Source organism: Hibiscus syriacus, unplaced genomic scaffold (assembly GCF_006381635.1).
Source record: "Hibiscus syriacus cultivar Baekdansim isolate YM2019G1 unplaced genomic scaffold, ASM638163v2 tig00110303_pilon, whole genome shotgun sequence".
NCBI classification, from domain to species: Eukaryota; Viridiplantae; Streptophyta; class Magnoliopsida; order Malvales; family Malvaceae; genus Hibiscus; species Hibiscus syriacus.
In genome coordinates this window covers 1,076,376-1,148,464 of record NW_024062672.1, presented here as the reverse complement: position 1 = coordinate 1,148,464, position 72,089 = coordinate 1,076,376, and the positions used below count along the sequence as shown (strand labels likewise).

Genomic DNA, 72,089 nt, shown 5'->3' with positions numbered 1-72,089 from the left:
CTTGGTTGGCAAAACAAAATGCCATTGTCAAACTTCATGGCGAATGAGGTGCATCTTACAACGAAACCTCCTATGCATACCATAATGATCGAGTTCTTCGCGATCGAAGCCAATTCTACCGGGTTTTTTGGAGTTACCCACAATGCGTTAATGCTGCCAAATACTGCAAGCCTGTGGTCCAAATCGACAGGCTTTCTTGTATGGAAAATACAAGCAAGTTTTATTATTGACAGTTGTCCAAGATGGAAATCGCAACATTCTTCCAGTTGCTTTTGCTCTTATCGAAGGAGAAAATACAGATTCTTGGGCTTTTTCCTCCGAAATTTATATGCACATGTTATCACGAGGGAAAACATCTGTGTCATTTCAGATTACGGAGCTGAGATCAAAGCAACAATGGAGACTTTGGGTCCAATGTGGCAACCACTATTTGTCCAATATAGGTATTATCTCCGATACATTGCTGCGAACTATCATGGAAGGTACAAGAAGAATGATGAGCGTCAATTAATTGTGCGCATGGGTAAGTGAAACTGATGTAGTTTGTTTTCTTTCAATCATTTTAATTTTGCAAAGAAAGCAAGTTAGTAAGTTATACATTTTTTGATCAGGTTACGAACTACTTCCTCGAATGTTTGAATCAATGCTTCAAGATTTACGGGCGAATAACGGGGAAGGATATGATTACATCAACCTCATCGATAAAGAAATGTGGACGAACGCATATGATGGTGGATATCGATATAGACACATGACGGCCAACTTGGCAGAGGCATGCAATTCAACTTTAAAGGGTGCATCACTTACCAGTAGCGGCTTTGGTAAGACTACATATTTTTGTTTGGGGGTGCTTTTTGCGAAGCTCAGGGGGCAAGCTCAAACCTGGATGCAAGACAGTCATGTCTATCACCCTAGATTAGTTGCAGATCTACAGAAAAAAATTGTTACATCAAATGGAATGTTGTAACAAGCTTCTTCAGAAGGCATGAAATGTTTCGTGTCACAGAGTTGTCGCGACCTCTTCAAGGGATTGAAGTTGTGTCGTTAAGAGTAAATCTACGGACAGAACGTGCGACTGCGGGTTTTTTCAAGCTCTGAAGTATTCATGCTCTCATGTGATAGCAGCTTGCTCGTATACACGTCAAGACTATAACCATTTTATGGATCCCGTATACCTACTATCTGAAGTTTTTAAGGTATACGAATTTGAGTTTCCCCCATAGGTAATGACAAAGACCCTGATGAGGTTCAAGATTGGCTTCTGATTGTACCAAATCCGAGTTTATTGAGGGAGCATGGTCGTCCAAAATCCAATCGAATTCATTGCGATATGGATATTCGAGAAAGATCTAGACAAGACAGAAGATGTGGGCATTGTAGAAACCCAAGACACACTAGAAAAAATGTCCACTTCTGTTGCCATCAAGTAACAATTGATGAGGAAATGATGTATTTGTTTATCAAATAATAATTCTTGTACTTTGATTTGCATTTACTTCAAGTTAATGTCATTCGATAATCGCTGATGAAGATTAAAAAAATGAACACAATCATTAAATTTTATCAAACTAATAACAATTTGGTATTTGAATATAATTTTAAATACAACAAACTTACAATAAGAACTAAATGGTGAATGATAACCAAATTACTATAACTGATATTAAATGGTAATAAACAAAATTAACTGAAATACATTAAAAAAAAGTCCAACAAATTTAACAAAATAAAGTAAATACAAATATAATAAAAAAAATCTATCGATGCCTGTGACGCGAATGTGTTCCGCAGGGCATGGCTGTCGGTCTCGAGGAGGATTTCTTCGTATCACTGGTTCTGACTCCTCATTGTCATCATCATCACCATCGTCATCGTCGTCGTCCTGAGCAGGTATATTAGGTTGATGAGGAGCTGATGACGATGAAGCACCTCCATAGAATAAGGACCCTGGAGGTGTATGACTGACTATCCCACCGGCCTACGAAAACTGGGAAAACTCATAAAACCCAAACATCACTGAGTGTGAAAACTGTACAGGAGGTGTCTGTGCTGCGGCCATGGGTGATGAGGCTGAACCCGCCAGATATCTAGTATATGAACCCTAAGTCGAATCTATAAACATAGACCCATAATAGCCTCCAGGAGGGGTCATCTATGATGGTGGCGGCGGTGGGGTCATAAAACCAGGTGAAGGCGGTGGCGGCGACATCTGGTAATGGAAAGGCGACGGCATCATATATGGTTGCGACATCATAAATAGCTGCGGTAGCTGGTGGCTGCTGTGAAGGTCCTGCTGGTGCAGCTGAGGATGAACCGGAAGCACATGCTCTCTGTCCACGAGTCGGGGGACGATGGTACTGTGTCGGTGAACGTCTCTGTCGACGTCGCGGAAAGGTCTGCCCTCGTGCATTCTCGGGAAGCAGAAAGGTTTCCCGTTATTGTTGAACCACTCATAATAACCGTCAGCAACACTCAAGAGGTCAAGTAAAATGGGCTCTCTACGGGGAAGGCACCAATGTCATCCTCCCACAACACGACCCACTCATGATGCCTCACTAGCCAATATGTATCTGTCTTGCCGCATGTATCTAAGCTATGCAACTCGTCCATATTGCGAGGTGCTTCCGGAATTGGTTGAAAACAACCAAACTGCCGGAGCACGCGATCAGTAGAGTGGAACTCGACGGTCGCATAATAGATCAAAGGGACCATCGCCATCCAAACATCTGATGGGCCCCTCAACTCAGGTGGGATCACCGCCCTCACATCATCAGTACAATATGGTACCCATTCAAACTAAAACAAATATTATATAAATTTTTATCAAAATAATAATCTAATTATATAACTATAATCTAAAATCGATTTTTAAACATTAAAATTCATACATGTGTGCCAGCCTTCTGATCGATTAGCACCCTAATTTTTTCTAAATCATCAGGTAGCTCCTGATGCTTTTTTCTATTAGTAGACCACCTATTCAAGGAAAAAAATTATTATACGATGTATAAAATTATTAATATAAATCAATTTTATAATTACCTCAGAAGTAGTGGAAATACGAATGGGTTCTTCACAACGGCCATAAAAAGGGCAATCGATACCATGCCTAAGACTGCAGCAGCAGCAGACATCCACCGATAGCATTACGCCTGTAGTCAGTGGCTCCACACATCTCCCTGTACAACAAAGCCAAAACTGTTGAGCCCCAACTGAATGATCCGGCCAGACAAAAGTCGCTAAGATATCGCAACCACATGCACTGAACTAGGTTGCACGATTTTTCCAGCATCAGCAACCCTCCTATCAACTGCAGTATGTATACCCGTGCATACATCTTAACTTCATCCTCAGAGGCGTCTGCGCTCAACTCCCGAAAATTGGCATCTAACCAATTTAATGGTATCCTATCTCCGATAAAACTTTTCGGGACACGTCCTAGATTATCCCAGCACAAAGTAGTCCAAGAACCCTGCGAGATCCCTGATATCACATCTCCACCCACCGGAAGCCCTAGGTGCATAGCAACATCCTCAAGTGTAATCGTGCACTCTCCGCACAGAAGATAGAATGTGTGGGTCTCCAGCCTCCACCGCTCTACTAAGGCAAAAATAAGGTTTGGTTCTATCTTACAGTGACCCTGATATCTACCTATGTAACCAAATCCAGCCTCTACTAAATACTGCAAGACACAACTAGGTATCACTAACTTAAGATTCCTAATAAAAGGATCTAATATACGATCTTTCTCCTAAAATTAAATAATTACACAAATTAATTCTTAATCTAATAATCATGTATTAAATAAATCAACAAATTATTACAAATAATTTAAATTAAATTAAAACGTTAAAATGTTACCGTATCAACAAAGTGTCGAGATATATGATTTCCATCCAAGCGAAGTAAACCGCATTCGATTATATATCTGCAAAAAAAATTATATTAGTAAAATATTAAATAAAGTAAAATGCTTAAATAAATTAAATACATAATATTAAAAATATTATAAAATATACCTTAAATAGAGAGATTATTTGAGAGAATTTGAGAGAATATGGTGTGATGAAAGTAATAGATGATAGGGGTATTTATAGGGAGGATTGGAGGGTAATTAAAGGTATAGCGCCCCCTGTACCACGCTATACCCCACGTGTCAATAAACAGATATAGCGCGGATCAGGGGCCGCGCTATACCCACGTGTAAGCCATGTCAGCGTATAGCACTGTACAGGGGGCGCTATACCCCACGTGACGCCAAATCAGCATATAGTGCGGGGTAGGGAGCGCACTTTACTGTTATATGTGTTAGATCGGAAAATATAATCTGACCGGTGTTAGATCGATAAATATACCGATCACCGATAATTTTTCGAGAAAAACACCATAAAAATGTACATTTTTTGCTATTAAAGCAAAACGTGCTTTTTTGCCTGTCCCATCATTATCAACAATAAAGGTCAAACAATGCTCAAATCTCAATAAATCCCATAACCCATTCGCTTTTCCTCAACAATGAAGGCCAACACCACTAACAAGCAAACGAGTAATAGTAATCCTCCTCTTAACTTTGAAGCTACAACTTTATATAAAGTTTAAACAAAAAAACTCTATTAAGCTTCTCACCATGTAGGACGTTGGAAAAAAAATCTCTATATAAAGTTATATCTAAATTATTTCTTAAATTAGGATATTTGTTACAGTGATTTCATTGATCATCAAGTGTTTCATAGATCGTCAAATACTATTTACGACAAAACCTTTTTTATTGGAATAACTATTCTCTCTTCCCTCGTTGTTGCAGTTTCATAAATCGTTAAATATTTCATAGATTATCGTGTGCTTCTGAAGACCTTTAAAAACCGCCATAGGCTCTTAAAAACTTATGAAATCACTATAACATACACCATACTTAAATAAATAATTACTCATCTACACTACATAGATTTTTTTCATTACATTATTCAAACACTTTTATCCCATTAAAGCTCTCATCTCTCTCTTTTCTTTATATATTGTTTCTCTTGGTTTTCGCGTTCCATTTCTACTTTTTTTCTTTAGAGGCCCTTTTTTTCTTTCTCTCCAGCTTTCCCACTCCAAAAGAGAAACTCCGTGAAAGATAGCAACTTGACATACGAATCAACTTCAAGATCCAGTTTTTATATTTGGGTTTTACGTTTTCAAGTTCAAAACACTTTATTTTGAGTCAAAATGAGTAGTAAATGGAGAAAAGCTAAGGTGGCTCTTTGTGTTTATTTACCTAGAACTTCAGATAATGATGATTATTGTTCACTTCCTTCCAGTGAAAGGCTTTCTGATGCTGCTTTGCTATCTCCTTCAAACTCGGCAAGTATGGCGGATTCTTGGCCAATGACTCCTTTTCCTTCTGCTCATGGTTTAAGGTTGCCTAGAAGTTTGTCTAGAAGTGCAAGCAAATCATCCAAGGTCCGGTTCTCTGTTTTCTTAATGTTCTTTGAGCTGTTTGAGCTATGCTTTGTCTTTGCTAGTGACAAATGATGATTTGTTGAAGGAATTAAACATATGGATTTGTATTTTGTTTGTTTTATGTGTTTGGGGTGTTTTGGACTTTTTAGCATGTCTTATTTGTTGCTGGAAAATGTGAAAAATGAAGTTTTTGAGGTTATTAGGCTTTCTATTGTTTGGCTTCTAAATTCTAATGATTTATAGATTTTAAGGGTTACACTAGTTGTTTCTGTTTGGTTCCTTAGAAAATAACTTGAGTTGGTAAGAAAAGGTGATGTAGTCTTTGGTATTTGGTTTTGTATTTATCTGAGAAAACCATGAATGCCAATGGTATGTATTTGTCATTGCTATTAGTAATACTGTAATATTTTAATTATTAAGACTGATGATGCCTGATATTTCTAGTTGAATAATGAAAATCTCTGCCCTGGTATCGTTGTAAAAGCTCTGTTTATCGGTCCCCGGACGAAAATCTATCTGTTTGTCTTGCAGCACCAATCATGTATAGAGCTTATCATAATGTATTTCCGCTTTGAAAGCGATAGGGTTGAAAGCCATTACAATTTCTCAATGTTATCTTCATGATGTTTGTTCTGTTCTTTGGTGTGAACGCCTTTTCCGTGTATTTGTTTTGATCGGCTGCTGATGCAACTGCATGAACTTCATTAAAACCTTTTTTCTCTCTTCGTCGGCATGTTCGGAAAACAGTTTTTCATGTTTATCTAGCTAGTACACCTTTTGCCTTGTTGGTGTTAAGGAAAATCTCTAATTCAATCATTTAAGGATTGCAATGTGGTCTAATTATTATGGTCGTTTTCAACATTTATCGATGATCATCTTGGTTCATTGACCTAACTAGTTGAGCTTTGGATTTTTCCATGAGTAATGAATAAATCCCTTTCAGGGTTTCCTTTTCCTCCTTGTGGACAAAGGGAAAAAAGCAAATTTGCTTGATTGCCTCATATTTTGACTGTTAAAATTGCAACCTTTATAGCACATAATGTCATCAAAGAAGTATAAAAGAAAGAAAGAAACCTAAAAGCATAACATGATATCCTTTTCTATTGTGAAAGCGGCTTTCGGTCTTTTTCCCGGATTCATCGGTATTAATGAATAGTTGCTTGATAATTTCTCAAAAGTTACTTCTTTGATTCTTAGCTTTATGTCCCTTGTATTCCCTTTATTTGTTGGATACCTAACATTTACTTCTTTTTAGCTTTGTTAGGCTTATTAATCACTCCTCCTAAGTAATTTGTGTCCCCTTTTGTTTCGTGCTACTTTTAGATATGGCCCAAAGTAGATTCCCCAAACCTGATCATCCTCAATGATTTTTCACTGTTTCCTTTTAGTTCCAGCTCTTCATTTTCTTGAAGTATAGTGTCCTAGACTTATTCAGAGCCAAGTTTGAGGGACGTGTTTTTAGATGATAAAAAGACGAATGAATAACGATTTATAACTTTTTGGATCATACCTGATTTCTTCCATTGTTGTCCTAGTGTTTGTAACTTTGTATAGTTGCACTGTCAAGTGTTGTTTCAGCATGTCAAATCCTTGATTAATGCGTTGACTTTGTTATAAAACATGTTATATCTTTGTTTTGACATGTTTAAAGTAGTTGAATAGTTTATGTTGGTGATTAGTTGACCAAATATGCATGTTCTTGATAAATCTGCAGTTTTTCAAAAAAAGGATCGATCCCTTAAGAGAAAGGATCGATCCCAAAGTTTCTGTTTTGCAAAAAGATCGATCCCTTTTTTATCCCTTTCAATAAAGGATCAATCCCTTCGTTGTTTTGCTCGATGGAAAAAGGTGAAATTGCATTCATTAAAGGTCTAAAGTGTTCTTAAATTCTAATTTGACCCCTGAATGATTATGTAAGTTCAATTTAACCTAGAAATTGATTTGTTTAATTACTTAAACTCTTAATTTGGAAATTTGATGAGATTTGAGTGATCACTTCTTAAACAAACTTAATTATTTAATGAAACCCTCAATTGTATGTTACTATTTGATATGTAAATTTTTTATATTTACGTTTAAGTCCCTAAACTTGTATAATCAATTGAGTGATTGTCTGATGTCCGATTTGTATGAAATTTTGCATGCTGCTTCCTTTTGATAGTTTTTAACATGTGATAACCTTAATTGTGTGATTTGACTTGTTGATTTATTATACAATGTGAAATGACCAAAATACCCTTAAATGTTCAAATGTAATGTTTACATGTTTAACTGAGATTCAATTGCATGTTAGTTACATTGAACATTATGTGTGAAGTATAATAAGAGATTTTAATTTGTTGTTTCTGCGAAATGTGCATAAAGTGAATCCTGGTCCTTCCAACATGATTGGAACCTAATGTACGCTCAAGTATCTGGCTCGGACTCCTGGACCAGGTATAGGGCGTTACAGTGAAAAATTATATATATTTACCGATAATAAGAGTCTCAAATATATCCTGACTGAAAAAGATCCCAATTTGAGGCAAATATGGCTTGAATTACTCAAAGACTATGATTTAGTCATCGATTATCATCTGGGAATAGCCAACGTAGTTGCGGATGCTCTCATTCGTAACCCAACCTTGACTCCAAATGCTATTAATGTTCATATTCGAATGTATCAAAAATGTGGATTCATGTGTGAATTACAAGTTCAATCTAGCTTAATCTCGAGGATCAAAGACTTGAAACAAAATGGTCCTAAACTTCAAGTTGTTATCTCATAGCTAGACTCGAAAGCTAATCAAGATTTCTTCATTCATTAGAATGGTCTACTTTATTTTAAGAATAGGGTGTGTATTCCGAAAAATGACTTGAAGAATAAAATTCTGTAAGAATCTCATCAAAGTTTATTCTCTATTCATCCGGGATAGGTCAAGATGTATAAAACCCTTAGATCCTTGTATTGGTTGCCTCATATGAAATCTACCATTAGAAATTTTGTGACTAGATGCCTGAATTGTCAAAGAATTAAATTCGAACATCGAGCTCCTATTGGAATCCTCCATTCTAATAAATTTTCTCAGTGGAAATGGGATCAAATAACTATGGACTTCGTAAATGGTTTACCTTGTTCACCAAGAAAGTATGATGTTGTGTGGGTAATTGTAGATCACTTCACTAAAATAGCTCATTTCATACCTATTTGAATGAGCTATAGTTTGGATACTCTAGTCGAATTGTACATTCATGAAGTAATTCGGTTACATGGGGTCCCTACTTCTATTATTTCCGATCGAGATCCTCGATTCACAACTCAATTTTGGAAATCCTTGCAGCAAGCCCTTGGAACTAAAGTGAAATTGAGTACGCCCTTTCATCCTCAAAGTGATGGCCAATCCGAGAGAGTAATACAAGTACTCGAAGACATGCTTAGAGATTGTGTTATCGACTTTGGAAAGAACTGGGAGAAATCCATACCCCTTGTAGAATCTGCCTATAATAATAGTTATCAAGCTTCAATTCAAATGGCTCTTTTCGAGGCTCTATATGGAAGAAAATTTAGAACACCTCTATGTTGGTCCGAAGTGGGTGAAAACAAAGTTTTTGGACATTAATTGCTCAGGAAACTGAAGAACAAGTTCAAATTATTCATGATCGATTGAAGCAAGCCTTTGATAGGCAAAAGTTCTATGCATATTTGAAACGAAGAGACATCCAATAGAATGTAGGAGATAAGGTTTTTTCTCAAAGTATCTCCCCGGAAGAAAGTCTTCAGGTTTGGCAAAAGGGGGAAGCTTAGCCCCCGATTCATCGAACCATTTGATGTTGCTGAAAAAATTGGTCTCGTGGCTTATAGACTATCGCTCCTGGTGAATTTGACAAGATTCATAATGTTTTCCATGTCTCGATGCTCCAGAAGTACGAATCAAATCCAAACCACATCCTTAAACCTAAAGAAGTCTAATTAAACCCATACCTATCCTATGAATAATAACCAATTTAAATCCTCGAAAGAGAAATCAAACGACTTGGAAACAAGAACGTTCCTTTGGTGAAAGTCTTGTGGAGAAACCATAAGATGGAATAAGCGACATGGGAACCCGGGGATATAATGAGAAAGCAATAACCTCATTTGTTTAATCCTGGTAAGAAATCGAGGATGAATTTTCTTTTAACGGGGGAGAGTTATAACACCCTTAAATCCTAGCCTAGAATAATTAAACTATATTGCCTAGAATGAAAACCAAATCTAATTAAATTTAAATTAGTGGAATTAAATAAAGATCTAATTGAATTGAATTTTTAAATTAATTGAATTATATTGGATCAAATTGAATTGCCTATGTAAAAACCAAGTTGAATTGAAAATTAAATTAAATGTATTGAAAAAAGACCTAATTGAATTGTTTATGATAACTATTAAGTTGAATTAAAACTTGGATTAATTGAATTAAATAAGAACCTAGTTAAAAAATAGTAAAAGAGTAGTAACCGAAATTATAGTGATCAAGATAAAATAAATACAAATATTATTATTGCATGCTAAATTCTTAAATTCCTATAATTACCCTTGAATAGTTGGTTACTTAAGCTCTAAGGGAGGCTAGTTTAGACAATTCCACCTCCATTAAGGATGAAATAATATCACCCTTCCCCATTTCATTTGGTGACAGGCCTAAGAAAGAAAAATTAGAGAGAATTGAAAAAATAATGGAGAGAATGCAGAGGGGAGTATTCGGCCATGCATGTTGAATTTCAAGCTTAATTTGATTAGGGAATTCATCTAGTTTACAAGTAAGCCTTCGACCTATATTTCCATTAAAAATTTTAGAGTTTAATTTAGTTGGTTCTTAAGAAAATTTTAATTTTAATCATGGAAATAATTCCAATTGATGGTGCATGAAATTAAAGATTTTTTATGGTCATGTTGAATCAAATTCAAGAGAGTAAGAACTTGCTAAATTGGACAACCATGGGTAATCATTTTGAAGTTAAAACCGAGTGGATTATTCATGCATGTTACCAAATCAAGAAAGTTGAAAGGTTGTGTACCGAATTGGAAAAATGGGTGTAGGACCATGTTGCAAAAATTTAAAAATATAGGGGTTTTGAAGCATTAAACAATAGACAATGTTGTGAAATTATGGACATTTAACCTTAGAAGTGAAATTAATCACTATGGTTGTAAGAATTCAATTAGGGATTGTTTTGAACAATTTGGTAAATTTGGGGTCTAATTGGATAGATTAAATACTGGTAAAAATAATTAAGAACATGAAAAGGACAAAATTGAATAAATAATAAAGTTTTGAGGATCAATTTGAGAGAATTTGAAAGTTTGTAGGTGATATATGGGTAAAATAGTTGAATTGGACAGTTTTGGGAAAACTGTTAATTGAAGGACTTAATTGAAGTATTAAAGGTTAAGGTTGATATAAATATTAATGCAAAGGATAAATTGAATAATAGTAAAAAGATATAAGCTAAACTGGTAAGTATTTTAGGTGAATTAGTTCACCAAAAGTACATTGAATTACAAGAGTGACAGATTGGTCACTGGAAAATTGTCTAACTTCAAATGTAAAACTATAATTATATATATGAAATTAAAATACAAGCCATACATTCTTGGAAATATAGTTGAATTATCTTTCTAAGGGTATAAATAAATTGAAAATCTGATGAGTAAATTAAAAGTTATGATCATATTACTACAAGGTGTACAATCGGCCAGAACAGAATTTGTTTAGTGCCAAATAGCTTAATTGAGCTTGAATTTCTATTTTATTGATTCTAATAACTTCCCTATGTTGTGTATAAATTGCTAGAGAAAGGAATTGAGGAAGTGGCTGAAGGAACTAAGAAAGGATCCACCAAAGATAGGCAGAAAATAATAGTAATTCAAGGCTAACTTGGAGTATTGTGAGTGTAACTATGTTAGGGTTAGGAATTAGGTCCCAACCACCCTTTATTTTTTTTTATTGCTATGTTTAATTGCTCATGAAATCAATATGCTAATAATGAAATTAAGCCATGTTGGAACTTAAATTAAAGGGAAAGAAAGATCAATTAAAGACTATAAGCTATTGAGTGTCATATGAAATTAATTGGTAAATTAGTTATTACTTGTTGCATTGGTTAAATTGAATTGGATTGTGAATTAATACATGTTACCATTATCTAATTGAATTGGTTTGTGAATAAATACATGTTTTCATGACCGAATTGAATTGAATTATGGAATATTGCATAATGCTATGATTGAATTGAATCAAGATGTGAGTTAGTGCCTGCTACCATGTTGGAATTCAATTTAATTGAAATATTGGATGAACAAATTGACAATTTGTTGCCATGATCAATTTGGAATTGAATGTATAATCTTGACATGAACAATTTTTTATGTCCATGTTATGGAAATTTGAATTCTTGGGAAATAAAATTCAATGTCCTTGGTTAATAGTTAGTCCAAGATATAAGGGCATGCCTTAGAGTCCAGAGCTCAATTATGTATGGGGGATTACGGTCCAACACTACGGTGCTTATTGGCGATAGACGGAGGGTGCGTTATTTGGTCTTTGGCGACGGTAGGAGGGTTGACCAACACTACGGTGCAATTAAATTGTATGGCGACAGTTGGTTGGAGACTTGCTTATCTAGATTGAACTAGAAACCAAGGCTTAAATTAATTGACAATATTAAATCAAAAGAGTGTATGTATATGCATGAATTGTTCAAATCAAATTTCTATATAAATTGAATTGCTTAATTCGAAATGCTATGTAGATTTTGTGTTGCATATATGGTAATTTATGCCTTGATCGAATGGAAGAAGAATTGAAATGTTTAATTGGTTGATTCAGTTGATTGCTAATTTAAATGTATATGATTGTGTACTCTCTCCATGTTCGAGATTGAAGCTAGATCATGTAGATTGTTTAAATTGAATGCTATCCTATTAGAGTATATAGTAGTTACATGAAATCAAAATATTAGTTGATTGTGAAAGTCATTAAATGGTAAAGAATCAATGAAATTAAATGTTACCTCACTAAGTACTTTAAGTACTTATCACTCTTTTTCCTTTGTTTCCCAAACCACAGGTTCCTAGAGTATTCAAAGCACAACCTCCCTAGCTGAACAACCAGTGGAAAGATTACAAGTATGACTTGTTTTGTTATCTTTTACTCATAGTTGGTGGCTTATCTTTGAGTATAGTGGTTTAAATCTCTTGCATTTGGTGGGTAGTTAAGTTGTTTATGAAATGTGCCTAAGAGCATAATGAAGTGTTATAGACTATGGAGTTAATGGACCTGTAATGTATATAATGTCATTAGCTATTTTGGTTGTATATAGCCTACAAGCATGATCTTTTGTGTAAGTCATGTAGGGTCCCTTTTTGTATTGTATATATATATGGGTTATGTATAAATATCATATTATGTTATGTTCACTAAACTCTTATAGAGTGTATGTGGTTTAAATGCTAGTATTCAGTTTAATGTATTAAGAATGCAAATTAAATGAAATTACATGTGATAAATTGGGATTCATTTCTTAATCGAATTAATTGATAAGCAAATTGATTGAGATTTGATTAATGTGTAATTATATGCGTAGAAGGGTTGATTAATCTTGTATTTTAAAAAAAATGGCTCTTCAATCGTAATGTTCGTTGTGTATGTTTGATTCAACGTTTAATGATATTTTACTTGCTTATTGATCTCGGTAATGCTCCCAATCCTTGATTCAGGTTTGGGGGTGTTACACTTCGTCAATACATGAATTAATGAGCTCTGCATTCTCTGAAACAACATATTAGACAAATCTTGTTGAGGACATTACAGAGACTGATAGGCTGAAAATTGACCATTTTTGTCGGATTAGATATCTTCAGTAACAATATAATGTGAGTCTTATTTATAGTGTTCATATCAAAACGTCCCTCTAAGAGACTAATGCAAAAACAAGCAACTTCACTACCTATCAAATGTCAAAATCGTTTATAAAACAATGCACCAAGTTCATCTTCACCTGCCGCCTTTAGTGGGTTCATCAATTTTACTGCTTGCGAAACTTCTTTAATTGTAAAAAGGTCGAAGCAGCTCAGTATTCATGTTAGCTGTAATGCTAGTGGCTATGTCATTCATAATTCTATCATCCACCTGCCTCACATTGGATGTAAATAAAGTCAAGAAATAATCTCTAGCAACATCTCTTATTCCCACCTCGATATTAACAATTAAACCATCATCTGTTTTGAGGGTTGTTATTTTATTCTTATGTCGTCTATTGGAGGTAAAATGATGAAAAAAAGCAGTGTTGTTATCACCAAACCTTAGCCAATTCACCTTGGCACGTTGTTCCCAATACAATTCAGATTTGTCTAACTCGAGATTAAGTTGCAACTTTGTGTCTATTATTTCACCCAACACCTCCTCTATTGGTTGTAATTCAACCAGAGCCTCCAATTTCTTCTTAAGGACACTAGCAGTGAAACTCCTCTTTTTACATATCCCTTTGAACCACTCATCAAGACCATGACTCACGAAATTGAGCCTCTCCGACAAACAATCAGTATACTCATTCCATAACCGTTGTTCTTCATCCTCACAAGAGTTTTCCAACAACCAAGAAGCCTCGAACCTGAAATGCCACCTACGAATCATACCACCATGAATAACCATTTCTAGTAAAAAAGGACAGTGATCTGATAAAGAATGGTTAAGGTGTCTTAATTCATAGCATGGGAAAAGAGTCTTCCACGCACTATTCGCCAAACCTCAATCCAAACGTTCTCTAATACTATTTTCTATCGAGCAGCCTCTCTCCCAAGTAAATTAGGTGTCCATGTACCCAATATCCATCATATTACAGCAATCTAAGGTCTCCCAAAAATAAGCTATTTGTCTTTCATTACGAACGAGCCACCTTCCTTTTTAAATGTGAACAAAATTTCATTAAAGTCCCCAACGATTAACCATTGGGTATTTTGGTTATCATCAATATTCGTAGAAGATCTCATGACTCTCGACGACAATTCTCCTCTCGTGCCCCGTAAAACCCAGTACACCGCCACTGGAATCCGTAGAGCCTTGTGAATCCACCTCTATTTCATTTACAAAACCTCATGACTTTCATACCTTCTCTATCCGTGAACCTTGTAACTTTGTTTCCATAAAGAAATCAACCTAATGATTAATGTCTCGTAGCTCTTTCCGGAGAATTTGAACAGTCCGGGTCATCCCCAACCCCCGGATGTTCAAACTCAACAGTTTCATTATGCCCAACTGGCCTGATCATTCAGGTCTACTGATATAACTTCATCTCCAGCATTTAATTCCCCAATACCAGACGAGGCTGCTGGACCGCTCCTTTATCGCTTTACATTGTCTGCCCTGTAAATGGGATTCTCCTCATCCACCGTAACCATTATAACATCCCTCAATCTATTATCCTCTCCTACCATATTACCTGTCAGGAAAGATCGAGACACTCGAGCTTTTTTTTGCTCTTTGGCACCCAAGCCTTGATATAAAATCTGATTAAGATTAGCCACCCTAGACGCCTCGACTTCTCCATTCCCCTGTTCCTCATGTAATAATGGGCTCATGGTAATCCCCCTCCTTAGTGGGGCAGCACGAATTGAATCATCCCACAACAACTTCTGATCCTTCTTATCTTGCAGAATTCGAAATGGGTAATATTTTTCACCATGCCCTAATTTGCCACACTTAAAACAAAATAATCTCATTTTTTCATAGCGAAATTGAGCATAAGTGAAAGACTTGTCTGGCAACGCAATATTTTTCCTTCTCTTTAAAGGTTTCCGAGTACCATTCTCACCCGAATGCTCTGTAACATCCCAAATCAGGATAAGTGACTAAATTGCAAATTTTAAAAATTTTGGGCTCGATTTCGAAACAAGTTAAAAGTTCAAGGACTTAATTAAGAATTTTATTCCAGAGGATTAATTGGTAAATATGAAAAGAATGGAAGGTCAAAATGGTTATTTGATAGCAAGATTTTTTTAAAGGGATTATATTGTCTCCATGTGGGATGAGTAGAAAAGAAAAGAGAATGATTCCAAAGTTTTCTTCTTCTTCTTCATTTTTGCGTGAAGCCAAAATAAAAGGTGAGTTTCTTGTTGGTTAATTATTTGCTAAATTTAAAGTTGGGTTATGATCCTTAGTTGATGCATAAGCTTAAGGAAAACATAGGTTACGGTAAAATCAAAGATTGAAGGAGTTAAGAGAGATTAGAGATTTGGAGTTTTTAAATGAAATTTTGGAAAAGAATTGATAAGAAGAATTTGAAGTTAAATTTGTCTTGTCAATGGTTGAATTAAGGGATATGAAGCGATAGAATAGGATTTAGAACATGTTGAAAATTGAGTATGATTCTTGAATTCTATGTAGATGATTGGATTTTGAAGTTAAAGATGTATTGAATGAGTAGTAATGAGTTTAAGCATGTATATGTAAGTTAAGAATAAGAAAGGGGATGATATATTAAGCAATTGAGCTAAAATGAAGTAATTTTTGGAATGAAAATGTGATTTCTGGGCAAGGGGTATCGGTACCCATTCAACATGTACCGATACCTCAAGAGTAAATTTCAAAAAGATATTCAAAGGGTACCGATACCTTAAGGATGGTATCGATACCCCTTGAAACAAAAAATTACATAATACAATATGGGTATCGATACCTAGGTATGGTACCGATACCTCAGTTAAGGGATGTATCGATACCCTATAGGGGGTACCGATATCTACTTTAAATATAAAAGGATTTTTCTCATTTCTTTTAGTTTAAGAAATGAAGGATTAAAGTATGCTATTTAGAATACTGATATGTATAAATGTATGATTATGTAGACATCGAGCGTAAGCAAGTTCCGGAATTACTGAAAGGTTAGAATTGATCAAGAAGAGCAAGTAAGCCATAGGAGTAATTGATAGCAAGTGAGGCACATGTGAGTGCATACTAGTTGTAAATGATTTGTATGGAAATAAGACTCGCGATGAGTCTAATTCCAATATTTGATTACATAAATATGTGAATGTTAGTATATGTGGTTGATATAACTATTATGTATGCATGAATACATGGATAGATTCATAAAGCTTATATGTTATTTGGCGTGATAAGGATATATAAATAGTTATATGATAACAAGGTATAAATTATATGAATTAAGTCTAAGTGATTAAGTGAAAAATAATAATAGAATATAAGTTAAGAGATATTGACATAAATTAGTATACAAATGTGTCAAATAAGCTATATAGGAAAGTTGATATGTTTAAGTAGATTATGAGACTTTACTAGTATATTATATGATATACTGGATAAGAAACTAGGAGTTTATATGTTATATGATTTGAACATAAGTGGTTATGTGAAATGAACTATGTGACTAGGTGTGAAATAGAGTAAAACATATAATTATATGAACATCAAAGATAAGTTATGGGATATGATATATGTGACAAGTAATATGAAATGACTTGGGAAGTTGATATAAGCTATGTGAAAGTGATCTATGTGTGTGTACATGTGATATATGATTTAGGTGACAATAAGTTATATGAAAATAAATGCAATGATTACATTATCACAAGAGATAAGTTAAGTAACATTGATATCTATATGATAATAAAATAAGAATCAAATATAATCTAGGAAAAATGACATAAATTTTATACTAACATTTAGTATTAGTTATATGGTAAATATATATATAGGAACCAGATGTGAACACATGTTAGGTAACAAAATATGGGAAGTTGAATTAAGTGAATATATGAAACTAGTATAAACTTTATATGATATAGATGATTATGAAAATCGGTAAGATAAGTGATATTGTATTGATATACGGGTTATATTAAAATATGTATAAGAGTAACTGCTTAAAAGATATTATCTGAAAGATGATTATAAGAGAATAAAGAATAAGTCATATGATATAAGTTATGTGATTACATGTATGTATTAATACATCTTGCTAGCATCATATGTTATGTGATATGAAATGTTGTGATATATGCTATGAGATATGACTCATATGACTACATGGGAGATATATGGTAATGAAATGTGAAATTCCATGAGAATCTTATATGACATATGTGATAAGAAGTCATGAACTTATATGACTTTGTGATATGAATGTGAAAAGTGATATGTGAAATGTCATAAATGATATTGCCTATGATACTTGATAAGAGAGCTAGTGGTATAGTTGGCATACCAAGAGTCGAGGGTTACCTATGTCTTTCGAGACATATAGATAGTTTACCTATGTCCTTAGGGACATATGGACAGTTACCTATGTTCTTCAGAACATATGGATAGTGGTCCTTCGGGACAAATGCATAGGTCCTTCGGGACATATTTCATATGCCACTCAGTGGGACTTATACGAGCTGTGGTGACAGCATATGTGCACAACCTCAATGTACTCGCATATCTTTAGTTTTCACATGTGTACATGGGCTAATAAAGGGATAACTTTGAATACAATGTATGTAATATGTATATGATGTGTGATAGAAAATTGTATGACATGATATATGTGTGTTATGGGTTAGTACATATGTTATATGATATACATGAATATATGTTAATGTATGTATGAATGAATGAATATAAATGACTTGTATGATGATATAAGAATTTGTTATAAGATATAGAATATGAACGTAAGAGATCATATGAACAAGAGATAAGAGATATGAAGGATAATACTATAGGAGTATGATAAAAACATAAATGATGACATATATGTGTGTATGTATGTAATTGTTATATGGAAAAAAATATATGATATGATAGTATAAAATATTCATGCATGGTTAGTGGATATAAATTACATTAGATGTGTTTTTATGCCTCACTAAGTCATAGACTTAGCGTGTGATTATTTCACACGGAGGTTCCGGAAATCGAGAAGATGAATGAAGAAGAGCAAGGTCAGATTCTCCTTTCCACGGATTAGATCAGAAAATAAATTATTAGTTTGTATTTTTTTAATATATATAGTTGGCATGTAATTAAGAGATTTGAACAGTTTACGCTCTGATATGTTTTGTAAATTAATTATTTTAATAAATTAGAAATTCTTCATTCTTTTGTAAAAGTAATTGTTTGAAAAGTCAATGTGACACTTCGGACTCGGATCCGGGTCGAATACGGGTTGGAGGTGTTGCATGCTCTCTTTATAACCCAACGCAATAGCCGAAGAATCATACTCAACAAATTTACCAATAAAATTCCCAAATTGTTGTGCAACTTATTCAGGAAAATACCCAACCTGTAGGTCATTGATTATAATCCAAAACCCAACCAATTTAGCTCACCATTATCGGATCTTCCCCCTGTTTCATCTTGTGCATGACTAAGAGATGAGAATTAAAGTACCACAGACCTTCCACTTTTATTCGATTCATGTAATCCTCATGGAATAACCGAAATAAAAATCTACTAGCACCCAATTAAGTTATAGAAATCCCCCCAATTGGTTAACAGACATTCATTAAAGTCACTTTTATTGCCTGAAAATTCACCATGCTCGCCGATAAGAAACATCCCACAAAACAATAATCAAAAGAAATAAAAGTGGGAGATTACGATAAAACCAGGACCAGACTAACCTCCTCCTCTTCACCCAGACTCAATTCCTCTAAATCACACACAATTTACCCCATGAAAAACCCACAAACGCATAAAACAAACTTAAAAAACTGAGAAATCTCAGAGAATACCAAAAGTAGAGAGACGATTATCACTCGATAAAGAGAAACCCTAGCAGGGTTTTAATAATTATTATTATTTTTAAATTAATAAAGTTAAATGATATTTTAATATACAAATAATTGGTTTGAATCAATTAGTTACATTTATAATATTTTAAAATTTGATAGATAAATTTAATAGTTAATTAATAAGTATTATTTTTTAAAAATTAGTTTAAATTTAACAAATATAATATTATATGAAAATTATTTTACAGTATTTCTTACGAAGACAAATAAGGTTGTCTAGTTAAATCTCAAATCAAAAACTCTGATTCTCTTGGGTGTATGTCTTCTCTTCCAATCTTTATCTTTACTTATTCCTTACAGTTTGTTGATTTTTTTCTAGTTTCCCCTAATGTTGATATTGTTTTACACTCTAGATCATTACTTTTTTAACTTAATGATTCGTTGTATTAAACGATTTGGAAATTATATAAATTTAAAAGTTCACTCTTTTTTATGTTGAATAATCAGGAAAAACCTTCAAGAACTTGTGCAATTTCTTTATTCAATCAAAAAGGAATGATTACACACTCACATTCTTTCAGCTTATATAACAGTTTTTACAAGCTTAAAAACTGCTTAACAATATTATGTTACACAATTAGTAATACCAATCTTGTAACCAACTACCTTTAGAATCATCATTAATCATCCCATACACAAGCATGCACATGAGCATTCATGGGACTGCTATACAACACGCAGTAACTCTCAATATTCTCCCTGTTTCTTCTCGTCTTCAGCAATCAACCAAACTTTTAGCTTATCATGAAAGCTGATAAATACTAACTTTGACAACGGCTTGGTCAAACCATCTGTAGCTTGATGAGCTGCTAGAACATAGCTCACATAGAGCTGATTTGCTACAATTTTTCTCGAACAAAATAGACATCTAAGTCCACATGTTTGGACTGCGAATGATATACTGGATTAGCACTTAGAACAATTATACTCGTGTTGTCACACCATAAAGTGGACTGTTTATCTCGTAGCACCTTCAAGTCAGCAAGCAAAGCATCCACCCACGCTACCTCTGCTGCAGCAACTGCAAGACTCCTATACTCAGCTTCCATGGTAGATCGTGATACTACCTTTTGTTTCTTTGCACTCCATGACACGAGATTGTCTCCAATAAAACACAGTGACCAGACATTGATCGCCTGTCATCAGCACAACCTCCCCAGTCAGCATCCGAGAAGGCTGAAACTTGCAATCTTCCTGGTACAAAAGCAAGGCCATAGTTCAGTCTCCCTGCCAGATAACGCAGAATGCATTTAGCAGCAAGTAAGTGTTGCTCTCGAGGAGCATGTATACACTGGGCCACCTTGTTCACACTAAAGGCAATATTGGGCCTTGTGTGACACACATAGAGTGGTCCACCTACCAAACTGCGAAATTCACGAGCATCAGCAAACAAGTGTCCTTCATCCTTATTCATCTTTAAAGAAGCGACCATGGGAGTAGCCGTGGATGCAGCTTTGACCATTCGTGCCTTCTCAAGCAGTTCCAAGATGTAATATTTTTTACTAAGAAACATCAATTGATTACACTATTTCACTTCAATACCTAAGAAGTAATGTAACTCATCTAAATATTTTAAGGCAAAATGATTTTTCAATAGCAACACCACTTTCTCAATTCCATCAGATGACTACCATGTGACTATTATATCATCAACATAAACTAAGACATAAGTTGACACTCCACCTTCTGTTAGAACAAATAGGGAAGCATTGACTCTAGACTCCTTGAAACCAAGATGAAGCAGATTGTTCTTCAACTTAGCATGCCAGTTTCGTGGTAATTGACGCAGAACGTACAAAGATTTTTAGATCTTGCAAACTAACTTACCACCATCGGGAGTATGTTGTTCGAAGCCAGATGGTTGTTGTATGTATACATCTTCATGCAAATCACCGTGAAAAAATGCATTGTTGACATCCACCTGCCTCAATGACCATCCTCCAGACACGGCAAGAGCAAGAATGATGTTCAGCGTGGAAAATCGAACAACAGGACTGAAGGTCTCCTTGAAATCTTTCTCGGGTACCTAAGAGTACCCTTTAGCCACCAGTCGTGCCATGTATCATTTCACAGACCCATCATAATTATGCTTTATCTTAAAAATCCACTTGCAACCTATAGTGGTTCGCCCTTCAGGTAGTTTCACAAGCGTCCATGTGTTATTACTCTGAAGTGCAGTAAATTCTGCATGAACTGCTGCCCTCCACTCTTTAGACTTCATCGCTTCATCAATGGATGTAGGAAGAGAATCATTCAAGGAACTGACAAATGCCTTGGGCTTAAAGATCCCACACTTGCTCCTTGTTAGCATGGGATGTTGATTTGTCATGGTCATATTCTGCTCAGGAGAAAATGCATGTGGACACTAGATAGATGTTCAGGTGCTGCAGGAGATAACTGGGTAGGTTCAGTATCTCTAGGCTCAGTTGTGCTACCTTGTTCAGCTAAATTATCAGCAACACCTTGAACACTTGAACATGCATCATGCATATGCGAAGACGTGTGAGAATGCATTGAAGGTTCAACCATAACCCTTGCGTGTACTCGTTTTGACACAACTAGTAAAGGTGCTGATTACCACGCACGAATGTCAGATACACAACCAGATTGTTGTTTTTCTACAAAAAGAAACACATCTTCATCAAATTTGACATGTCTCGAAATATACACTTTATTATCCTGAGCAAGACATTGAAATCCTCTATGTTATGAGCTGTAACCCAAGAACACACATGGGGCAGAACGAAACATTAGCTTATGCTGTTGAAAATGCCTCAAATAAGGAAAACAACGACAACCAAATATGCGTAGTGACTTGTAGTCAGGTTTGGGTCCAAATAATTTTTCAAATGGTGAGATGTTACCTGTAACATCCCAAACTATGGGTTAGTGACTAAATTATAAAGTTTCAGAATTTGGTGACTAAAGTAGAAGAATGGAATAGTTCAATGATTTATTTATAAATATTACTTGAAAGATGTTAGTAATTATTAGATGAATTGAAGGCCAAAAGGGTCATTTGCAAGGAAAATAATTAAAGATGGTTATATATTAAACACGTGGAAGAGAATAGGAAACAAAGTGGTTTCTAGAGTTCTCTTCATCTTTCTTCTTCCTTCACGCGTGAAAACCAAGAGCTAAAGGAGAGTTTTCTGATTATTGAGTTTCTGGTTAAATTTAAGCTTAGTTTTTTTTATTATTAGATGATAATTAAGCTTAAAGAAAGCTTAAGTTATCTTAAAAATCAAAGTATGATGGAGTTAGAAGGGATTAAAGAGTAGAGGTTCTTGAATGAAATCCTGGAATAGAGTTCATAAAATAGAATTGGAAGTTAAATTTGACTTGTCATCAATTTAATTAATAGATATGAAGTAATAGAATTTGATTTGGAACATGTTGGAAATTGAGTATGATTCTTGAATTTCATAAGGAGGATAAGATTTGGAGGTTTAATATGAAATAAATGAGTATAAAGTGGTCTAAGTATGTATACTGGAGTTAAGTATATAAAAGAGGATGAATCATGAAGTTTTGAAGCTGAAAGAGTGAATTATCGTGCCTAAAGAGTAATTTATGGGCAAGGTGTATCGGTACACATTCAAAGTGTACCGATGCACTCTTTAAAGAAGAAACATCGAATGCCTTGAGTATACCGATGCACAGTTAGTGCATCGATGCACCCATTTAAAAAAAACATCGAATGCCAGGAGTGTACCGATGCACAGTTAGTGTATCGATGCACCCCCTTAAAATTGAAAATATCGAATATAATTAGTGTATCGATACACTATGGAGTGTACAAATACCCTTACAAGAGAAAATGTGAATTTGACCTTTCTTTTAGCTTAAGAAATTAAGGATCGAACTATAGTATTTGGAATGCTGATATGTATATTATAAGTATAATTGTGTAGATTTTGATCGAGAGCAATATTCGGACAAGTTGTCAAGTATTAGACATTAAGAAGAGATAAGGGGCCAGTATAATCTAGTGAGGCCAGGTGAGTGCACATTATTTCGTATATGATGTTTAATGGGAAATAAGACTTGCGACAAGTATGTTTCCTATAGTATTATACATGAAGTATTAACATGAGCATGTGTTTGTTATGAGTGTCTGGGTTATATGTTATGGTATGTGTGACATTATTGATATGAATAGAGGCTAGTGTGATAAGATATAGAAACCGATATAAGTAATTATATAAGTTATATGATATTTACATAAGAAATGATTGGTTCATATGGTATATGAATATATGAATAGATGAGATATAATGATTATGTGAAACTAAGATATAGGTTATATAATATAAATGATCTATAAGAGTATATGTTTATATGATAAATATAAGGAATGACATAAGTGATCTGATAAGAAATGACAAGTTATGTGATTATATGTGTTTATATGATTGATGTGAGCACATGTTATGTTATGATGATATAAATTATATGATATGATAAGAAATTATAAGAATACATGTATAAGTGATTGAGCTATGAGATTTGTGATTATATAAGAATATGAAATAAGCTATGTGATAAAGACATAAGGAATGAAATGAACATGTGACATATGAATATGAAATCATATGAAAAGTGATATGAACTACGTGAATATAAGCTGTATGATTACATGTGAAGGTGAATTACATGAAAATGTGCTATGTGTAAAGGAACCATGTGATTATATAAATATGTGAAATGACCTAAATGATAATGCACATGTTATGTGTCATGAGAGCTAGGGATATAGTTGGTATGCCAAGAGTCGAGGGTCTAAGCGGTCCTTTGGGACTATATGTATTCTTTAGAACATTTATGAGGTCTTTTGAGACACTTATTTGGTCCTTGGTATATGTATATGGTTCTTAAGGAATTTCTATGTGGTCCTTATGGACATTTTATATGGCACTTCGGTGTATTTCTACGCTGCACTTCGGTGCAATTCTACACGACACTTCGGTGCAATTCTACGTGGCACTTCGGTGCATTTATACGAGTTGTGGTGACCGCATATATGTGCACAACCTCTATGTACTCACATACCTTAAGTTCTCACATATGTACATTGACTAATAAAAGAGATGAGATAAAAAGAATCTTGTATGATGAGCATGTAGCTTGGTTAAGAAGAATAGATATAAGAACAAATGGTTAAAAGATCAAGAATGAAAATAAGATTAATAAAGAGAAAATTCAACATTACATGTGACTTATATGCTTTTGTGCTATGAATTGTAGTACATAATTTATACGATGATATGTGGATTGTATGATTAAATGAGTCATATATTGGTTAAAATGTTAGATATAAGAGGATATGTTTAAGTGGCATAGATGATAACAATATTGATAATGAAATAAGGCTAAGGATGGAAATGATGAGTGATGAGTATGTGTTCATGTTCTTATATATATAATGATATATTACAGATGTGTTATGGGTTAATGTATATGTGAATAAGTATAAATGAGTATATGATGAGATAAGAATTTGTTATAAGATATAGGATATGAACATAAGTGATAGTATGAATAAGATATGAGTGGTATGATATGATAACAGTAATTGTTCATGCATGATTACAAGTTATAGTTTACATTATATATTTAATTGTCTCACTAAGTCATAGACTTAGCATATGATTGTTTCACACGTAGGTTACAGAAGCGAGAAGAGAATCTAAGAGGAGCAAGACAGGTTAGCATCTTCCTTACAATGTTTCAGATCAGAAAAGAAATGTTTAATATGTATTTGATTCTTTTAGATATAGTTGGCATGTAATATAAACGATTTGAATAGCATATGCTCTGATAAGTTTGTAAACTTTTATGATGAGATAATATGAAGTTTTTTACGAGAAATTTCTCATTACTCTTAAATAAGTAAAAGTTTTAAAAGTTGATGTGACACCTCAGACTCGGATCTAGGTTGGATACGGGTTGGGGGTGTTACATTACCTAACACCCTTGTAGGTAACCGGTTTATCAAATGTGTTGTTGTAGCCACAGCATAAGACCAAAATCTGAATGGAAGGGCTGCCTGAGCAAGTAGTACAATGGCCAGTTCGATTAAATGACGATGTTTTCGTTCTACAACACCATTTTGTTCAGAGGTGTGAGGGCATGTGACTCGATGGGAGATACCTGCACGAGTCAGCTCACATGACAGCTGCCTATATTTACCTCCCCAATCACTTTGAATTGATTTAATGTTCAAAGAAAACTAAGTTCCAACCATTGCCTGAAATAATCGAAATGCATCAAGAGATCAGGATAATCAGAATTCTGAATAAACAAAACTCTAGTTTATAAGCAAATTAGTACCTTGCACATCAAATCTAAGTCCATAAAAGGGCATGAAAACAATATCCATAAAAGGATTTCACTAAACAAAAATCTAAGTGAATTACAATTATCGATCAACTAAATAGTAAGATCAACATTTTTTTTATAAAATGTTGAGAGTTACTGCATGTTGTATAGCAGTCCTATGAATGCTCACGTACATGGTTTTGTATGGGATGATTAAAGATGATTCTAGAGGTAGTTGGTTACAAGATTGGTATTACTAATTGTGTAACAAAATATTGTTAAGCAGTTTTAAAACTTGTAAAAACTGTTATATAAGCTGAAAGAATGTGAGTGTGTAATCATTCATTTTTTATTGAATAAAGAAATTTCACAAGTTCTTGAAGGTTTTTCCTGATTATTCAACATGGCATCAGAGCTTGAGATTTATTTTTGAGCATGTAAACCCAGGTATGGTGTGTGCATGCATATACAAATGATACGTAATACCGATAGCCACAAGAGGGAACATGTGCATCACCCCAAAGATCAGTATAAACTAGTTGAAAAGGAACGCTATAAACTGTAGCAGAGGAATCAAAGGGCATCTTGTGGCTCTTTCCCATGCAACAAGCAACATAAGTTGAATTAAGAGTGTTTGAAATATTGACATTGAGCGAAGTACACACATCTTTTAGTGTTTGAAAAGCAGAGTGTCCTAATCTCCAATGCCAAAGTTCAAACATACTAGAAGCAACAACATTATGAACTTTAGCTTTATTACATGAAGTAACTGTAGGTTCTATAGCAAACGTATAAAGCCCTTCACGCTACTTCCCTCGAAGCACCACAGCACCAGTCATCTCATCCCAAATAAGCACTCATCAGCATGAAACTCTAGAAAGACTTTGTTATCCTTAGTAAGCTTGGACACAGAAAGTAAATGCTTCGTTATTCTTGGTACATGCAAAAGATCGCTCAAAATTAATGCCTGAGGAGAAGCATTTAAAACAGAAGAACCAACCGAGTTTACCCTTAGAGAAACACCATTGCCTACTAGAAGTTTACCTGGTTCAGTAAACTCGGAGGAGTCATAACCTTTGAGGCGTCTGGAGTTACGTGATGGGTCACACTGGAATCAATAACCCACTATTCACCTGAAGCCATGTGTGCTTGAGGAAGACTGAAACCAGTTTTAGCACTACAGCAGGCACATCCTGACGAATCAATAAGCGCACAGTTAGCAGCACCCGACTCATCCCTGGACCGTGATGAACCAGATGCCACATTGACCCCAGGGAAGTCTCGATCAAACCTGTACCAATATCGATCAATCGAATGCCCATTCTTACCGCAGAGCTGACATTAAAGACGGGCACGACCTCGATCTCGACCTCCAGACCGTCCCCCACGAACTGACTCAGTCGAAGTAGCCACAGACCTCCCTTGAACCATATGTGCACTCATTGGGAAGTTCTCAGGCTGAGAATCAAACCCATCAATCTGAGTTTCGGCATCGACCATCTTGGAATAAACCTTATATAATGATAGTGACTCACGAGTGGTTGTAATTACTGCCATAAATGGTTTATACTCTCGTGACAAGCCTTTAAGGATGCTTACAATGTGCTCGACTTGAGACACTGGGCTCCCACAAGAAACAAGGGCGTCACAGATCTCTTTAACTCGGGTGAGATAAACTCAAATCAAGTCATCACCTTTCTTCATGGACTGAAGTTTGTAGTGAAGATTCATGACAGTAGTCGTGGATCAATTTGCAAAGAACTGCAGGACCGTATTCCAGACAACGGCAGCTGACTCAGCATCCACAAATTATGGCAGTAACGGGGCACTGATCGTGGAGAGAAGCCATGATGCAAGTGCACTGTCTTGTGCTATAAAGTCTTCATGAGCTTTATTCACCACTGTTTCACCATGCTCATTGACAACTGTTTCTGATGGAGCTGGTAAAGTGCCATTCAGTAACCGTTCAAGACGGTGACTCCGCACTATAAGCAGGACCTGTTGCTTCCATAACAGGAAGTTCGTCTTGTCAAGCACGAAATTCACTCATTTGCTAGTGAACAACCGAGCTTGTGAGGAGGACGAATCAGCAAAGAGCACCATCGTAGCTCAGCAGAACGCTCCAGGACCAAAAGCAAATGATACCATGTTGAATAATCAGGAAAACCCTTCAAGAACTTGTGCAATTTCTTTATTCAATCAAAAAGGAATGATTACACACTCACATTCTTTCAACTTATATAACAGTTTTTACAAGCTTGAAAATTGCTTAACAATATTCTGTTACACAATTAGTAATACCAATCTTGTAACCAACTACCTCTAGAATCATATTTAATCATCCCATACACAAGCATGCACGTGAGCATTCATGGGACTGATATACAACACGCAGTAACTCTCAACATTTTATAAAAAAAATGTTGATCTGACTATTTAGTTGATCGATAATTGTAATTCACTTAGATTTTTGTTTAGTGAATTCCTTTTATGGATATTGTTTTCCTGTCCTTTTATGAACTTAGATTTGATGTGCAAGGTACTAATTTGCTTATAAACTAGAGTTTTGTTTGTTCTGAATTCTGATTATCCTGATCTTTTGAGTGATATTGAGTTAACTGAGAATGGGTTTTTGAGAATCTTGAAGGAGGTTACTGAGATTGAGTTAAAGAGTTAACTTTTTATTTGGTGGCATTGTTGCCTATTATCTTGGGATCAAATAATGTTAAATCGTAAGATTTTGATGCATCAAAGGATTTGGATGTTGAATTTGACTTAGATTGAATTGCTTGTCTTCGGGTTTATGGCTTTAAGCGTGGAAAATTCTTTATATGGATGCCTTAGAATACACATATGAAGTCTCTTTGAATTTTAAGTTTGTGACTTCTGAGCTAGGGATGTCGATAGTGTGCATGTTAATGTTATTAGATAACCTTCTGTTCTTCCAATGGATTTTATTCTGTTTATTATGTGACTTCATTTTATAGCTATACAATCACTAAAGTACTATTTTTGCACCACCAGCCCAAAAAAATCTTAATTTCAGAGTAACTGTAACCAAATTCAGCAAATATGGAAGCCAACAAGGGCAGTATCCAACAGCTGCTAGCTGCAGAACAAGATGCTCAGCACATTGTCAACGCTGCAAGAAATGGTAGCACTATTATTATTCTCTGCATCTCTCACACCTGCTTGGAGAAAGTAATTATTTTTTTCTTAATTGTTTTGAATTGATGCAATCTTAGTTCAAGAATAATAAGATGTCAGTTTCAACGTTGAGTCCCTTTATTTGTTTGGAAGCTACATTCGGGATTTATAGTACATATTTTGCATGCTTGATATCTCTTGATAAAAAGAGTTTATTAAACAGTGTAAACACGTGCAAGCATGTGTGTGTTTTGTGGAAGCTGCATGATAATTTTTGTTTGCTGTTAGGCTACTCCCATTTAATGCCTACTAAGATGTGAACTAAATGTAGAAGAGAAGTTGACTTGTCTTTCATGGTTGCTTTTCTAATACTAGCAGTTGTTGCTTTTTCTGGAGGATTTGATGTCGACTCACTTCTGTTTTTTTCTTTGTCAGCAAAAATGGCCAGACTAAGACAGGCCAAGGAAGAGGCAGAGAAAGAGAATGCGCTCAAGTGGAGGATGAGTTTCAGAAGAAGGTAGCCGAGGTATGTGTCGTAACCGTTTTTCGTCCGGGTACGAAATATTTATTTGGCGGGAAAAATAATGTGAATAATAAATAATTTGGAAGTCGCTATCGGCCTTTTGGGTCAAGTAGGTCGAATACCTAAAAATTATCTTTTAAAAGAGTTTTTAAGAAAATATCAGTTAAAAGATGAACTGATCTGCGTTTATAACCAAAAATTCGTTCTTTTTATTAAAAAATGTATTCGTGGTCGGTTACGTTTAGGGAAGGATTAACACCCCTACAACGCCCAAAATTGATACTTTTTAATTATAAATTGTCTCTAATAATATAATTTTAAGAATTCAAATATATTTAATTTATAATTATGTTATTTCAAATTTTATTACTATAATTTTTAAGAAAATATATTAATTTAAATATATTTATAAAAATATTTATTTATTTAGAAATATCAGAAAAGGACTTCTAGGTGCCTTAAGACAGCTCTTTTCTTCGATATTAAAAAAATAAAAATAAATATTAAAATTTTAATAATTTAAATAAAACTAAATTATAATTTTTATAATGTTTAATTATTTAAAATACCAGAATAGAACATCCAGTTGTTTTAGGACTGCCCTTTTCTTTGATATTGAAAATAAATAAACATTATTATTTAAACGAATATATGAGTAATATTTTAAAATATTAAATTAAACATATTGAAAAAGATAATAATAAAAATAAATTGTAATTAACTAATGACTAAAACAAATAAAATTAAAATAACAGGAAAAAATGTAAAATATTTAAATTAATGGACATAATTTAAATTATAAAAAAAATTACTAATAGTGTAATAAATATCAATCTGAATTAAAATTAAAATTATAATAATAATAAGGGCTAAATAGAGTATTTTACCTTAAGATACATAACTAAAGTAATTTAACTCAAAATCAAAGATTTGATTTCAACAGGAAGCACACAATTAATATTGGAGTTTTTAACGTAAAAGCAGGGTAGGTTTTACTTTTCTATCAAAAAAGTTTTATTTTTATAATAGATAAAACAAAAACATCTTTTTTAGGTTTGAATTAGGAGGTCTTTTAATCAATTACTTGGTTTCAACTATACAGCTATTAATACGTGAATTAAGGGGCATATATATATATTAAATAATGACTAAAATTAAATAAAAATGAAATGAAATATAATATAATAATTAAAGTATAATAATAGAAATAAAATAAATTTGCAATTAGATAATAATCAAATAAAATAATTAAAATTATAACAATAAATTAAAAAAAATAAATAAACTTATGGTAAAAAAATACTAATATATCAGTAATTAAAATGTAAAAATACCACAATTAAAGGCTCTAATTCAAAATATTATGAAATTTATATAAAATTAGTGTAATTTAATTTTAATTATTAACCAATGATTAAAATATAAATTATTAAAATCTGAGAGACTAAATATGTTATTTACCATAAATATATATTTACTGATAATGACTAAATTATAAATAAAATAAAATTAGAAGACCGAATTTAAAATTACATAAATTTGATTTAAGTGACTAAAATGAAAGCTTACAAAGCTAAAGGCGTCGTGGAAATGGTTTGGCCATTCCTAAAATTACGGATATACCCCTCCCCTAAAACGGCGTCGTTTAGGGGAGGGTATTTATGCCCTTTATGGCCGGCCACAATGGCCATCTCTTCTCATTTTTTCTTTCTTTTCTCTCTTTAGAAGAGAGAAAATATTTTCTCTCAACTCTCTCTTCAATTCCTTCACCGGAGGGAAGAGAGTTCCGGCCGACAGCCACGCTTTGGCGCCGACCACCACCGCCGACCACTGTCACCGGTGGTCGGAAAATATAAAACTCTCTTAAAAGATAGATCGAAACGATCTAAAACCGAATCCAACCCTCTTCTTCTATAAAACCCGTCTTATTTACGTAGATCTACAAAAATACCTTCGAGTATTTCGAATCTTTTTGTCACGTGTGGATGTTTATTGTTTCTCCGGTGACCGTGGAGTCCTCTTTGGTAAGTTCTTTCTCTTTCGGTTTAATATTTGTTGGTTTTTGGTTGTTTGTGGCTCTTGGTTGCTGGTCGTTGGTCTCTGTCTCCTCTTTCTGTTTGTTCGTCGTTGTTGTAGTTTCTTGTTCTCCGTTGCTCTCTGTCTCTTTTTTTTGTTTGCAGGTGAGCCAAGACTTTATAGCTTCGATGAAGCTGTTGTCGGACCGATCCCAGAGGAGTTTCTCGGTGAGTCACCATAGCTATGGTGGTGACTCACCATAGAGCTCGACGTGGGCAGATGTTATCATGGCAGCAGAACTTCTGGAGTCTTCTGTTGGTGGCGTCGTGGCAGCGGCGGCAGCTGGAACGTCGTTGTGGCTACAACAGAGGCGGCGACGTGGCCCTAGGGTGATGATACCCTATGGTTTCTTGCTTGGGATCATCTGGACCGTTGGATGATAGCCAGATCCAACGGCTGTGATGCTGGCGGCTAACTGCTGAGATGAGAGAAACCCTAGAGTTTAGGGTTATTGTTGGATCTCTACTTGGGTCTGGAATTTGATAACTGGGCCTCCAAATTTGTAAAACGGGCCTTTGGGTCTTGGGCTTGTAATATTTAATAAATAATATATATTATTAATATTAATAATAATTATAATTATAATAATAATTTTAATAATAATAAATTTAAATTTAAAATGAAAAAATTGATGTCTACAGCTGCCCCTCTTTGCTCATCCTTGTGTTAACAAGAATAGAGCAAAGACGAAAAAGACAATAATAATTTTTTCATTTGGCTTCTTTTGAGCAGGATGGAAATGTTGAAAATATCATGCACTGAAGGGCTTACAGATGACCCGAAGGTTTTGAAAACATCAAAAAGCTCTCGAAGGCTTTTTGGAAACATCATGCACTGTAGGACTTACAGATGACCCTAAGGTTTGAAAACATCAAAAAGCTCCCGAAGGCTTTTTGGAAACATCATGCACTGTAGGACTTACAGATGACCCGAAGGTTTGAAAACATCAAAAAGCTCCCGAAGGCTTTTTGGAAACATCATGCACTGTAGGACTTACAGATGACCCGAAGGCTTGAAAACATCAAAAAGCTCCCGAAGGCTTTTTGGAAACATCATGCACTGCAGGACTTACAGATGACCCGAAGGCTTGAAAACATCAAAAAGCTCCCGAAGGCTTTTTGGAAACATCATGCACTGCAGGACTTACAGATGACCCGAAGGCTTGAAAACATCAAAAAGCTCCCGAAGGCTTTTTGGAAACATCATGCACTGCAAGACTTACAGATGACCCGAAGGTTTGAAAACATCAAAAATCTCCCGAAGGCTTTTTGGAAACATCATGCACTACAGGACTTACAGATGTGGGAAATAGTTTACTAAGTAAGAAACTATGAAAATCGTTTTCTTACTTTTCAACAATTTCATTTTTAAAAAAGATTGAATGAGAAACTATGGAAATCGTTTTCTCATTATTTTTCAAAATAACATGTTGATTGGGTAACATGCCCCAATCTCAAGATAAGGCTGTTAGAAATAGTTTACTAAGTAAAAAACTAAGAAAATCGTTTTCTTACTTTTCAACAATTTCATTTTAGAAAAGATAAAATGAGAAACTATGAAAATCGTTTTCTCATTCTGTTTTTTGAAATAACATGTTGATTGGGTAACATGACCCAATCTGAAGATAATGCTCATTTTTGTGGATTGCGTCCATCTCTTCTTCAGATGTTTGCATGATTCCTGTATTTGTGGTTTTGAATACCTTCTTTATGTAAGGTATTTTTTTACCATGAATCTTCTTGTTCTTCTGAAGATCTGTGAAACTTTATGTTTGAATGTACTCAGATGTATTAATGTAATACATCGTCTATTGTGTAAATGATAATCTTATGAATGCATGAATGTTGATGCAATCTTCATTTGACTTCAAAGTGGTGAACTTGGTCTTCCTTCAATTCATCATTTATTGCCAGGGTTACCTCTGGATATCAGTGTAGAAACTTATGCTATAAAGCTTGCATTTCTGTAGAATCATCTAATCAACTTGTATCTTTGCGTCATCTTAACTTCATTTAAGTCTCAGAAGAAATGTTTCATTTATGGAACTCTTGCCGTAGTCAGAGCTATGACCTTGATGTCCTATTTTGTCTTTGGTAACACCGACTTTCTTTGTCTGGACTTGTGTAGAAATCCCATAAAGCTTTCATCTTTGAAAAGAGAATCTATCATCTTTAAAAAGAGAATCTTTCATCTTTGAAAAGAGAATCTATCATCTTTGAAGAATGTAGATGTGGATATGCCTGACTCAACAGGGATTAATTAGGGGAGTAGAGTCTGTTCTGATTTGACTCTTGAAACACATCATAAGGAGAATTTATCTCAATTCCTTTCATGTCCCCACATTTAAATCAAATCTCGAATAAGGCAACTTGGACCATATCATGTCGAGATACTTAACAACAACCTGTAGTTCAACCTTAGTTGGTACCACTAGTTTCTTGTTGTTAAAATTTCAGCTCTCTTTCTGAGGAAAGAAATTTTCATCATATCTCACTTCTAATCTTGGGGTTGAAGAAGACAGACTTCATCTTGGATCAATAACTTGAAACCATATGATTGCAACATTGGTTCAACACCATAATCACTGGTTCGTAAAACATTTGACAATATATTCATCTTCTCATGTGGTTTCAGCTCAAATGTTCGTAAAGCATTTGACCACACATTCATCCTTTTTTTATGGCTTATGCCAAGATTTCTCAATCATTGAAGTTCTTTGCCTAGTGTTCAAAGTTTTTGTATGATGTCACAAGATCACTTGAGAACAAAACTCAATTGGAATACAAGTGAAATACTGGTATGACCAAAAAGTTGGTCAAATTCACGATATGCTAGTGTCGAACTGAATAAGAGACACTAATTGATCTTGATATCATCTCTGAAAAAGGCAAATGTGATACTGATCATGCTTTCTTTCATAATGAGCATTGTAGAAAGTAGAAACACTTCAGCTATAGGATCTATATACAGAAATATATTCATGGATTTCTTGTTGCTGGGGATGGAACGCACATGATAAACCCCAAAAATTCAGTTCAGCCTGGCTGGTAATGATACCCCCAGTAACATCGGGAAAGAGCAATATAAATGAGCTTCTCTCTTCAATGTCATCAAGTAAACAAAACTGATATGAAAAATAGCTTCGTAACCTCAACAGTATGGTTGAAACTAACTGGCAGAAATCTCAAAGAAATATTTTCAATTATCACCGACACACAAAAGGCCAAATTCAGAGTTTGAGGTCTCGATGAACTGATCATTGGATGGAATGGTCTACAAAGGGACCATTTTTATTCATGATGTAGTTTAACACACTGTCATGTGATACATGGTTTAAGAAGATTGGGTATTTGAAACCATACTTGCTGAGTAGATATTTGTTCAACAACATGATCATATACAATTGCCTGATGAATGAAGCAATTATGTGTAGTCAGCTCGATTGTCACTGTTTCATCATTTTCATTCTTCATATATTTCTGTCTCATTGGAAATATCTGCTCAAGTCAATGATCTTGACACAGGATGTTGTGGGCCTTCAGTATGCCCCAACATTGGCTAATACAAGATTTCAAAATGCATCAACAGTTCTGATTCTGATTGAAATAGGCTTTCAGCATGCCCCAGCATTTTACTGATAAATATTCAGAATATTTCAACATTTCTGATTCGGATTGAAAAGGGTTTTTAGCATGCCCCAACATTTGCTTCTTGTTAATCTGAGCCATCAAAATGCCCCACATGTATTTGTCTGAAGTGAGCTTTCGAGATGCCCCAATATTTTGCTTCTGATTCAACTCTCAATGTATGTTTAACTGGAATATCATGATCCTCATGAGGTCCAATTTTGACAATGCACTGTGGTGCTTGTAGCTTTCTTCATGCCCCAAATCTATTTATCTTAAATACTCTCATTCTAGTGTCACTGAACAGCAGTGTTGTCAAGTAACTGGAGAAATTCTCTTCATGTTGTCACAAATTTAAGAGGTACTCAATCATTCTGACAGAAACGTCTGAAATGAGGTGACCATTTTCTGTATCTGGAGGGGTCTAGTCAGACATAGCAGTATAAATAGCTTGGTAATCCGTTCCAGGCTGACACAGTGGCTTATCATCTTTCAGTGAAAGCCATCTCTGAAATATACTTTTTCTGTGGGATAGAAACCAATTTATGCAAACAGTAATCTGATGCAATAACAAGACTACATATACAGTGGTACAAGCTCTTGAAAAATCTACACTCATGCAACATGTTGATTCTGATAATAACTCATCTGATTATGAAGCGATCTTTCAGGATGATTTCACAGATATTGATAGTTCTTTCTGATACCGAGGAAATCCTGAATTCTGATTCTGATGAGGAGAATAAAATGTTATACTTGACAAAAATGGGATTCTCAGAGGCTGAGGCTTTAATAGCCATGGAGATATGTGCTTCAGATTCATCAATTACAGAGTTGACAGATTTTATATGTGCTGATCAAATGGCTAAGGCTGCTGACGTACTTCTTCCAGTAGAAGGTAGGAATTCATTATACAATGACCCCAATTACAAGCAAAGGCGAAACTTGGGCTATGATTTTTGAAAAGGGAGAAGCAGAGGAAGCTTGAAAAGAAGCTTCTTAATGAAGACGATCATGCAGTTCATCTTTCAATTTCAATGATTGGTTATGGGATTCCTACCGAACCAGATCAGATAACTCAAAGAACACTTCCAGAAGATGCTATTGGGTCTTCTTATTTCTACTATGAACAAATTCATCTTTCAAATCCAATGATTGGTTCTGTGGTTTTTATATCAAACCAGATCAGATAACTCAAAGAACACTTCCAAAAGATGTTATGAGCACATTCATCTTCTAAATTTAATGATTGGTTTTTGGGGTTCATACCAAACCAGATCAGATAACTCAAAGAACACTTCCAGAAGATGCTATGAGCACACGGCACTTGTTCCACTTGAATATGATGAGGTGGAAATACTTCTAGGTTTCCCTAAAAACCATATACAAGGATCTGTATAGAGACATGTTCCATGGTGATATCAAAGTCCTGTCTCTTTTCTCTGGGATTAATGATGCAGAGGTTGCCTTTTACTGTCTTGGCATAATTTTGAAAACAGATGTGCAAGAACTGAATGATGATCGCTTGGAGCAATTGATGAGTAGTTTTAACGGTCTTGATCTTGTGGTCGGTGGCATCCAGCGTAACAACCTTACTGGAAGAAATATACATTATCAGGATGAGCTAGACAATTTTTTTGGTGCATTTTCTTGCAATGACTGTTACAACGACTGTCTCTTTTGCTACTCCAAGATATATCATACTCTTACTGAACCATGGAAAAGTTTAATTGACGGAAAACTGATTATCTTCAACTTTTGGAATTCTGTAACCAATGTTACCCTATATAAAAGGCTTATAAGGGTATATTCTTTTCCAATGTCTTATTCTGTGCCATAAGTCCTCAAATTCAAATTCAGTAATCTTCTGAAGGACATAATGGATATCATCTTGACAAAGAAAATGATTGGCATAGAAGAAGTAGCAATGATGTATCAATACTTGAGCCAGTATCACGGTATAACCAGAGTGTAGGTAGTGAATTGTTCATGGCTCTATGATGTAATCTTCTAGAGAACATGAATTGATGGTTGGGAAAAATAATCTGTCTGGTGATGCTTATCGCCCTCAACATGAGATAAACGATAATCTTTCTTGATGACCTCAAATAATGTCATAGGGGAGTGTCACAATTTCAATTCTCCAGACTTTCTGGCTTCTCAGACCACTTGCCTTCAAAAATGTGAAGTGCTTCATTATTCTGGCCTCGTTCATTCTTTTTCTACAACAGAGGTAGAATAAGCAACAATTGCTTCAAGGACCTTTCTCATTTGAAGACTGCCCTGTTTGAAAATGTTTTTTCCTCCTTTGTTTATTGAAGAATTTTACAAAGTATTGCCCCTTTCAGGTTCACAATATAATCAAATCATAAACAATAAGTTTAATGAATATCTAATAAATCAACTACACTTTTAAATCATTCAAAAATCATAATCCTATAGCAAGTGTCAAAAATATTGGCTGATTTAAGGTATATGTTGGTTCTGGTAAAGTAAGTTCTTTAAAGTTGGTTCAGTATGTCGCTTCGGGCTTCCACTAACTTGAAGAAATGGTTGTTATGCTCATCTTGTAGAGATACTTCTTGATTCCAGAATCTCAGGAATGTCTTTGGGATGTGCGGTGCTTCATTTAAGAGCTTAAGATCATCTCTTATGTTGTTTGTTGCACCATTCAATATTCGAGCCGCCTTTTCAGGTTTTCAACTCGAATCCTCCTTTGGTTCTAAGATTTTATTTAAAAATTTATATCTTGAACCCCCTTTTATCATTTTTTATATCATGCATTAAAGATTTTAAAGACCAATTTTTGCAAATAAAAATCAATCTTGAGAGGCGGGATGAATTCTGAAGATATTCTCTTTAAATGCCCTCAATCTTGCTTTGCTTGACTTGGATCTGCCTGGCTGGGGATTTTTCCATCATGGATCCCTCTAGATTGCCAAATTTTGGAATCATTTTCATTTTTCATATCTTCATCATTTATTGCTCTTCTTGTTTGATTATGAATCATCGAATTAATTGTACTTGATCTATTTTGTAACTTGAGGCTCCATGAGTCACCTATCTTGATCCAAATTTTTTTTTTTTACTGAAGAAGCATAATACTTCAATTTCTTTGAACACCTTTTTTTTCATTTTGTCATTTTTCTTTTTCAAACATAATATCTCTTGACAAATCCGAGTTTATTTGGTTTCTCAGAAATTTCCTATCTATTTTTGCAAAGATCAACACTTTCAGGAAAATGCCTTTATTTCCCACGGAACCTTTATGTAAAGGCAATACTAGATCACTCTTGGAACTCTCTTAGATGTACTTTTTGTTTGTGACCTTTATCATCCATTTCTGATACATCTGCCCATGGCAAATAACTTTCAATTGGTTCCCATCAATAAGGTTTAATTGATCAAATCGAAATTGGATACATTCAGTCTTCTCCAATTTTTCTTCCTTTAGGATACAAATAATGGGATCTCAACTTCAATTGATAATACTGCTTCCATCCCATAGACTAAACATAAGATGTTGCCCCAGTAAATGTTCGCACAGTAATTCAATATGCATATAAGGCAAAAGGTAGCTTCTCGTGCTAATCCTTGTAAGCTTCAATGGTCTTTGTAATTATCTTCTTAATGTTCTTATTTGCTCCTGCAAATGCCCCATTCATCTTTAGGCGATATGACACTGAGTTGGCATGTTTGATCTGTGCGCGAAGTTCAGTCATCTCATGGAAGTCCTTGTAACAAGAGATATCTCCAGGGGGATGAATATTCAAGATTAACTTTACTTACATGAAAAATGTAATTAATGCATGATATATTTATTTCAATCAATCATTTTTTCTTCTCTGAGTATGCTCCAATTATCTTCAATAAGTTGGTCCATGATGCCTCATCTCGTCTCTTCTTGTAGTAAGATTCACGGATAATTGAAAGTTTGGTTCTTTTGAGGTCTTTTGGTTTATGATGGTTTTGTGTTTGGAATGACCAATGTGTGACTTTTGAAGTCGTATATGTAGTGGAATGTAGTATCATCAATTAACTCTACCCGAAAAGGTAAACATCTGGAGTAGGTGTCTCAAAAACAGGTAGAGACATTACTTCAGAGTCTCAGATAAATGTATTGTCAGGATTTGATTTTGGTAAGGGTCGAGTAATTGGCATTGGATGGGATATTGAAGATATAATTTTATCACTTGCCAATAGATCTATAACTCTTGAAAAATTAAAAGAATATTTAATCTACTTGTTACTCAATAATCTCAAGGTTAAAACTTGATTCCTTGCTCATAACCATAAAAGCAATACATATTTATTTATTGCACAAAAGGTGGAAGAAGGAAAAAAAACAAGTTCAAACAGGATGCTGAAAGTAGAAAAGTACTACAGTGGTAGATAACACTTCCACTTATTTATTTTATTATGCCTCATTACTCTTATAATGGTATGTAATAGGATCAGGGTTCTTTTCTTCATTTACCCCCCATTTCTTGATCATTTCTTGTGTCAAAACCCCTTTGTCAACAAGCATCTCAATTTCTTTTAACAGTGGCCTACAATTGCCTGTAGAATGCCCATTTACCCCCAAGTGGAAATTACAAACACTATTTTGATCATAGCTATGAGCAGAAGGGTTTGATGTCACTTTAGTTGGTCTTGGTGTGATGTATTGACCTTTAACCAAATGAGGATACAAGTCTGAAATGGAAGTTTGGAACACTTCCAAAGTTTTTCTTGATCGCATGACTTCTTTGGTCGATCCGAACAATTACTCGCTCTTTTTCTTTTGCAATTGCGAGGATCTGGATGCGAATTCATTCATATGATCAGTTTTGCTTTTTGATCTGTCGGGCTCTGGATGTGATTTTTGAGTTTTCTTCATTGATTACATTCTCAATTAAATCTCCACTTGTCACAAGATTCTCGAATTCCTTTGTCGGATTTCCCTGCATTAACTCGAAGAAAGGCGTTGAAAGAGAATCACGAAACATACGTGATATTTCTTCTTCTAATATGGGAGATTGAACTTGTGCTGCCACCCCTCTCCATCTTAAGGCATATTCTTGAAATCTTTCATTGGTTTTCTTCTTTACTCTTCGAAGATCCATACGTGTTGGAACTAAGCCTTTAACATACGATATTGTCCCAAAAATGCATCAGCTAGATCTACACATCTCTTGATCTGTTCTTGGGTCAAACTGATTGTACCAGACTACTGTTGGGCCAACAAGACTATCATGGAAAGAGTGAATTAATAGATCATCAGAACTCAATATCCTTCCATTTTCTGCAAAACATTCTCAAATGGATTAAGGGACAACTGGTGCCATCATATTTCTCAAAATCAGGCATTTTAAATTTATGGGGAATAATCAAATCTGGAACCAAGCTGAGCTCTCTTGCTTCTAATTCTTTGTGGTGGGCACTAACATCTTTCATGTTTCTGATTGCTTTCTCTGTCCTCTTGACTTTCTCCTCATATTGTGAATAATTAATGAGGCTATTCTTTGGGTTGAGTGGGATGCCCCAGGGTATGTTATCTTCTCGACTCTTCAATCTGATAGCACAATTTCTCTTTAGCAGTTATCTCTTCTTTATCAGATTCCATTCCTGAATAATTTGATTGATCATCTGGTACTGAATCTGACGCTTCTTTCCTTATATCACGAGGTAACCCTGTCAATTGTTCTGGCCACTGGTCTTGTAGTCCATTATAAGATTGCTCCATTGTTTTCATGATGATAGTATAGTAATATAAATGAATGGTCTTGGTTTTTACTGTTGCAAAACCTTTCATGAATTATTTACATGTTTTTATAATTAAAGTACATAACAATACTTTAAATAAAAATGTGAAAAATGCATAAATGGAAAAAATAAGAATGCAAAATGTGCATTTCAAAGGCAAACATAAAAGTATGAATGCAAAATGAAAAATGCAAAGAGCAAAATGAAAATGCATGTATGAAAAGGTGTTTTCAAGAGTGATCATCTTAGAACAGATTTCATTGAACACAAAGTTTCGGTACATCAAACAAAACTTTTACATGTAGGGGACAACTTTTAGTCCTAACTTTACATATAGGGAATAACTTTCTTATTTTCTTCTCTAAAACCAAGTTAGTTTATCAGCTAATGAGCCATATTGCTTGTCTGGACTGCAGCTTCTTCCATGACATTCTGGTGTTCTTTCATCTCCTATGTCAATTCTCGGAGTTGCTCATTTTCCCTTGTGAGAGAACATTTGTGTTCAAAAAGTTTTTGGACAAGATCTTCATGTATGTTGCAACTTTTTTCCAGTTTGGTGACCCCTGCTATCCACTCTTCTGGGGTGTTTCCTATACCAGCATTTTGAAAGGCTTGACTGACCTTCTGGAAATCTTCATGTATGGTTTCCATTTTGGTGCTCAATTTTATCGTTTCAATCTTCAAATGACGTATTTGAGCTTCAAACCTCAGCAAATCTTCTTCTCTCTGGCGCCCCCTACTGATATTCTTACCTTTGAAGACTTTTGGTATTAATCTATCAGGACCCTCGGTTACCAAACTAGGTCGATCATTTACCATAAATTGTAAGGTTCCATGATCCAAAAGACTTTGGACTCGGCGTTTGAAGGCAAGACAATTCTCGATGGTATGTCCTTGAGCTCCGGCATGATATTCACAATGAACGTTGATGTTATACCAATTTGGATACGGAGGTTGGAACAGTTTTATATAATATGGATCCACTTCTCGTGCTTCAAGTAACTTTTCATACAACTCTTTATATGATATAGGTATAGCATCAACATGAGAATCGCCTTTTGTCTTGAATTGAACTTGAGTTTTAGATATCGGGAGCATACTAAACTTCGATGATTTCAGGTTACATGATTTCTTCTCTTCTCTGGAAGCTTTTACAATTGTCATCATTTCTTTGGTATCTCCAGATGACTTGTGAATACGGATGATGATTATCTGTAACTTCTCCAATTGATTAGGATCAGAAGTCCCTTGCATATTTGAGATTGCAGGATTATGTTCATTAAGTTTTCTCTCTTTCTGTGCAGGAATCTCTTCTCTTTTGGCCAAAACAGATATTCTATCCATCATCTTGGACATCTGCTCTCTTATTTCTCGTATCTCCTCTTGCTCCTTAATGGACACATGATCTCTAGGTGCATAGCTCTCTTCTATCCTCGGAGTTTCCTCAGGATGTCTTTTCTTGGCCGCATCATTTTGTTTGATCATAGAACTTTTGTCCATTTACGATTTCTTTCCAATATGATGAACAGTCTTTCAAGTAAACACCTTTTTGGTTATGCTATGATCATGCAATGCAACCAAAAGAAATGAGAAAAAATAAAATAGTTAGTACCAACTAATAAAAAATCTATCTATCAAGGTATAAATCTTAACCTCATGCTTTCTAGTTCCATGTTTTGTTAGGAAAAATTAACCTAACCGCATGATTTTTAGTTCGCAGGCATTTATTCAAAAAAATAATAATAAATTAAAAACTAAAACTTATTTCTCCTTTGTGTATACCTATGGAAATGGTTTCAGTATTGTCTTAGATTAGGAGAATTTCTAGGGTTTATTATATGCAGTTTTTAGTTCTAGGAGTAAAGGTACTCGAACTGTCCCTATTGATGCCCCCTTGGGCTGTTAACCCTCAATCCTAGTCCATCACAGACTAAAGTGGATCGAGTTCAATTCGAGGGGATACATTTCTCTATGCCTGACACGGAGAATAAATTCTCACGAAGACATAGAGCATATGAACCCCGAAAGTTACTTGCTAGGTCTGACACGGAGAATAAATTCTCACGAAGAGTCGCTTTCACTTCCACTTAAAAGGGACAAACTCAATTATAGAGCTTTTGGATGCAAGTGTTGGTGTTGAGGAGAAATGTTCAAACCTTTGACCGAAAAATAAAAATAAATACTTGCAAATAATGAAATATTATAAGAAAATATATAAATACTATGAAAAAATAATTATATAAAAAAATTGAAAAGAAAGAATTATAAATCAAATATATGAATTTTTTAATTTATAATTAATAGAGACAATTTATAATTGATTTTAAAAGTTTGACCAGACCCCAGCGGAGTCGCCAAGCTGTCGTAACCGTTTTTCGTCCGGGTACGAAATATTTATTTGGCGGGAAAAATAATGTGAATAATAAATAATTTGGAAGTCGCCATCGCCTTTTGGGTCAGGTAGTCGAATACCTAAAAATTATCTTTTAAAAGAGTTTTTAAGAAAACATCAGTTAAAAGATGAACTGATCTGCGTTATAACCAAAAATTCGTTCTTTTATTAAAAATGGATTCGTGGTCGGTTACGTTAGGGAAGGATTACACCCCTACAACGCCCAAATTGGTACTTTTTAATTAAATTGTCTCTAATATAATTTTAAGAATTCAAATATATTTAATTTTAATTATGTTATTTCAAATTTATTACTATAATTTTTAAGAAAATATATTAATTTAAATATATTTATAAAAATTATTTATTAGAATATCAGAAAAGGACTTCTATGTGCCTTAAGACAGCTCTTTTCTTCGATATTAAAAAAAAAATAAATATTAAAATTTTAATAATTTAATAAACTAAATTATAATTTTTTAATGTTTAATTATTTAAAATACCAGAATAGGACATCCATTGTTTTAGGACTGCCCTTTTCTTTGATATGAAAATAATAAACATTTATTTAAACGAATATATGAGTAATATTTTAAAATATTAAATTAAACATATTGAAAAAGATAATAATAAAAATAAATTGTAATTAACTAATGACTAAAACAATAAAATTAAAATAACAGGGAAAAATGTAAATATTTAAATTAATGGACATAATTTAAATTATAAAAAAATTACTAATAGTGTAATAAATATCATCTGAATTAAATTAAAATTATAATAATAATAAGGGCTAAATAGAGTTTTACCTTAAGATACATAACTAAAGTAATTTAACTCAAAATCAAAGATTTGATTTCAACAGGAGCACACAATTAATATTGGAGTTTTCAACGTAAAAGCAGGGTAGGTTTTACTTTTCTATCAAAAAGTTTTATTTTTATAATAGATAAAACAAAACTCTTTTTTAGTTGAATTAGGGGTCTTTTAATCAATTACTTGGTTTCAACTATACAGCTATTAATACGTGAATTAAGGGGCATATATATATATATATAATATATATATAATATATATATATTAATAATGACTAAAATTAAATAAAAATGAAATGAAATATAATAATTAAAAGTATAATAATAGAATAAAATAAATTTGCAATTAGATAATAATCAAATAAATAATTAAAATTATAACAATAATTAAAAAAATAAATAAACTTATGGTAAAAAAAATACTAATATATCAGTAATTAAAATGTAAAATACCACAATTAAAGGCTCTAATTCAAAATATTATGAAATTATATAAATTAGTGTAATTTAATTTTAATTATTAACCAATGATTAAAATATAAATTATTAAAATCTGAGAGACTAAATCTGTATTTACCATAAATATATTTACTGATAATGACTAAATTATAAATAAAATAAAATTAGAAGACCGAATTTAAAATTACATAAATTGATTTAAGTGACTAAAATGAAAGCTTACAAAGCTAAAGGCGTCGTGGAAATGGTTTGGCCATTCCCAAAATTACGGATATACCCCTCCCCTAAAACGGCGTCATTTAGGGGAGGGTATTTATGCCCTTTATGGCCGGCCACAATGGCCATCTCTTCTCATTTTTTCTTTCTTTTCTCTCTTTAGAAGAGAGAAAATATTTCTCTCAACTCTCTTCAATTCCTTCACCGGAGGGAAGAGAGTTCCGGCCGACAGCCACGCTTTGGCGCCGACCACTGTCACCGGTGGTCGAAAAATATAAAACTCTCTTAAAAGATAGATCGAAATGATCTAAAACCGAATCCAACCCTCTTCTTCTATAAAACCCGTCTTATTTACGTAGATCTATAAAAATACCTTCGAGTATTTCGAATCTTTTTGTGACGTGTGGATGTTTATTGTTTCTCCGGTGACCGTGGAGTCCTCTTTGGTAAGTTCTTTCTCTTTCGGTTTAATATTTGTTGGTTTTTGGTTGTTTGTGGCTCTTGGTTGCTGGTCGTTGGTCTCTGTCTCCTCTTTCTGTTTGTTCGTCGTTGTTGTAGTTTCTTGTTCTCCGTTGCTCTCTGTCTCTTTTTTTTTGTTTGCAGGTGAGCCAAGACTTTATAGCTTCGATGAAGCTGTTGTCGGACCGGTCCCAAAGGAGTTTCTCGGTGAGTCACCATAGCTATGGTGGTGACTCACCATAGAGCTCGACGTTGGCGGATGTTATCATGGCAGCAGAACTTCTGGAGTCTTCTGTTGGTGGCGTCGTGGCAGCGCAGCGGCAGAACATCGTTGTGGCTACAACAGAGGCGGCGACGTGGCCCTAGGGTGATGATACCCTAGGGTTTCTTGCTTGGGATCATCTGGACCGTTGGATGATAGCCAGATCCAACGGCTGTGATGCTGGCGGCTAACTGCTGAGATGAGAGAAACCCTAGAGTTTAGGGTTATTGTTGGATCTCTACTTGGGTCTGGAATTTGATAACTGGGCCTCCAGATTTGTAAAACGGGCCTTTGGGTCTTGGGCTTGTAATATTTAATAAATAATATATTATTATATTAATAATAATTATAATATAATGATAATTTTAATAATAATAAATTTAAATTTAAAATGAAAAAATTGATGTCTACAGTATGAATTCGTAGATTTCGTGATCTAGCGTGTTTCAATGACAGCAATGTGCCGAAAATCTATATATGAGCAACTGACCCTTGTTTGGCTTCTATCACAATTGTAATTCAAAAATGGATCATTTGCTTAAATATCTCATAGTTCATAATTTTGTAAGTCTTCAAAAAAATTCCGATATTCTTATTCGTGTGTGGATCATCATACAGAGTAGCCGAGACTCGGGGGCTAATGTGAAGCGGCTCGAGATCGAAACGGATGCAAAGATCAATCACTTGAAGAATGAAGCTGCAAGGATATCTCATGACGTTGTACAGATGCTTTTGAATAATGTGACAACTATGAAGAACTAGGGATCTTCTATGAAGAATAATGGTTTAGTTGTCTACAACCTTCAATCAGGCCTGTATGATTATGTCAAAATTCAGAGCTCATGCTTGGGAACAATTTTATGTCACAATTTATCATTTTTTGTTATTTCGTTTGTGCCATGTTTTTGGATGACGATGTTCAAGTTCTGAAATAAAATTTAACGTGTGTTCCCAAAGAAATTCTCTCTCTTCAATGTTTTTAGAATGCTCTCTACCATTATCTCAACGCTTGAGAATGATGATATTATCTCAACGCTTGAGAATGATGATATATGTTTTTTTAATAGTACGAGATAAGGTAATATTTGTTTAGAATTTTTTTAGTCATACATACACATTAAAACGTTGTTTAAATTCGAATCTTTTAAGGAGAGATTTACTTTTACTATAAAGTTTGGCATCTCAATTAGAGATGGCAATTTCACTTGAATCCATAGATGTTCAGCACTCATTCAAATCTAACGAATTCTGATCAGATTGATTTTTTTTTATTTTGAAAATTTGGATTCGATTTTTTTAAGAATGAGATTGGTCGAATTTGAGTTTAGGTGAAAAAATGTGATCTAATTCAACATAATATTACTATAAGTATATATTTATAGATAATTATAATAGTATCCTTTTTATATTATTATTTTTTTAATTAAGATCTTATTTACTTAATAAAATGATATATATATATATACTGTTAAGTGCAAGTTTTGACCTAGAAAGTAATCGTTTTCGGGTCGATGGGACCTTTGTATTCTTGGATCGGGTGAGATGCAATGAAAGATTTCAAATTTTGGGTCGAGTTTAGATGAGCAACAAATCTGACCGATCCATTACTGTAGTTTCAATGTGCTCAAATGTGATTTATAGGCAAAGAATCGAACTTTTTTTCTTAAATGAAGAGTTGATGGTCCATAAAAAATATAGGTAAATTGTCTACATTGTTTATGGATTACATAGGGAGTTTTACAACGGATAATTGAACAATATATTAAAAAGGCTCCATCATCGTCTCAAGGAGAAATTGATCTGGGATGATGATGTCTCCAATGTTGTTGTGCCATGGATCAGCCAAGTGAGTTGCCAAGTTTTCCAATGGTCCGGTTCCCGGGTAAGCCGATTGTTGAACACAAAATCCGACGAACGCCAACATTGCCAGACGACCATAAACAAAACAACAAAATCAATCACAATCAACAAACTAAAACGTCCTCGGGTCGAATTGGATTCGGGTATATTATCCGAAGAAAAGGGGTTTGAAGTTTGTACCATTCTTGATCTCCTTGACCTTATATTCCTCGAACTTTTTAGGGTCCTTGGAGTATCCAAGGGATCGAAAAGCTCCGCCGGGGTACTTCTTCTTCTCAGTATCTTTTCTCCATGCTACGTGGTGCGACGAAGGCGATGGCGAGGAACTCGATGACCAATATGGTTGGAGAGTTCCCCATGGAACCGGGTTGCCTAAGTAAGTGGCTTGCCCACCGGGAATAGCTGCCCATTCTTGAGCCTTTACCCAGTTTCCATACCCCAAAGCCTCAGGAACCAATATACCAGGCTGCAAATTTACATTCATCACGATTTAAGCATTTCAAATAAAAATAGAGGGACTAAAACCATAATTTGACCAAGAAACACCTACAACTGCAAGCATAGCCCATCTGCAGTGATATATCTCAGATTCCTTGTACCTCTCGAGATCTCCGGCACCTCACCAAGTCTAAGCGGGTCAACCCAAAGTCACTGAAAACCAAACGTATAAATCACAGGTTCTTAAGAAATACTGGCAACGACTATTCGATTTAATTGAGTTGAGTTGAAAATTTTGAGTTAATCGTCTTATTTGAGTTAAAGAGTTGACTCAAACTTTATCTACTTTTTTTAATCCAATTTTTTAGTGTCAGATGAAAAATTAGATTTAAATATATAAAAAATGGCAAGAAAAAAGATGGAAAACAGACAGTTTGAAACCATACCCTGGGGCTGAACCGTCAAGATAAGGGGGCCTAGGCTGGCCAGGCATCCAGTCGGCCGTCATGCTAACACGGTGGCTGACAGTGGCGCCGAAACTAGGCAAGCGCGTAGCGCAGCGAACTTGGACTTGGAAGAGGAAAAACTGAAGGGAAAGCGGTGGTGGCTATGCCACAGCTCATCAGTGTGTTGGCGGCCATGGTAGTTGAGGTTGGAGTGTGAGGACGTAAATGAAAAGAAAAGAAAGTTGAGAACATGGAAGTTAATAGAAGATAGTGTGGGATAAAGGTGATAGTAGGAAATCGAGAGTAATCTAAAACTGGAATTAATTGGCTAAGTGATGGTAGGGATTCTCTTGTTATTGGTCCACGTGGAATTGTCAGTCTTGGTTGAGCCGATAATGGGGTAGGAGACAAGCGGATATCGTGCAGATAATATATAATGTACATCTCTACTATAACATTTTTTCATCTTTCTCGTGTTACATTTTTTCTATAATCAAAATAAATTATTTCAAGTATTGAACTGTCAAATTTTCAATAAAATAATCGTACAGCTTTGACAGAATTAGAAAAAAAAATGTAGTTACTCAAATCTATAATTTTTAGGTAGAAACATCACTATTACAGTATAATAACTTTTTAGAATTTATTAACTAATTGTAATGCATACGTATGTTAGATACATAATTGCTCAAATAATAATTTCTAAAGAGAAATAATATTCAATTTTACCATAGAAAATCACTAAATCATTTTTTCAGTATAATAAATTAGATGAATATATGTATTTGTATCATATAAAAATGACATGTTATATATAAATTAGTGCTATAATATGTTAAGTCCGCCTCATAGAAGAGCAATTATATTTGATGGTTTGTCATCTTATTCCCTTTTATTCCTTCAAGTTATGTGTTCTAGACACACTAGGAATACTTTCTTTTTGAGAGTCTCCTTTCCTCTTAATAAAATTAAGATTAGAATTAGGATTTATAAAATAAATTATCTTATAAAATAAATATTTTTTAATATAGCAAAAATAATTAATTCAGCTGTCTTTGTAATTTATAAGGACATTTTGTAGTCGTTTAGAAAGTACATAGACCAAAATGCTTTCACTAAAACGAAATACGATGTAGTTTTTTATAACCTATTGGGCCTTACAGTTAAGTAATGGTCATTGTTAACGGATATTTATTGAGCTCATTTGGCAAAGGATGTCGTGTGTGCTTGAAAGCCACCTGCCAATAATAGGGTATTGTTTTGTTAAGTCGTTTAATAAAAGTTATAAAATGGTCACCTGACTATTTGTATGTTCTAAACTCGTTCTTTTCCATTAAAAATTGATGTCAGTCTGAGTTGGACATTAACATGTTCACTGAGAAATATAATATGTTATCAAAATCTCAAATGACTATCATAACTTAGTATGTTAACGTCCAACTCATAAAACCTTCAATTTTTTTTAACAGAAAATGACAAGTTTGAAACATATGAATAGTCGGGTGACTATTTTATAACTTTTAATTGTCGATAAACTCAACAAAGGAATGTACTATAGTTAAAGGGTCATTTTGTAACTTTTAATAGTTAGAAACTCAACAAAACAATGTCCTAGTCAAGGGACCATGTAACTCCCCAAATTTCAGGCTAGTAGTTTTGGGTTTACCAAGAGGTAAATGAACCTCATGGAATTCATAATTAAAGTCATTGGGTCAAGCGTCAGCTTAATTGGGTTGGAATTGAGCCCAATTATCGATAAAAATGAAGTTTTAGAATGTTAGAAAGATGAAAAATGACCAAAAGCTTAATTACCCCATTTTAAAGGATGAGAGCCTTTGTATTTCTCATTTCATCTTATTCATTTCTTTTTCTCTTCATTTCTTCTTCTTCTTCTTTTCTCCACTTTTCTTATCATTCTTCCACCCAAGTACCATAGCTCAAAAGTATAGTTCTTAGGCCCCTTTCATACTTCAATTTCGTTCTTAATCCTTCAGCAATATTATTTTAATGATTCAAAGCCTTGGGTTCTTTGTTTGCAATAAAAGTGGGGATTTTATCATCCAAATCTTGGTGAGAGTGATTGCTAGATAAAAGAGATTCATTTTGGAATTCTTTGATCAGGTAGTATATCCTTTAGAGTGTTAAGGCTTTCATAAGTATGATGATTTGTTAATATTTGGGTATTTGAGCATTTTAGGGTTTTATATTGGATTTCATGATTAAATAACATTTTAGATGTAAAGAAAGTGTTTTTATGCCACTTTAAGACCCTAAGTAACTTTCTAAGGCTTTAACACATGATTAGGAACCAAACTAAGGCCTTTAGGGTGTTTCCCGAGCTTAAATAAGATATTTCTAGGTTGAGTATCAATACTGGTTGAACAATATCGACACTAGGTGAATTTGGACGAAATTTAGGGGTTTCCAACATAGAGTATCGATACTGCTGAGGAAAGTATCGATACTGCCCATACAATATCGATACTCAGGATATAAAGTATCGATATTGGACCACAATTTTAGTAAAAAAAACCATTTTTAGTACCAATATTCATAGGGGTTGATATTGACCCTAGGGATCGATACTTCCCCCTTTAGATGGTAAAATTGACCTCTTTAAGGACCGTAAGAGCTAAAGGTGATTTGTAATGGTGGTACTTAGTCCGTGGGGGACATAAATGACTAAAGTGGGCTAAAAACACTCTTACGAGTGGGTTACAACTAGAGTAAACATAGTAGGAGTAATGCGTCCAAGAATCTTCAGTTAAACATGTAGAAAATATCTAGGAATGAAGGATCATTGCAGAGGATGTACTAGCAAAACAATATGACGAAATAATCAGATTATGAAATAGTGGAATCGTGTACTATAAGAATGTTAGGAATTGTGAATGTACACTTGTTCCTCTAATTCGATGTTGAATTCAGAGAAACATAGATAGAGCGATTAAAGTGTCGCTACCCAATATTGAAACCGAGTCAGGTATCAAGCTAGCTAGTGTTACAGACAGAGAACAATAACCACATTAATCGTCGTAACATCACGAAACACGTAGAGGATTCTCTATATAGAGAAATGACTAAAATTCTCTAAGTAATGAATAACCAGAATATAGTAACTTGATAAACTAGCAGAAGTAACAGACTAATAAACCCTTGCATAACATTTTAGGTAAGAGAACGAGCTAGATAACAGCTAAGTGAGGGGGATGACCTTACTTTAGTGTGTCTAGCTATGCTAGAGTGTAGTTACTACCTTAGTTGCCCTAGTGGGGCATTGTCAGTGTGTGAGGCACTTCAGTGGCTAACTAGGGCTCGAGGCTCGAACATTCACGAAGAGTGGGTTAGCGATATCAGTGTTGTGTGACCTTGGGGCCCTTAGATATGCATGTATAGTTGTATCAATCCAGTACAATAGATATCCTTAGAGATTGGGTTGACTGCGATGTGAAATCAATCCTATGCTTCAGTTGAATGGGAATTGTATTGATGCTAAGTGACACTATGTTCCCCCTCCATGATATACCTGATGGCTATGTGAGACCAGGAGATCATTCAACAGCTTAGTGGAATTTCATCGATTCAATATGACATCAAGTTTCCTTAGTTAACTAGTGTCTAATGGCTATGTGAGATCATATACTAGTAGTGTTGCATTTAAATAATGCAAAACAAAGCAAGTGTTGTATTCAAATAATGCAAAATATAGTCAGTGTTGCATTTAGATAATTTAAAATAGAGTTAGTGTTGCATTCAGATAATGCACATGAGTGTCAATATCAAATTTAGATAATGCGTAGCAATTATAGTCATTAGGATTATAGACCCTTTTAGAGGTGTACTCATGGTGAGACCCTTAGTAGAGGATTAAGGGAAGCGTGAGACTCCTACTTTAGTGATAAAACAGTTGAGCTCTAAGTAGGTAGCCCTAATTAAGATCATGCATGTACATACTACTTAGTATCATATCTTTGGCATGCTTGTGTTTATGAAACTCATGATATTGCTCTAGATTAACAATTATACTACTAAGCTTTGTAAGTTCAACATTCAGATGTTTTGCGTTCGCAGGTTAGTAGCCAGAGCCGATTATGGAACACTGTCACAACAGGACTTCCAACATCTCCTTAAGAGTACTATATCGTAGTTTTAGTGGGCATATGTATTCATAAGACCCTTATTATTTCATTCAGATTTATAACTTAGAGTTTTATTATTTCGGTTTTAAATTATGTGTCATGTTTTGAAATACAAATGAATATTTTTTTAAAATTAGGGGTTGTCTCGGCAATCTAATGTGACACTTTAAGTCCAATTGAGTTTAGAGTGTTACAGACCATTTGTATATTTTACCCTAAAAATATTAGTTTTTTCATAACAAAATATGTAAATTGTATAACTATTTCGATTGTTATTGAAAAAGTTATCGTTAAGACGGTTTTAGTTGTAAAATTTCAGTTCAAAATCCATTGTAGTGCAACATTTTCAACTATAACTAAAATTGCTATCACTTATATATAATTTAATTCAGCGCAATATTTTAGGTCAAAATACATTTCAATTTAACTTTAGGTAAGTAACTGGACATTAAAAGTACACCCATTTTTTCACCAAAATTAAAATACAAATAATTTTTTATTTCAATTTTAATAGTTAAAGTGAAAGTATTCTAAAGATTAATAATTATTAATGTAATGGCATAATGATAAACAAATTTTGATGATTGATTAAATAATTGAATTAACTTTTATTTTTCTAGAGTATTTTCATCATCAATATTTTATTTAAAATATTTTCATAGATAAAAATCGTTATCAATAACGATTAGTGCTAAAAAATAACTTTTTTTTTTATCAAAAATGAAACATGAAGATCGAAATGTTAAAGAAAATCTAGGTTAAAATAACTATTTAGTCAAATATTAATAAATTTTTATCATAAATGAAATATTGAAAATATTTTTAAAAAATATTAAAATAATTATTTAATTAAATATTATAAAATTGATATTATGTATTGTTTAATTTTGGGTAAACTACAAGTTTAGTATCTAAACTATTACTTTTATTCTATTTTGGTACTTAAACTTTATTTTTTTATAAAATCATGCAAAACGTTTAGTTTATGTTTTATTTTAGTACCAACCATTAAAAACTTAACAGAACTACGAATATAACATTTTTTTTTTTTGATATGAATTATGATGATACTGAACTTCAGCATTAAATTTTTAACGATGGGTATTAAAAGAAATCTAAGCTAAATATTAAGTATGATTTTAGAAAAATAAAGTTTAGATACTGTAGACACTCATTTTCCTCTATATTTCTTATTTTATTTTATTTTTACATATCTATATATATTATATAGTTTGCAACGGTTTGAAAATACGTATAATATATAGTTTCTAAAAATATTTGAAAATATATATAGTTTTTAAAACACTTTTAAAACTATATATATATAATTTTTAAAACATTTTAGAAAAAATATAAATATAATTTTTAAACATTTGAAACTTATAAAATATAGTTTTGAAAACATTTTTGAAAACTTATATAATATAATTTTTGAAAATATTTTTGAAAATATATAGTTTTAAAAAATATTTTTTTGAAAATTATATAAATTCAAAAAATATTTTTGAAAATATAATATATAGATTTTAAAAAAAACATTTTTAAAAATTTATAATATATAGTTTTTAAACACTTTTTTATATTTTTTATTATTATTTATTACTTTTTTTTTAATTTACTTATTTCTCATTTTTCTCATTTTTCTTTTTATTTTATTTTTTTCCTTTGATTTATTTATTTTGATTTACTCATTTTGATTTTGTTTTTATATAATTTTTAACGTTATTTTCAATTCTTTTTTTCTTTCTTTTGATTGATTTAGTATTTATTTATTTATTTCCTTTAACATTTTTAACGTAATGGAGAAATCTCAACTGATCAAAGGTAAGCAATTCGAATCGGATTTTTACATTTTAATTTAAATTTTTAATTTTCGCGATTAAAACAACCGAAAAATTAATTGATACCGAAAGAGCGGTTCAAGGGTGCTAATCCTTCCTTGACCGTAACCGACACCCGAACCCGACACGTTTCTGGTACAATGCAGATCAGGTAAGATGGTGTCCGACCCACCTAAATTTGTTTTAAAATGGTCGGTGACGACTCCCAATCCATTTTCCTAAGTCGAAACCCAATTCCGAGACTCACCCGAAAGATGACGGTTCCAACAAATACCAAAACAAAATAAAAATAATAATTTAGATACTAAAGGTATAATTGAACCTATAATTTATCTTTATTTTATTAAAAAAACTTAAGACTTCGTTGAGCGATAGAGATTTACGATAACACGTCACAAAGATCTGAAGACAACGTGTCAATAATTTATTGGATAATAATATAGTATAATATAATAATAACGTTCCTTGCGAGGTGGCGAAGAAATATTTCAGTTCCTTGCGAGGTGGCCAAGAAATATTTCATACTTCCGTGGCCTGCAAGTTTTTGCGTCACTTGCGATTGAAAGTGCATCAGAATAAAATTATATAGACGCTAAATTAAATAATTTTATTTAATTAAATAATTAAATTAAGTCAAATTAACTTGTGTCTTCGGAAATCTCAAAACCTAGCCATTATTTTTATTCTAATTTATTTTTAAAAAAACTTTAATATATTTACTTGTCCTCTCCGTTATCTTATTAAAAATATTCATGAATTTAAATCACGGATTTGATTGCTAATCTTTCAACACACTTACCGCGAAGATAATTTTTTGCCGATACTCTTTCGAAGACGGAACTGACTCTTGAGTCTCGAGGATGATCTTGTGGTCTTCGACGATCCTCAAATGGAGGTCTCACAATGGTTAGCAGCAGACCTTAGGGACGTAATGTTCCCGGGAGGTTTCAACAGGCATTAGTTATTTCTTTATTTTTCTTTTGTAACAAAAAAGAGAGATAAATATTAGAATTGCATACATTTTTATTATATTATAATATATAAAATTTAATTAATTTTTAATAGTATATGATAATTATAAGGTAATGTATGTAGGGACGGAGCTACTTAGGGCCCAATGGGGCTCGATCCTTATTAAAATTTATATATTTGATATAATTTTAGTTTAATAGTATTTTAGTTCATGTAAAAATAAATATTTAAATATAAAAAATTATTAAATATTTAATCAAGTAGCGGTCAAACTAAAAAATGATAAGTTTGTGTTATTAATTTTTTCATTACAAGTTTAAATATTAGATAAATTAGAAATTTTCTTTTGAGTTTTGAGTTTTTTTTAGGAGGAATACAAGATAATATATGTACAAATATTTTCAACTATTTGACAATGAACGCTCATACTCCTACATACGTGCTTGAACTCGGGACCTCATATATAATAACAATATCTTAATCACTAAGGTCACTTAGTTTATGCTGAATTTAGAGTTTAAATACCTAATGAGTCTTTATATTTTTCTTAAATAGTCTAATATTTTGGCCCTTGCCAATATTTAATTCTGGCTACATCCCTAAATGCATGTTTATATGTTATCTTAATTTTGACAACACACATCTTATAGACGTAACTGTTCGAACCAAATATCTAAAAAAAATAACGCTCATTTTACGGGAAAAGATCAAGTGCGACAGCTTTAATATACGACTAAAAAATGTGCTACCAGAAACATTATTAGGCGTTAAAAATGACCAAAAATATTTAAAAAAATGATGTTTTAGGTAAAAATAATAATATTATCGGTAATTTTTTTACCGATTTTATTATTTAAACAATAACAAAACCGGTAGCACTTTATTTTAGTCTTATATTAAAGTGTCGCACCGTAGAACTTTCCCATTTTAACTATCAAAATTCATTCACATTTAATCGAATTTTAGAAATAAATTTAATATTTATAAAATAAATAGTAGTAATATACTTGCTTTTTTCTCATAATATTTTCACATTATAATTTGTCTACGAGATCAACGGCTGGAAAGATGGTGTCACGTAATATGATACGTGAGAAATGTTCTCCATTGATTACTTTCCTCATTGAACTTCTTTTTCTAAAAGTTGACGTTATAAACTTTTGACTTATTTACTCAGTGGAGAGTGGAAATTTACGCAACCATATTGTAATCTTAATCACCACATCCACAATATAAGTAGTTTTCTTTATGTAAAATTATCCTTCCAGCTCAGTTGGTAAAGCACAAGGTTTTTAATTTTGTGATCGTGAGATCGAGTCCTACGGTGGGCAATTCATAATTCTGACTGCTGGAGGTATTTCACGGAAGTTGCTCTTAACATGGCGTTGGGGGCAGCCTACTACCTTACTTCCCCCTCACTCCTTTATATATGAGAATATTGTCAGCTAATTTTTTTTCTTTATGTAAAATATATGTTTTTTAAAGTTATTTAATAAATAATGTGATAAAAATAATTACTTATAAAATTATTAGTTTATGTTTAATTTTTAAACAACTATTTTTTAAACGTCTTTATTTAAAGTTGAAAGGGAAATCTACAAAAGTATCACTATTTTTATAAAAAAAAATATGAATCCAGATATGGTTCGATATAACTGTACGTAATGAGCATAATATAATTTAATATAAGTTTACCTAATTAGCAGGCAACATAGCTCTGCATGAAAATAAAAATAAAGTTGATATTGAAAACTGTTTTACGTAAAATAAATTATATTTTCTGAAAAATAAATTTAAAAAATATTTTATGGTCTTTTTGATGATTTTTTGTAAATCACTTTCACTAATTGTTTGATACACTATAATTAATTTTATAGAAAATAATTTACACAAAATGAATAAAGTTTGGTTCTGTTAATATTTAAAAAAAATCTATTTGATTAACTATTAAAGAAAAATGGTTCAATTAATTTGGTTGGTAATTCAATTCAATATGTGACCGAATTAACCGTTTGAACACTCCTAATTTTATTTATTAGTGTTTTATTAATAATACTAAATTATTAAATTATATATTATTATATAATATATCTGAGTACATATTATATAATATTAAAAATAAATATTATTAAAATATATAATAATAATTAATATTTTAATAATATATTTTATTAAAATGATACTAAAATATTAAATTAATATTAAATAAATAAATAATATATTTTTGAGTGCTTCTATTTTAAAATGAAAATTAGGAAAATGTTTTACTGAAAATCAGATGGTAAAACATTTTACATAAAATACTAAGAAACTAGGAAAATGAATTATATTATAAAAATCAATTACAACTATTAAACATTGAAAAATGTTTTTCGTAAATTAAATTATATTAAATATATAATTTAATTATATCCATTTTTAAATAATTAAAATAATTAATTATTTATTTATTTTTAAAGATATTAATATTAAATTATTAAAATATAATATAATAATATAATTGAGTGGAACTCATACATTAATAAGCATAAAATTTAATTTACTCCTAAACAAAAAAATTAAAATGAAAATACTACAAATCATAGTTTTTGTAGTTGGTTTAAAACCACCGTTTCTATTGTAATTTTTTTTTTTTTTTACTTACTTAACATTGATTTTACAATTAAAACGAATTTTTTAACTAAATGTACGTTTGAAAAGTCACGCCAAACATAACTTAATATATATTTCACTAAAAAATATTTTAAATTTCATAAATTTAACTTATTTTTCTAAGATAAAATTAATGTTTTATTTAAACTTTAAATAATGAAATAATATTTTATTTACAATTTAGAATTAAATTAACATCGTCATCCAAAATCAAAGTGATCAGATATAATATTTTTATAATCGATGATCAAAATAAGAAAGATTAAAAATAAAAGCGACCATCCGTGTAGTTCACCCAAGAGCGGACGTGAAAGCAGATTGAAATGTGGTTTAATAACACCGTTGAGATACGCATGCCTCCCTCTCTCTCTCTTCCCTTCCCCTCCTCTCTCCCCTTCCCCTCCTCTCTCCCCTTCCCTTCCCCTCCTCTCTCTCTCTTCCCTTCCCCTCTCTCTAAGGCTTTCTCCTTATCGGCTTCACGTTCTGACTTTCTCACTTTCTCGCCTCCGCAGATTTTCTTCCCAAACAAACAATACACAGAGAAAACTCCCAGAAAAATCGTTCTCTTTCTGTAATTTTCTCTTCAACACTCCAATTCGAAAAACAGATAACCTTTCAGGAGCTGAAGATCACCATCGTTGCGATGTAGTTTGATACGCTTCACTAGGACCGCAAAATCCGGCTCGGTAGGTTTCTATTTGCACAAAGAGCCAAGGAAATGTTCGTTTACGGTGCCGTTTTGGATTCTGAAACTTAGAAAGCCTAGGAAGAATCGGTGTTTTTCTTTTGTTTAGAGAGGAAGTACTATGTTTTTCTAGAGTTGAGTAGTTTGGGGGAAGAAGAAGAAAAACAGTGGCGTTGTGTAGTGGTGTTGCCTCGTACGATTTGATGCCGCAAGTGCCGTTGCCTCGGGACCGGAAGGATGTTTACAAGGATAGGAAGGACGAGAGGACGGAGTTGGAGCTACCGCATCTGTCGGCATCTCGATGGAGGGACGCGTCTTCTATGCCGTCTTATCAGCACGGGTCCTTTAGAGAATTCGCTAGCTGGGGATCCCCTGGCGTCCGTCATCCTCCTGGTAAGTTCCTTCCTTCCTTTTTATTTTTAACCTCCATTTAGTGTTAGCATTGTATCATCATCAAATTGCCGACTTTTTTTAGTTTCTGGGTGGAATGAAGACTGGGTAGATCCGTTGGTCTATTAGGTTTTGATAAAATCTTTTTGGTTTTTTCTTTTCTTCTTCTGGTTCAATATTGTTAATGGGAAATGCTTTCCTTCAATTTCTGGTGTTCTCGTTTTGCTATATTAAAATCAACGTTCTCGGGTTGTCTGAGGTTCATGAAAGAACATATACTTTGCTTGTGATATTTTTTTTAATTTTTTATTTATCTTCGTTGTACTTTGTTGAAAGAATCAACTTTTTTTTCTGGTACTATTTTCCTTTTGCTTTTGGGACTTTGGAGGTAAGAATTATTTAATTTTCTTATATTTTATTTAAAGGGTTACTTCTAGTTATTTCCCTACAAAATATTTTTTTCTATTTTTTATAATTTCCTTTGGGGCTAAGAGTTGTGAGATTGAAGAATTTTATTTTATTTTTCATGAGATTTGAAATAATACATAAACATAGTATGTGCTAATTGGCATATGTTTCCCGGAGACATTGGTGGTCATGGATATGTTGCATGGCGGTCAAGTGACAAGATCTTGGATGGTGAGACCTACAGCCAGTTAGTCTGTCGAGGAGATGGGAAATATAGTCAAAGCAGCTGTCGAGACTACAACAAAGGGTCTTGTAGCCTAAGAGATTCGAGAGGTCATTCTTGGGAGACTCGCAACGGGTCCTCAAACACTCCTGGGAGGTCTCATGATTTGAATAATGAACTTAGGTCCGTGGATGATATGCTGACATACCCTTCTCATTCTAATTCTGACTTTGTAAACACATGGAATCAACATCAAAAAGATCAACATGATAATATAACATGTGGTGTCAATGGGTTAGGCACAGGACAAAGATGTGAGAGAGAGAACTCTATGGACTCGGTGGACTGGAAGCCTCTTAAGTGGAGCCACTCTGGAAGCTTGTCTTCACGGGGCTCCGGATTTAGCCATTCAAGTAGCTCTAAGAGCTTAGGAGGTGTAGATTCTGGTGAAGCGAAGCTTGAATTACAACAGAAAAGTTTGGGTCAAGTCCAGTCTCATTCCGGGGATGCAGCAACCTGTATCACAACTGCTCCACCTTCTGATGAGACAACGTCCAGGAAGAAGCCACGGCTTGGATGGGGTGAGGGTCTAGCAAAATATGAGAAAAACAAGGATGAAGACCCTGATACAAGCACTAATACTTGTGGGGCTGTGATTTCTTTTGGTAATGCAGAACCTAAAATTTCTATGAATTTTAACTTGGTAGATAAGTGCCCTAGAGTTCTTGAATTTTCTGATTGCTCTTGTCCTGCAACTCCCTCATCTGTTGCTTGCAGTTCCTCACCAGGTATATCTTTGATTTTCTTATATGTTTATTCAATATTAAGCAGACATGTTTAATATCATCGGAAATAATATTGAAAACCTGCCTGATGAACTAGATTGTTGCTTACAAGTGGTCTTCAGAAAATAATATTTGTGCTGTTTTGATTATTTTCCTAATTTACCAGCTTTAGTTTGACAGTGATGTGACTTTTATATAATCATGACCCTTTGTGTGATCACTTTTTGCCGCCCCTGCCATTCCTTAATAGCTTGAATATGACAGGTTGGATGGTCTGATATCGTTCATGATGATACCGTAGTCCCACATGGCCTTTTAAATTGATGTTTAAAACTGTTCTTAGTACTCTGCATACTTGATATACATTTCGCTATGCTTTTTATTTACTGGTTTTAGTTTCGAGAGTTATGTGATTCTTATCACTACCATGATCATTTACTGGTTTCTTATGCTGTAAAAATGTTTTACACACACATACATTCTCTACCATTTCCCCCTCAAAGCTAACTATATATTATTAGTCCGTCTTCATGAATATGAGGTGATTACTCTTTTCCTTCTGTCAATTCCTATGTTTCAGCTTTTGATGGTATCCATTTAGAACCTGGTCTTTATTTTAAAGGAGGGACAATGTTAAATATTTGGCAAGACTGGTTCTCTTCTAAGAATTTGACCTTTTGTCATAAACATGTGTTGTAAGATAAATTTGTTTTCTGCATTTGGGCCTGCTTCATTGTTTACTTATTCTGTCTTCCAGCCTTGGAATCCTGTTCAAATCAGGATACTGTTAGTGCCCTTTAATTGGAGATTATCTTATTACTGGGTTTCAAATATATAACCCTTCTCTCTGTATCCTTCTCCTTGCAATTTTATTGTGATATGAGTAGTGCTTGTCTCATTGATTGCCAAAATGTTCGTGGTTATTGCAGGCATGGAAGAAAATCATTTGGTAAAGCTGCAAATATTGATAATGAAATCAATAATGCATGTGGTTCTCCATGTTTTGGGTCTCAAAATCAGCCCTGTTTTGATCTAGAGAAATTGGATATCAACTCAATTATTGATATGGGCTCTTCGCTTATTGATTCACTTCAGTCTAATGATCCTAGTTCAGTGGTTTCTAATTTTTTTGGGTCTACTGCTATAAATAAATTTCTATTATGGAAAGGTGACATTTTGAAAGCATTGGAGATAACTGATTCTGAAATTGATTCTCTTGAAAATGAACTCAAGTCGTTGAAAGATGACTCCGGAAGTAGGAGCCGATTGCCATCAACGGCTAGTTCACTTCCTGTTCAGGAAAATGGAAAATCTTATGAGGAACAAGTGGCTGCATCCAGTATGTCCCCTCGACCTGCGCCATTGAAATTGATCCTTCTACTGACATTCTTGAGGAGAAGCTGCATCTCCGTAATAGTATCTTGGAAGAAGTTAATGCTGATATAAAAGATGGGGTCATTGATAGTCCTGGAACAGCTACATCTGATTTTATGGCATCATCATCTTTGGATAAAGCAGTTTCTCTGTGTGATATTGTGAAGGTTCATGATTGTTCTGGTAATTCTAGCTCTGCTCAAGTGGCAACAATGGAAGAGATGATTTTAGCTACTGGTTCTTGTAGTGAAGAGGCAGCTGCAGTCATTCCTGGGGAAGGCAGTGTAGTTTTAAAGATTGATAATGGAAGACATGCTCCAGAATCTTCTAACTCTGGTACTGGCGGTGTAAATATGACACACGATGTAATGTTGACTACTAATAAGGAATTGGCAAGCCGAGCTTGTCGTGTATTTGATAAATTATTGCCAAAAGATCATTATGACATTAAGATATCTGAAATTTCCAATGTGGCATTGGGGCAGATGAACCCGTCAATCAGGGAAAAAATTGCAATGCGGAAGCGCCGGTTAGGATTTAAGGAGAGAGTTTTGACGCTTAAGTTTAAAGCCTTTTGGCATGCTTGGAAGGAAGATGTGTTTTCACCCTTGGTGAGAAACTATCATGCAAAGTCTCAGAGGAATTATGAACTAAGCTCACGTTCAGCACATGGCGGCTACCAAAAGCATCGGTCCTCTATTCGTTCTCGAGTTACTTCTTCTGGTAATTGTTTGAGCCTCCTGCTTTTGAAATTTTTTATCCGTTGCTAGTTCTGTTATGATTCTGCATATGGTTGAATTGCTTTACTTTAATTTAAGTACATGTAGCACTTCATTTTTTCATCTTGCCTTTCCATCTTTTGATCATTCGTTTACTTGAATGCATTTAAGGCAAAGTGTTTTAGGATTAATTCTTATAAAATTAAAGTGTGGGTCATATTATTAATTTAATCTTCTTGAAATTTTAATGAAAATGCAATTATCATGGAAATACTGCTGAAGGTCAATAGTTCATTATCCATTGGTGAAATTGAGTGCATCTATTGTCCAATTATGATTTCATGATAATTTGTTATTTTGGTGTTCTGGGGGGGGGCTGATGTTACTAAAACTAGCCTACCCCATTCCTTTACGGGGTTATATTTGTTGAATGTAAGGTTGGTTGCACTGTGGTGGATGTATTGCCTTTCACTTTTTTCTTATGCCAATTGTATTTACAATGGATGCTGTTTTTTTTTGCCTTCCCCCGTATGGATGCATTGTTTGTCACTTTTGACTTATATTTCCCTTAACTAGTGCTGCTGCTATGTACGAATAAATTTATATTTTCTGCATTTGCTTTGTGTTTTTAAGATTGTTTATTAAGGATTTAGTATTTATATGTAGTGATGCATATTATTAATGGATTACTTATTTGGTTTGTTTTTCAGCTGGAAATCTCATCTTAGAACCTAGTGCCGAGATGATAAATTTTGCCAGCAAACTGCTTTTGGATTCCCATGGCAAGCTTTACAGGAATGCCTTGAAGATGCCAGCATTGGTTTTAGATGAGAAAGAATAATTGTCAAGGTTTATTTCTACTAATGGATTGGTTGAAGATCCATGCTCTGATGAAAGGAAAGAGCTTTGATCAATCCTTGGACATCGGAAGAGAAAGTAATTTTTATGGATACGTTGGCTGCTTTCGGGAAGGACTTCAGAAAAATTGCCACCTTTCTGGATCATAAGACGGCTGCAGATTGCGTTGAGTTCTATTACAAAAAACACAAGTCTAAATGTTTTGAGAAAACAAAGAAGAAGCTTGATCTGAGTAAGCAGAGGAAGTCTTCTGCGAATACCTACTTGTTGACATCAGGGAAAAAGTGGAGCAAGGAATTCAATGCTGTGTCCATTGATGTTCTTGGTTCTACTTCTGTTATAGCTGCTCAGGCCAAAAGTGGCATGCAAAAGCATCAGACATCTTCTAGTATGATCTTTCTTGGAGGTCGTTATTCTAGAACATCTCGAGTTGATAGCATTGCTGATAGGTCAAGCAGTTTTGATATTATTGGGAATGATCGAGAAACTGCAGCAGCTGATGTTTTAGCAGGTATATGTGGTTCGTTGTCTTCAGAACCAATGCGTTCTTGTATCACTAGTTCTGTTGATCCAGGAGAGAGTTACCACCGTGACTGGAAGTGCCCCAAAGTTGCTTCTCTGCTTAAGAGGCATTCTATATCGGAAGTTACTCCGGATGTTGATGAGGGTACTGGTTCTGATGAGAGTTTTGGGGAAATGTATCCTACTGATTGGACAGATGAGGAGAAATCTGTCTTTATGCAGGCTGTCTCATCTTATGGTAAAGATTTTGCAATGATCTCCTGATGCGTCCAAACCAGATCCAGGGATAAGTGCAAGGTTTTCTTTAGCAAGGCTCGCAAATGCCTTGGACTTGACTTGATACATCCAAGAAATAGAAACACAGGAACACCCATGAGTGATGATGCCAATGGTGGTGGGAGTGATATGGAAGATGCTTCTGTCCTTAAGCGCTCAGATGTTTGCAGTGGTAAGTTAGGGTCCAAACTGGAGGACTTGCCTTCCAATATAGTCAGCATGAATATGGATGAATGTGATACTACCAGGGAACTGATTTTACAAACTGACCTGAACTTATCAGACGAAAACAACAGGAATCATGTGGGCCAGGTGATTTCTGAATGTGGTACTGATGATATGGATGTTGATAGCAATGCTGAGTCATTGCAGGTTCAGAAAAGCGTTGCTTTTGGTGACCTAAATGCTGGAAGAAATCAGGTTGCTGATCAGGGTGTTTCTGTTGCAGTATCAGCATCTCTTGGGATTGCAGTTCATCCTTGCCATCCTGTTGATGTTGTTGTCGAGTCCGGACCTGTTACTTGTTCTAATGAGGGCTTTGGAAAATGTTTCATGGTACCGGAAACTTCATTGTCCACATCATTGTCCACAAGTGACGTGGATGAGCATGATGCAAAGTGCAGTACGGATACTAGCACTCGAAGTATATGTAGGCAGGATTCAAATAAATCCAATGATGAATCTGTTGGTAAAAACTCCTGTTCAGGTTTTAGGTTAAGCACCGGAAGTTCGTCCAATATGGATTCTGCCGAGAAGCCTTCTGTTGGTAAAAACTCTTCTGCTGAAAGTTCTGCGTTACATGATTCCAATTCCATTCGATGTGAGAAACTTTGCAACCTAGATAGATTGTCATCAACACTTGATTATCAGGGTAATGAAACCAAACAGGCTTGTGAATCCATCGGTGAAGATGAGCCTGATCATCTATCTGGAAAGCCTTTATTGAATCTTACTGAATCTTACCAGATCCTAAGGGTTATCCGTTGCAAATTTCAACTTTGGAAGAACCAAATGGTGATGTTAAAAGCCTTTCAACATCCAAGAGGGGAGTTGCCGATCCATATTTGGCTCAAGATTGCCTCCAGAAGTGCAATAGCTCAAAATCAACTGTCGAGCTTCCACTCCCGGTGCAGAACTTGGACCAATCCAAGGATCATCCAAAATCCCAGTCTTGGAGTGTGTGACACAGCAAAGCCTTGCAGGAATGGTAAGGTCAAGCTTTTTGGTCAGATACTCGATTCTAATTCCCGAGATGATAAAGTTGTCCATTTTTCAAAACAAAACAGAACTCCGTCAAGTTTGAGGTCTACAGGTAATGTTGATTGAAACTCAAAATTTAATCAAAATAATCACCGTGTTGTGGAAAATGTCCCGAAGAGGAGTCACCTTTGCCGGATTCTGCTATTTTAATGGCCAATCATCCCTATGCATTTGTCGATTATTCCACATCCTCATCTCAAATGGAGCAGCAGTCATTGCAGACTGTTGTTCACGGTACTGACCGAACTTCGAATGGCCGTGATTGTGCTAAGGTTAATCTTTTCGACCCTTAACTATAATTTACATTAGTCGATAGTTTATGATGTATATATTTTGACATGTTCATTTATTCGTGTTGTATTTGTATGCTTTTTGATATAATGTCATGTTTTGTTTTTTCGTAGGCTCAACTAATGTTGAGTTTGCTTTTACTGTTAATGAGTTTTTCTAATTAAAAATATCATCTTTCATGCACTCATTTATGTGATATTTGGACGAATTAAAGACATGGCATGGAAAGAAATGATCAAATGTCAACATAAAATATGCAAGCATATAATGGCAGCCGGCAGCCAGCTTTTATTAATATATCTCCATGGAAGATTGCACTTGCCAGTGATTACCAAGTCAATCCTTTAGCAGCCATGGTTTCAGAGAGAATAACAAACATTAAAAGTGTCTGGTACAGAGAAAGGAACACTAAAGCATCGAACAACCGCCAGCTGTAGTTCAAAAACATTCAGAACTGCAATAGTTTAACTTACAAATGAGGGACAAACTGACTAGTAAAACATGTCTGTTGATGAAGAAGGCTTAGCCACCTGAAGATGAACGGGATTCCATTCGAAATCTTTCCCGAAACAGCCATTATTAAAGGCAATACCTTCTAGCGGATTTACAGCACCAACAGGAATACAGGATTCCTCAATACCTAATCGTTTTGCTGCTACTGATTTCAACCAATATCGTTCTGCCCTGGAGCCGATAACCTGGCCAAATATGGATGCCCCAATGGTGAAAGCCATAGCTGACTTGGGCATCAAGACAGATTTCCAGAGCATGGCTATGAATGGAACAGCTGCATGAACGGCTACAAACCAAGATGGTGAGACTTTTTTAGTATGTTCCCTCCATATCCCTAGTGAAACATTTGTCGCCATGCCTTACATCCTTATCACCAGTACCTTTATAGTCAATGCTTGAGGGTGGAAGTTCTTGATGAAAGTGGTTTGCGCAAGTGCTGCCTGGGCTGCTGCAACCACTGCAGGTGGGCACCTGAATTTCATCCCCGGAGATGGTTTAAAAACCTTGGCAATAAGATGCAAAACACCACTAACAGCCCTATATGACTTTGCTATCGGACAGTTACTGCTTTGCAGCCACTCGTTGCCCAATGCTTCGTGATGAGAATTTCCTCCCTGAAACATCAAGCATAGAATGATGTCAATTAAGGGAGGTTTCAAAATAATAATATAAGATCTTTCAGAACATTACATGATTTTTCTCGGTTTAAAAACGTAGGTCTGAACTCGAAACTAATGTCGCATTCCACAAATGGAAGATTGATTACCTGTGAAGAGGATCCCTTCTTGGATGGTATTGATTACCTGTGAAGAGGATCCCTTCTTGGATGGTTTTGATTATCCGTTTTGATTGTTCCACTTATTTGAAAATGCATCGAAACTGAAAGGTCCTCCTGGTCCGAAGGATGAGAGACTAATGGTGGCTGCCTTTGCAGCCAATGGATTGAACTTGGGTGGGGCTGTTTCAGGCTCTGCCTTCTTAGCATGCAAGGAAGATCGTTCTGACAGCAGAACCACTCCATTCCGCCCATGGAAAAGCCTGAATGCCATGTCAAAATTTGGCCCGTCTTCAAAAATCGGACCTTTGGCTCCTCGTACCTGAAGTGGAGGAGTTAATGCTAGTGTGAACTTGAATCAAGAACATGATGCAAGAAACATAAAGCTCATAACAGAATGAACCGTAATCTTACCAGCAACAGAAAAGGCATGGCCGACGAGAATGAGAAGTTTGTCGGCTCATTAATGTTTCTCAAAAAATGAACATCTGAAGATTTCCATCTGAGAAGTTGCGGAATCCTCTTGTAAGCTTCTGAAGGGAAAATTCATTTTGAAGTTGACCTGCACAAAAACTTCTGAAGGGAAAATTCATTTTGAAGTTGACCTGCACAAAAACATAAGATCTTTTAATCAAAATCTAAGAAAAGATAAAGCCTAGATCTCCAATGATTACATCTCTTAGCATCAAAAGAACCGTAAATATATGAACAAATTAAGACCGAATTAAACCAATAACAATACAAATCGATGTTAATTTTATCAGAAAATAGAATCAAACAGGTCTGATGAAATTACAGCAGACCAGAGAAAAAGGAAATAGCTCAAGCTTTCAAACGATAAAACTGCCTAAAGCACAAACAAATTCAGAACCATAACTCTACCAAACACAAGGATTTCTCTAAATCGTCCGTGAATGAATGTAGAAGCATTACAAATTACTCTTAACAAACTGATATGAGCGATCTTAAGCTAAAGTCAAAACAATCGATAATGGAGGATAAAACCGAAGCCTAAATAGCAGATTCTCCAATTATTCTTCCAAAGACTCGAAATCTAATAACTAGAACAATTACCACGGAGATCAAAGAACAAAAGCCCGTAGACAGTTGAAATCCATTATGTGGATCAAACAAATTTCAATAAAAACAAAGAATTCCCTTTCAAAATAATAATCGCATGGAATTATGAAGATTCTATCACAAATCCAGGAAAAGAAGTGAAAATTTTACCTTGAGGCAGGTAGCCCAGGATGAAGGAGAACAAAAATAAAGGGGAAGGATGGAAATTGGAAGGAAAGAATCGGAGGAGGAAGAGAGAGTTAGGTGGCAATAAAAAGCATTTAGTTACAACTTGGAGTCGGAGAAACGTGCACTATAGTTCTGTCAATACAGAGAGCTAGACGAAACGATGTCGTGGTCAAAACACGCCTCTTGGGTCGGTCAACTCTTGCAATGTGTGTGGCAGCCTTTTTTTTTTATCTATTTAATTTCAATTATCTTGATATAAAAAATATTTGTTTAAATTATACTTAAAATTAAAAGATAAAGTATATAAATAGTCTTCAAATTTTTAGTGTATTTATATTTTGATCATTCAACTTTTAAAACTTGTAATATAGTCATTAAATTTTTAGTTTGTTTTCAAAATGGTTCATATCGTTACCTCTGTCAGTTTTTGCTGACGTGGCATGTTAACTCTGTTAAAACAACACCCCCAGATCTTCTTCTTCCTTCTACCTTCTTCCTTCTTCTTGTTGGAAAACGGTTTCCTTCTTTCTTTCATTCCATTATCCACTAACACCATTGGATATTAAGCAAAAAGCAAAGTAGCGAACACCATTGGACAATGTATTTAGTGATTTCTGCTATCTGAAAAAAAAGAAGATACTTCATAGTTGTTTTTTGGCATCCGCATAGAGCATTTTATATTTTTTTAATTTTCTACAATGGTAACGGATTCAAGACTAGTACCATGAGGCTTGGTGCAGACGTTATTGTATTTTCCCGTTGTTGTGGAAAAAATTGGAAAACAGTTATCTTAGTTTGTTTTTACTGTGCAATCTCTTCAAACCTTTATGTCTGCACCGGGTAGAACACGCGTAGACATTAGGCTTCGCAGACCATTTGTTTTTTAGAAGACAAAGCTCTTCTAACGTCTGCGCGAGCTCTTCTTGGTGCAGACATGGTTTTATGTCTTCAAAGGTCTTCAAACCTCTTCAAGAACAATTATAAAATATAGTTATTTATTAAAATAATTTTAAATAATTTAATAAGGTTATTTATTTTAAAATAATTTATTTTAAAATAATTTATTATAAAATAATTTATTTTAAAATAAATTATTATAAAATATGGATTGATTTATTTTAAAATAATTTATTTTAAATAATTTATTAGTATGATTGATTTATTTTAAAATATGGATTGATTTATTATTGTAGTTGTATGAATTGATTTATTTTAAATAATTTATTAGTATGGATTGATTTATTTTAAATAATTTATTAGTATTGATTAATTTATTTTAAATAATTTATTAGTATGAATTGATTTATTTTAAAATATGGATTGATTTATTTTAAATAATTTATTAATATGAATTGATTTATTTTAAAATATGGATTGATTTATTATTGTAGTTGTATGAGTTGATTTATTTTAAATAATTTATTAGTATGGATTGATTTATTTTAAAATATGGATTGATTTATTTTAAATAATTTATTAGTATGGATTGATTTATTTTAAAATATGGATTGATTTATTATTGTAGTTGTATGGATTGATTTATTTTAAATAATTTATTAGTATGGATGATTTATTTTAAAATATGGATTGATTTATTTTAAATAATTTATTAGTATTGATTAATTTATTTTAAATAATTTATTAGTATGAATTGATTTATTTTAAAATATGGATTTATTTATTTTAAATAATTTATTAGTATGAATTGATTTATTTTAAAATATTGATTGATTTATTATTGTAGTTGTATAGATTGATTTATTTTAAATTTATGGATTGATTTATTTTAAAATATGGATTGATTTATTTTAAATAATTTATTAGTATGGATTGATTTATTTTAAAATATGAATTGATTTATTATTGTAGTTGTATGGATTGATTTATTTTAAATAATTTATTAGTATGGATTGATTTATTTTAAAATATGGATTGATTTATTATTGTAGTTGTATGGATTGATTTATTTTAAATAATTTATTAGTATGGATTGATTTATTTTAAAATATGGATTGATTTATTTAAATAATTTATTATTGTAGTTGTATGTATTATTTAAATTTCAGTATTGTAAAACTAAAATTATTTAAATCTCAGTATTGCAAAACTCTTTTAAGTTTAAAAAATCAGTTTATTTATATTTCAGTTCATTTTAGCAGTCTGCAGACATTAAAAAACAAACAATATTCTTCTTGCAGACTGTAGACTTTTGGTCCACCTCTTCTGCTACAGATGTGATCCGCAGACTACAGACTTTTTACCTCTGCAAAAACAAACACCACCTTAGTCTTTCTTAATTCTTTTTCTGAGCTAGAATAATCATTGTTAATGCAAATATTATATTCTTTGTGGTAGTGTTCCGCATTCGGAAGTAAATGTTTATTTTATTGGACTGTTTGGTAAAATAAGTTTTCTGCAGTCTGCATGTTAAGTAAACTTGTAATTTGTTTGCTTGAGAATTTTGTATGGTAGACCAAACAAAGTAATTACACTTTTTGTTCAGTGTTAGAGGTTAATGTTCTCGACTGCCCAAGATAGACAGATTTGTTTTGAATAGTAGAATGGAAATATGCATGTGAAGCTGCTGTTGAAGAAGAAGAAGAAGGAGGAGGAAGAAAGAAAGAAGGAAGAAGAAGAAGACCTGGGGGTGTTGTTTTAACGGAGTTAACGTGCCACGTCAGCAAAAAAACTGATAGGAGGTAACGGAAGGGATCATTTTGAAAACAAATTAAAAGTTCAATGACTATATTGCAAGTTTCAAAAGTTAGTGACCAAAATACAAGTGCCCTAAGAGTTTGGGGACTATTTATATATTTTATCCTAAAATTAATTATTGATATTTACATAATTTTTTTTGTTAAAAATAAATGTTTAATATTTTTTCTGTTATACTTTTAGAAGTTTACATATTTACACAATAGGTCTTCACATGTGTAAACGAGGTTTACACTATCATCACAAGTTAACCCTCATTTGGGCATCAAGCTGAGTTCTTAAAATCAACTTTATGGGTTCAAGGGAATTTTAATTGCCTTTTCAAAGTTTAGGGCTTCAAAATCATTTCTTACGTATGCGGGACAAGTTGGTTATTTTTGTATTAATTTAAGGACAATTCGATCATTTTACTACTTATAGTTGTAAAATACAATTTTTTTTAAAATATTAGAGGTAATCAGAGAATTTCCACACATAGATGAATTCTGGTAATTACCAATGTATCACTTGAATCAGGGGTGTTCAAACGATCGATTCTACCACCGAATCGGTCAAATATATATTAACCAAATTAATTGGATTTTTTAACCGTTAATCGAATAAAGTTCGATTAATTCGGTCGGTGTCCGAATTAACCGATTTTTTTTATAATTTTTTAAATTAGTTAACTTAAGTTTACTATAGATATTATTTATTTGGGTTAAAATTTAATTAGGTCTTGATAATTGAATGGGTCTAATATGGTTAAAAAATAATTTTGTCTTAATTCTTGATGGGTTGAGCTTAAAATATATATTTAATATATATATATATATATATTTTAAATTTTTGGTTAATTAACTTGAACACCCCTAATCAATTCGACCAATTAATTTGGTTAATTTCGAGAAGTAGACGCCCTAACTTGAACACCATAACATGCATGTATATGACAATCGAAACATCACATTTACAAAAATTATGAAGTACTTCAAAGTTGGAGGTGTACTACCTTAGATTCTTAAAATTACCTATAATAACCTTTAGTCTGAAATATTAGCCATTTCTTCCGGGATGTGAGGCTGCTTCAAGGACTATGGTTCCCAATTTAAATACCCACGCCATCAAAATAAATTCACAAATCACTAAATAATATTTTGAGGGACTTGGTCGTAAAAATAAGAAAAAAATCAAAGTCAGTTTAGTAATTATATGTGGGATTTGGGGCTAATAAACATCATGGAAACTAAAGAGGGTCGAAATTGAACTTACCCAAATTGCCAAATAGTGTGAATCTACCTTGGGTCAGAATGAGTTTTGGTGGGTTATTAACTTATCATCCATCTCTCTCTTAAAATTTTTCTTTGATATCTTTCTAGCAAAGCCTATATTCTGGCCATCCATCGTCGTCTCGATCC

At 33.7% G+C, this 72,089-nt stretch overlaps 1 protein-coding gene and 4 pseudogenes across 1 annotated transcript; 2 read left to right on the top strand and 3 right to left on the bottom strand.

Annotated features, from left to right (window-relative positions):
• Positions 1-13,511: 13,511 nt before the first annotated feature.
• On the bottom strand, positions 13,512-14,117 carry LOC120116865. Its single transcript, XM_039137260.1, has one exon. The coding sequence runs from the start codon at positions 14,115-14,117 to the stop codon at positions 13,512-13,514; it is 606 nt and encodes a 201-aa protein (XP_038993191.1).
• Positions 14,118-28,494: 14,377 nt separating this feature from the next.
• On the top strand, positions 28,495-46,255 carry LOC120116835 (annotated as a pseudogene).
• A 726-nt stretch (positions 46,256-46,981) lies between these two features.
• On the bottom strand, positions 46,982-48,256 carry LOC120116706 (annotated as a pseudogene).
• Positions 48,257-58,040: 9,784 nt separating this feature from the next.
• On the top strand, positions 58,041-65,573 carry LOC120116840 (annotated as a pseudogene).
• Positions 65,574-65,769: 196 nt separating this feature from the next.
• LOC120116864 lies at positions 65,770-67,275 on the bottom strand (annotated as a pseudogene).
• Between the last annotated feature and the right edge of the window lie 4,814 nt (positions 67,276-72,089).

Coding starts and splice junctions, on each gene's coding strand:
- LOC120116865 (XM_039137260.1), bottom strand. CDS start 14,117: ATGGTTATTCATGGTGGTATGATTCGTAGGTGGCATTTCAGGTTCGAG.